Source organism: Pleurodeles waltl, chromosome 9, assembly GCF_031143425.1.
Source record: "Pleurodeles waltl isolate 20211129_DDA chromosome 9, aPleWal1.hap1.20221129, whole genome shotgun sequence".
NCBI classification, from domain to species: Eukaryota; Metazoa; Chordata; class Amphibia; order Caudata; family Salamandridae; genus Pleurodeles; species Pleurodeles waltl.
Genome location: NC_090448.1, coordinates 79948737 through 80020825, shown reverse-complemented (window position 1 = coordinate 80020825; position 72089 = coordinate 79948737).

Here is a 72089-nt window from a genome sequence, read left to right as displayed (position 1 = left end):
TAGGCCTGGAGAATATGTTCACTCACTCAGAGTCGTTGCCTCTGAACGCTAAAGATCTGGTTAAAACTCGATACTCTAAGTATATTTCGCACAAGAGATTACAGGGGTCCTTCCAACTGAAAACCTTTGATTCCTATGTCCAGATTTCAACTACAACTCGGATGGAACCTTACTTAACTTGGTTTCCGAGATTCTCAGAATATTCCCTATTGTTTTATTCAGACGAAATTTGATACATTTTAGAGTGGCTTTTCCAAAGAAAAGTACTTGACAAAAAGTGCTTCCGAATTGTCCTTGTGATACCTTTTCCAAACAATGTATATGTCACTTCTTTTTATTTTGTCCACTCTACTCTGCTCTCAGGTGTACATTTTTATTGCCACTTTTACGGAAATTACTAATTACATCTTATAATGATGCTTTGATGTATGTACAACAACTGAAATCCATTGATATTTGTCATGCTATTTTACATTTTTTAAGAGTTGCTATTGCTATCAGAAAACGTTACGAATTGGTGGAAGCAGTTGTATTCTAATCTAGGGTGGAAGCGTATAAGATTTGAATATGATTATGACAATGTTACTATTTTTAGGTATTTTATGAGCATATGGAATTTATTCATTTGAAGTTAGTTTGCAGCCTACATGGATGGGGTCTTTTACTATCATTGTTTTACATTTTATGAGTTGTATCTTAAAATATTTTCTTATGTATAATGAATTTTGTGCTTTTGTGGTAATTTGCCGAATAAAAAATTTTGACTGACTGACTGACATTAACATTATTAAAGAGTCACGCATTGCGGCTTCCTGAGAGTAGGTGATTTGCGAAAACCCATGCACACATGTGGTCCCCTGTTGTATGTTTTGCACTGCTGTCTCCTAAAGTTTACTTTTTTGTGAGAATGGCTTGCAAAAGTGCTTCTCATGCTGTTCCACGTACTTTAATGGAGGCTTGATCTGCCATTTTTTTTACCATTAAATGTTTTCTAAGGTAGGAGTGCACAGTTCTACCTGTTTGTCGTTAAGATTTACATCCCTGCTTCCTCTGTTGAATATGTTTTGTAAGGGAGACTTGTCCAAATAAAGGCAGTGGTGTGCCAGTTTTAATTGAGGAGCCTTGCACAGCTTCATCGAGTGATGTATCTTTTGTGAATGTGGAATGTTTGTACTGCTGCTGTCCATCCTTTGCCTGGCCTCTCCGAGAAAAGGCCCACACTTTGCCTTCTTAACTGTGTTTTATCTGTGTGAGGAAGCTTGCATTGCTGCTGTGTATGGGAGGCTTGCGCAGCTGCCCACGCTGCATTTCATTTATGAAGCTCGCAATTGCACTGTACTTTATCTGTTCCGTGTGTGAAGCCTGAAGTGTTGATACCTTTTCTCTATTGTTGTCTGAGAGCAAATAAAGCTCTCTTTTTGCCTCAGGTGATATTGAAACTTTCCTGAGGAGTGCAGCGATCGCGATTCTGTAGGCTCTGCTTTGAGATGCCAGACTGGAATCACGAGAACCTAGAAATATAAACATAAAGTATAGGTCTCTTTCTTGAAAGTCATGGGTCCTCGCTATTTAAAGCCCTAGATCACAGCACGGTATCCTTTGTCAAATAATAATAAAATGTAATGCTATTAGATGAATGTGAGTGATTTGCAGCTGCAGATAAATAATGCCACTGTGTACTATTGACAATCTTGAAGTATTGGACTATCCCCTTCGGAAATTCCTGTAAAACCTTTGGATTTTTAAAGACGTTTTTAGAAAATACTGCTGGAAAATGCACAGTGTGGCTGTATCTTTCTCGGAGTTTTCTTGTAGGTAATAACTCCCTCATGCCCACCTGAAAAGAGCCACACCCGCTGCCTGCTCTAATTGTAATAAGGGACTGTCTTGTAGTTCAGTTAACACTCAGTGAAGTGGCTCTAGGTTCTGTCATCTAAGAAAATCAAGTTGCAAACAGAGATATGGTCTTGTCTAGAAACACACAATTTGATGAAGGTGCAGCAAGGACTTCAACCCGAGTATTCTTCTTATAAAATCTGTACTTGTTGACTCGGCTGTATCACAATTAGAGCATGTTTGTTTAACAGTGGCAAGTCTGTGGTGCCATTCAAGGGCATTATTAAGCTCGCTGCCACCACTTGAAGAAGCTGGTGCAGAAGCTTCTAGTGAACAAACCTTAGAAGTTCAGTATCACATTTATCCTTTCAAATTTTCTTTATGAGTCTCTTCAACTTTGTTTCGAGACTTCCAGATCTCGAGTCAGAAGCTCTTAAGTAACAGTACAGAAGAAGAGCGTGATGGAGTTCAGAAATGCGGCCTATGCTATTTCAGAGTAGAGAAACACAAAGACAGAGAGAAAATGGTAAATAAATGAAAAGCAAGAGAGGTAAACACAAGGACATTTAACACAAGGAAAAAAGTTAGAAACCATGAACTGAGTCTAAAAACTGTAAGAAAAAAGAACACATATTAAATAAAAAGGAAATTAAAGAAAGGTGTAATAAAAGATGAGAGAAATGTGGAAAGAAATAAGGGCCTGACTTAGATCCCCGCAGATAAAATACTCCATCACAAACGTGAAGGATATCCCGGCAGCCGTATTACCATCTCCATAGGATATAATGGGATTGTGATACAGTGGACAGGATATCCAGCACATTTGTGATGAGTATTCCCCTCTGCCAAGATCTAAATCAGGCCCTAAATCTAGAAAGAGATATAGACAGTATGAAAGAATTAAAGAAAAAAGACAAATGAAAGCAGTAAAGTTAGAAATATAAAGAGAAGAAAAAAATGTGAAGATAAAAGGAAAGATATGAATATGGTGAAAAAGGAAAAATTGAAAGAAAACTAGGGAAGAAAAGGAGACAAAAATAAGGGAAGAAAGATTGAAAGAAATAAAAGTGGAAATAAATAAGGATAGCAGCTAAAATTAAGGATTAGGGAAAATGAAAAATGAAAATAGGAAAATAAAAATACAAGTGGAAGGAAAGAGAAGGAAAATAAATGAACTAAAAAAGAAAGATGGAAGGGAGGAATAGCAAAATAAATATAGAAAGAAATATAGAAAGAAAAAAAGGGGAAATGGAATAAGAAAGAAAAAAAAATAAGGAAGCAAATATGGACTACATGTATGAAAGTTTGGTTTTGCGACTCGCAAATTGCGAGTCAGAAAGACTCGCAATTTGCAACTCACAAAACCTTATGTTGCACAGTGTCAATGACACTATTTGCGATTCGCAATGGGGTCGCAAATGCCCACCTCATGAATATTCGTGAGGTAGGTCGCAATTTGCGACCCCCTTGGGAATGGTCACCCTCACAGGGATGGTGGCCTGCTGGAGATAGCAGACCACCATGTCTGTGACTGCTTTTAAATAAAGCATTTTTTTTAATTTTTTTTATTCAGCCTGTTTTCCTTAAAGGAAAATGAGATGCATTTCAAAAACAAAAAAATGAAACCTTTTCATTTCATTTTTCCAGAGCAGGCAGTGGTCCATGGTAATGTTTTTACTGCCATTCACAAAGGGGAAGGGGTCACATTGGGACCCCTTCCCATTTGCAAATGGGTTAGTACCAGTGTGAAGCTGATGCTAACTGTGATTGTTTTGCATCTGCATTCGCGGTCACAAAACAATCATACATGGGCCTGCAACTCGCAATTAGGAAGGGAACACCCCTTCCTAATTGCGACTCGCAATCCCTTTTTGCGATTCGGTAAATAGTTTACCGACTCTCAAAAATGGGTTTGTACATGCCAAAGTTCATTTTGCACGACGCAATTGTCCCGATTCCCTGTTTGAGGTGTGCAAAATGCTACGTACATCTAGCCCTATATGAAGAAAGGGAACCAATGAAAATATAAAACATGAAAGGAAGGAAAAAAGATAATGACAAAAGAGATAGCTAGCAAGAGTGAAATAAAAGTGGAAAATAAGAAAAGGAAAACAGGAAAGAAAGATAAGACGTGGAAAGAAATCCGAAAAAAGAAAGGACAAAAAAGTGGAACTTATGTTAAATGCCAGAGAAATTGTGCTGTTCCAGCATTTGAACTATATTTTAGTGCAAAATGTCTGCTCAGATTCATTTTCACCCTACAATGCATTTCACATGAAACGATTACGCAAAATGGCACGTAATGCGAAAATCAACTGCTTGTGTTCTGCCCGTTTTCCTGCGCTGTCATAACAGGATTTTTACTCGAATGACATGATGTGGTGTAATGACGTAATCTCAGCTATTTTGCATTATAAGGGTAAAGCAACATGCCAGGAATTATGCAAGATTCCACCGGTGTAATCAAAATTTCGTCAGGACCTAGTATGGAGATAGTAACAAATGTATTCCCCATGGAGAAAAATAAAAAGAATTAGCAAGTGCAAAAGCTTCTCATGCATTATCCTGCTAAGAATCTGATACCTGTGACAGTTGCAAATTCATAAATGTTTAAAGATGAAAGCTCTTCAGGAAAGTTTCAGCAGCCTCTACAATTTCAATGAAAGTAAGAAATGTGTTCCAAAAATAAGAGTAGTTCCATGGAGCAAGTGTCCAACTTTCTCTGTGAATCAGGCGCTGATGATTGCTATGTACATTTTTAGAAGACATGCTACAGTCCAGACCACTGAGCCATAAACCCGCTCCTAACATAAGATTTCCTGTTCAGCAATAGATTTTCCCAGTCACTATTAACTCCCTCCCCCATCACCCAAGAGTGTCTTTATTAGCCTCGTGTGTCACCATTGGCATTTCACTCGATTTCATGATCCTGAAAACTTCAGATTCTTTTATCTCGCTGTGAACTGCTGCGCCGCCCTCCCCTGGGAGCTCAATACTGAGTAAATATAAATGTAAGTAAATTTATGAATAAACATGTCAGACAGGCTCAGCGAGAACCATCTCGTCTGTGGCCTTGATTGGCTCTCCCCTGGGCCCCAGCTGTGTGAGTGTCCTCCTCCGCTTGCCTCTTCATCATGTCTTCTGTGCAGCTCTGCCTTATGAAACATCACTGAGTTATCTTTGATTCCCTCGCAATCCATCGAGTGACCTTGACAATAACCTAATCTATTCTGGCAGATTCAAGATAGAGCGAGTACACCGCGCGGAGACGGTCCTGCTGCATTCAGCTATTGATCGGCTGATTGAGTGAAAGCTCATTATGAGGCCAATGAAAGTGTCAGACGCCAGCTCACTCTGGAAGGGGATGTGGGACAAGTGGGACACACTTTCGGACAAGAGAGAAGGACCACATACACGTTGCGATCCCTTTGTCTGAACGAGTCCTGAATGCAAGCTGCTGCAAGCCACCCTCCTAGTCTCAAAGGCTTGCTTCTGCACTTCCACATTCTTGATTAACAACTGTTGGAGGCTGGCAAAAACGATGCACTCTGTGCAGAGTGTCTGGGCAGCCACAGGTTGGTTCACAGTGGTAAAAAATAGACCACTTAATGCTCTAATTTTTGTGGTAGTTTGGCCGAACAGTTAAGCTAATCTTGGAGAAATGCTAAGCATTTGTTGCACTCACAGTATCAATACATTTGAACGCACACTCAAAAGAATAACGGAAGACCAATTTACAAAAATACTTCAGATTTTTATAAAATGTTTAAAACCAAGATCATCAAAATCAGGCAAGTACTTTTTAAGTTATGATTTTTCAAAGTCTAGAATATGTTCGGTTTTTGTGCGTGATTACACACCATGGGAATCAATGGGAGAAAACTTTAAAAATGCATAGGCGAGGGGACCACTTGGAAATGCACTGCACAGGAGGACTTAAAGGTGAGTCCAGTGGCTCCCCTTGAAGTGTAGATGTCGCAAGGGGTGGAGGACCCCTAGAGCACAGCTGGTTCTCTGATGCAGGGGCTAAGGAGGCCGGGTGTAGAGCAGATAGGTCAGCCCAGAGCTGTGCACAAAGGTGCTTTGGAAACAGAAGGCAGGTCCCTTGGAGGGTGGTTTGCAGGTCAGAAGCGCCAGTCTGGGAGGGTGGAGGGATTCTGATGTGTGCTGAAGTCCCTCGAATGATGCTTGCTTTTGGTCCTTGTAGAGACTGGAGTGGACTTTTCTTCTGGCTGTCCAATGTTAGGGGTGCAGTACCCTTGTCTATTGCACGGTTCAGCCACTGGAGGTCGCAGTGCCACCAAACTTGGCACACTTGCAGGGTTCCTCCTCCGTGTCCATCAGGTGGAATTTGGTCAGGCTGTGGCATCCCGTTCGTTGGTTAGCATCTGGTCAGTGAATTGGACTTCACTAGTTTCTGCTTCTTGCTTGCAGGGAGTGCTGCCTTCACTCTGAATGGGGGTCCTTAGCAATTTTGGAAGGTTGGAGGTCCTCTGGGGTTTCTTAGAGTCCTTCGGATGTCCAGTCGACCTCTTAGCGGAGATTGTGGAGTCCTGGGTGCACCAAAAGGGATTGGCACCTTTTTCTTTGTGCAGCATTACTTCCATTCTCGAGCCTTGGGCCTTTTTTGTCACTGGCCTTCTGTGTCTGTCAAATTTGATCTGGAGGTCTAGGGATGCCCACTAAATACTGCAATCAGTGGGTGTTAGGAAGACTACCAACTAGTGGCCAATGGGCCATCTACCTTAGGGTGGCTACACCCACCGTGATAGGTTATCTTCCTACCATACAAGATGGAGGAAAATGAAATGGAGAGGTCACCTTGCCTGCTCCACCTTGGGGTTCCTCTGGTGCCATCACCCACACTTTTTGACCAGGTTGAAACTAGACCAGAGTGGCATCCCGGTCATACCACCGTTTCATATCCACCTGGCTTGCTTCCAGGTTCTCCTGTGCTAGACTCCTGAAGCGTGCAGTCTGGTTTCTCAGAGCCACCATGTAGCTAAATACATCCTGTGGGGGTTTACTAGGAGCTTTTTCCAAAGCCTCCTTCAACAGACTTAAAGGTCCCTTCACAGGGTGGCCATAGATGAGCTCAAAGGGACTAAACCCAAGTCCCTTTTGGGGCACCTCCCTGTAAGCGAACAGAAGGCATGGCAAGAGGATGTCCCACTTCCGCCTCAGGGGTTCTGACAGGCCCATGATCATGCCTTTCAAGGAGCAGTTGAATCTCTCAATCAGACCATTACTTTGGGGGTGGTAAGGGGTGGTGAACTTGTAGGTTACCCCACACTCCTTCCACAGGGACTTCATATACGTGGATATGAAGTTGGTACCCCTATCAGATACCACTTCCTTGGAGAACCCCATGCTGGTAAAAAACCCCATCAATGCACGGCCCACCACAGGTGAAATGATCGATCTCAAAGGAATGGCTCTTGAGTACCAGGTGGCATGGCCCACCAAGACCAGGATAAACCTGTTGCCCTTGGCTGTCGTGGGATCCAGAGGCCCAACAATGTCAATACCAACCTTTTCAAAGAGGGTACTAACAACAGGAAAAGGTTGGAGGGGAGCCATAGATTTCCCCCCACTCTTGCCACTTGCCTGACAAGTTTGGCAAGATCTGCAATGTGTATCTGACAGCCTGCCCATTTGGGGCCAGTGAAAGTGGGTGACAAGCCTCTCAAAGGTCTTGTCCCACCCCAAATGTCCAGCTAAAGACACATCTTGAGCCAACCCCAGTAGGAAGGCCCTGAAGCACTGGGGTACCACCAGCGCACGGGCTGATTCAGGCTCAGGAACCTTAGGCTCACTATACAGGAGGTCATCCTCCCAGAAGATCAGGTGAGATCCTGGCTCCTTGCCAGCCGCATGGTCTGCAGCCTGCTGCTGCAAACCCTCTAGAGGGGGGCATGCCTTCTGTGCTGCACAGAATGCTTCTCTGGTGGGCCCCCCTTCCTGCTGCCACTGCAACAGCTCAGGGACCTCCCCTAGTTCAGCCACCTGTTCCCCTGTAGGCTCTGGGGATTCACCCTCAGGCTCCGCCTCCTCCGAGACCATGGGAACTTCTGGGGCTGGGTTCCCATGCCCCCTGCCTTTCCTCTTTTAGGCGGTCCCCTGGGCCACTGTTTCAGGCTCCAGGGGCTATTGACTACCCTGATGGGCTGCTATTGACTTGGTGGATATGCATACCTACTCAGACAGGCCCAACATCTCCAAGTGTGACCTGTGTTCCACCTCCTTCCAAGGGGAATCCTCCAGGTCATTGCCAAGCAAATAATCTACAGGCATGGTTGGACTCACAGCTCCTTCTAAGGAGCCTGAGCCCCCCCCCCCTTCAAAGGGAACCTGCGCCATTCTGCACAGGCACAGTGAGTTGTCCACTGCAACTACTTGGTGAAGTATCCGGGGATCAATCTGGTCTTCAGACACCAGGCGACTCCTCACTGTAGTCACACTGGCTCTTGTGTCTCTCAGAGCCTCCCCCCTCTGTCTATTGAGGGTCACCCACTGCCTGTACGTTTTAGTGTTCTCAGGCACAAGGGTTCTCTGGACCATCTCACGGTCCCCTAGTGAATCAAGGGTCTTCTCAGCTGGCTCCCACCCACCTGGAACCAACTCCTCCCCAAGCGCTACACTAGCCAAACCCTGGGACTGCGCACCAGTTGGTGTCGGTGTACTCTTGGGGCATTTGGGGTCTCCCCTCACATGACCCACTTGGTCACATGCATAACACTTACGTGGGGGAACCCCTGCCACTGGCTTCCCTTTGGAGAACCATGGCTTCTTCTCACTGGGGGGCTGGGAATCCTTACCCTGGGAATCAATTTGGAGCCCTTTAGAGAACTCCCCCTGTTTACCCTTACCCCCCCTTTCTTCTGAGAGGGACCCTGCCCACCCTTACTATGGTCTCCCCCATACCTCTTTTGGACCATGGTGCTGTCCCAGCAGTCCGCTTCCTGCTTCCTTAACACTTCAATAAACACCCTTGGAACAAATACAAGGATGGAGTCTGTCAATTGATTGAAATATGTATTAGTTTAACAAGCTGTAAACATTTCAATTCATATGTGCAGTTATATATACATTCGTATGACCTGTGGGGGACAGCAGTAAACACACCAGGAGCCAGAGGGGGCCACAGAGATCTGAAAATAGAGATGCCAAAGAGTATGGTAAGTGGCCATAGACATAGGGAAATCAGGCTGCCATGTCCAATGTCTAACATAAATCTGCAATGTAAAGTGAAGTTACAGTGTCTTACCCGTGTGTCACTGGAAGTACTGTTGAATGAGAGAACGTCTGTTGTCCACATCTTCATCCTCTGCCTCCTCTTCGTCACTATCTACAGGCTCCACTGCTGCCACAAGACCATCCCCAGGCTCATCCTCCTGCAGAAGAGGCACTTGGCGTCTCAAGGCGAGATTGTGCAACATGCAATATGCAACATGCAATGATGATCTGGCACACCTTCTTGGGTGAGTAGTACAGGGATCCACCTGTCAGATGGAGGCACCTGAACCTGGCCTCCAGGAGGCCAAAGGTTCTTTCAATTATCCTCCTTGTTCGCCCATGTGCCTCATTGTAACGTTCCTTTGCTCTTGTCCTGGCATTCCTCACTGGGGTCAGTAGTCATGAGAGATTGGGGTAACCAGAGTCACCTGCAAATATCGAGAGATACCTGTTAGCCACACACTCACCCTTAGGGACAACCCCATACCCATAAACCAACATATACTGGGTGGGGACCTTGGGACCTCCTATTAGCCACACCCGGTGCCTCTGAAGTTGAGCCATCACGTATGGGATGCTGCTATTCGTCAAGATAAAGGCATCATGCACAGAGCCAGGATACTTGGTATTCACATGGGAGATGTACTGGTCCGCCAAACACACCATCTGCACATTCAGATAGTGAAAGCTTTTTCTATTCCTGAACACTTGTTCATTTCTCCTGGGGGAGACAAATGCTACATGTGTACCATCAATGGTACCAATGATGTTCGGGAAATTTCCCAGGGCATAAAAGTTAACCTTCACTGTGGCCAAATCCTCCACCTGGGGGAATACGATGTAGCTGCACATGTGTTTCAGCAGAGCAGACAACACTCTAGTCAACACGTTGGAGAACATTGGCTGAGACATTCCTGATGCCATGGCCACTGTTGTTTGGAAGGAACCACTTGGCAGGAAATGGAGCACTGACAGGACCTGCACCAGAGGGGGGATACCTGTGGGCTGACAGATAGCTGAAATCAGGTCTGGTTCCAATTGAGCACACACTTCTTGGATTGTGGCCCTATCAAGTCTGTAGGTAAGGATAATGTGCCTGTCCTCCATAGTCGCCAGGTCTGTACACAGGGGGATGTCTCCAGCTCATATTCATCCTCAGCAGTTGAACTCTAGGGTGGAAAACGGTAAGCAGAGGGTCATATTCACACATATGTGAAAATATAAATGCATTTCTTCCTTTACAGAAACAGTATGTGAATTTGAAAGTCAGTTGATGTGCCAATGTCTGCTGTGATGCAGTTAGGTGCCATGGCCTGTGCCCCCCTGAAATTGCTGCTGCTTGACCTGTGAGGAGAGACAAGTGGAAATGAGGTAATTCCGCTGGCATTGTGCCCTGTTGCAGTTGGCAGTCGATTGGTTATCATTGGGCCCTATGGGTTCCAGGAGCCAATGGCTATGTAAGCCGGCATTGACGGTACACACTGCCATGGACGTGACTGCCATTGTCTATCTGTTCAATCACTTGCTACCTGACCTTCAACAGGAGATGACCTACACCGTAATTGCTGCTGTGACCTGTGTCTGGAAGCGACAATGGATCAAGTGTCTGGGGGAAAGGGGGAAAGGGCCCCCGCCTTCACTTCGGAGGAGTCGGAGAGACTGGTGGATGACGTCCTACCCCAGTATACTTTACTCTGTGGTCCTCCACACAAACAGGTGAGTAAACTGTGAGCATGACGCGTGGGCCATGGATGTATGGATTACTGTTTGTGTAAGCCTCATGTAGGGGGGGCTGAGGGGTCCTGGGCTGCATGTCTGGTCATCAATGTCTGTGCTTAAGGGGATGGGAAGGATATTGTGGGACATGAGTGTAACAGTCCGGACAGTATGACTAATCCCTTTTTTCCATGCATATTTTCCTGCAGGTCAGCGCACATCAGAAAAAGGGTATTTGGCGTGCCATCGCCAAGGAGGTGCGGACCCTGGGGGTCTTTGACAGGCGGAGCACCCACTGCCGCAAACGGTGGGAGGACCTGCACCGCTGGGCAAGGAAGATGGCAGAGGCCCAGCAGGGGCTGGCCTCCCAATGAGGAAGGGGTGCCCATCGTACCCTGACCCCCCCTGATATTCCGCATCCTGGCGGTGGCCTATCCAGAGTTGGATGGGTGATTGAAGGCATCACAGCACCACAAGAGGGTGAGTACAGATTCAGATTCATTACTTTGCACGCGTTAAGGTTGTACCAGGGTGGGGGATGTGAGCTGTAGGTGCCCCAAGCCAGGGCGAACTGGCAGGGTTAGGTCCCTTGTTGGTCAGGCTCTGAAGCACTCCAACCCCGATAGTGTTAGTGGGCATCTACTACTGGGCAGGGTCATGTTGGTTTCAGGTGTGAAGCCAATGGCGTTGGGCAATGTATCCCATGGGCTGGTGACTAGCATTGTAACTTGTAGTACATGGCCTAGTGCATAGGGCTGATCGCTGTGTGTTGTGACGCCAACTGTAGTGTTGTTGCTGGCATTTACCAAGTGTATCATCTGCCTCGCCCCCCTTTTTTGTTTTGTCACCCTGTCCTTGTGTGCATTAGCATCAGCTGGCGGAGGAGCAGAGACACCGGCGATCGAGGGAGCTGCATCCCACAAGGGCCTGGAGGCCAAATCCACTGACGGTGAGGGCACCAGTGGGACGGAGGGCGAGGGGAGCACCACGACAGAGACAGGAGGGGACACTACGGACAGCGACTCCTCCTCTGATGGAAGCTCCCTGGCTGTGGCGGACACCTCTGTGTCCACCCCAACAACAGGTACAGCCGCCACCCCCCAACCAGCACCGCCTTCCCAGCAGACTCTCAGCATGTTTCCCAGAAGGTGGGCATCTCCTTCGCCCCAGGTACCTCAGGCCCTCCCACAGTCAGCCCTGCTGCCCTGAGTGAGGAGGGTATTGACCTCCTGAGATCCCTCACTATTGGGCAGTCAACCATACTGAATGCCACCCAAGGTGTCGAGAGGCATTTGCAAAAAACAAATGCATACCTGGAGGGCATTCACTCTGGTGTGGCGGCCCAACAGAGAGCATTTCAGGCTCTGGACTCCGCACTGATGGCAGCAATTGCCTCTGTCTCCAGCCTCCCCCCTTTAACTTCCTCTACCCAGTCCCAACCCCCTCAACCCCAACCTATCCCATGCACAGCTTCAGACCAGCATTCACCCATATCAACACACAGAGGTGGCTCAGGCAAACACAAGCACTACACATCATCCCACAGGCACTCACACAAATACCATCCAGAAGCAGACACACCAACATCCACTGCCTCCACTGTGTCCCCTCCTCCTCCTCATCCACCTCCCTCCCAGTAGACTCTCCACTCACACCTGCATGCACTACATCCTCATCCACTACCTCCATCACCAGCACGCCTATCACTACACGCCCCTCACTGGCAGTGACCACCCCCACATCCATGCACACGTCCCCTGTGTCCTCTCCCACTGTGTCTGTGACCCCTCCTCCCAGCCCAGCACCTCAGCCACCAAGTCCACGTCCGCTGTGGTTTCTGCAGCTCTGAGAGTCAGCCCAGCCAGTGCGCCACCAACACCTGCCAAGGCCAAGAAGGTTCCGCCACCAGGAAAGGGCAAAAAGGGAAGAGCATCCAGCAAAGAAAAGGAGGCACAACCAGCCAGCAAGGCCAAGGCAAAGACTCCAGCTGGCAGAAGCAAGCCGACACCACCATCTGCCAAGGGCAGGAACGGGCACAGAACACCAGACAGGGCACTTCAACCGTCAGAGGCTGCAGGGGAAGGGCTGGAGCCCCCCTCCGCTGTCAGCACCGCCACCTGCATGGAGGCCAGCACTGCCACCTGCACCGCGGCTAGCACCGCCACAAGCACTGCCACAAACCGCACTGACACCAGCAGCAGCAGCCCCAGTGGGCAGCTGTCCGAGGCCGCAGGGGAAGGGCTGGAGCCTCATCCCCTCCACTGGCAGCACCGCCACCTGCACCAGCACTGCAACCAATGTACACCCATCCCCGCCGGCAGATGGACTGTAGTCCTGCATCCATGGTGTCATACATCCTGCCCACAGAAAATCATGTGGATCTGACACCCAGGTGAGTGACTGTGACCTTGCACACCCCATGTGCTGCATCACTGGGCACAAAGCCCCCTCCAGAACCAGTGGAAGAAGGCATCCACTCACCCTATCCTTGGCAGGATGAAGCACACTGGGCACAAAGCCCCCTCCAGAACCAGTGCAGAAGGCATCCCATCAGCCCCTCCTTGGCAGGATGAAGCACACTGGGCACAAAGCTCCCTCCAGAACCATTGGAAGAAGGCATCCACTCACCGCATCCTTGCCAGGATGAGGCACACTGGGCACAAAACCCCCTCCAGAACTAGTGGAAGAAGGCATCCAATTGAGAGTCTGTGGCTTTGCACTCCCCAGGACCAGGCAGTGGGCAAACCACCCACTTGAGAGACTGTGGCGTTGCACTCCCCAGGACCAAGCAGTGGACAAACCACCCACTTGAGAGACTGTGGTCTTGCACTCCCCAGGACCAGGAAGTGGGCAAACCACCCACTTGAGAGACTGTGGCTTTGCAATCCCCAGGACCAAACAGTGGGCAAACCACCCACTTGAGAGACTGTGGCTTGGCCCTCCCCAGGACCAAGCAGTGGGCATGGAGCCCCCTCCAGGAGCAGTGGCTTTGTACCATCTTCCGGCTGAGGTGCCCCCGCCTTCCCAGTCCCCCTGAGGTGCCTGTGTGTTTTCGACCTGATGCCCCTGCAGTGTTCTCTCCGTACTGAGGCAGGAGTTAAGTGTGGGCTTGGCCTATGTGTTTTGGGCCAGTGGGCCGCAGACATTTTGAGTGGACATTGTCCCGCCTTTTGAAAATATTCTATAGTTTGTAAATACTGTTTTTGAATTATAAACGTATTTCTAAATATTTTAACACTCATTTTAATCCATTCCTTTCGTCCTTTCGTTATTCCAGAGGGTTACGGGGTGTATATGTAATGTTGTTGCATGTGTTTTTGTGTATGTTGTTGGGGATGGGGGTGTTGCGTGTTGCGTGTGTGGGTGTCACTCCCTTTTTCCTCCCCCTCCCCTGTATGCTAGGTGCAGTACTCACCGTGGTCATCATCGCCGGCGTTGGTACTCCTGGTATATGAGCAGATACACCAGCATGGGGAAGATCTGCAGTTCCGACTCCATGGCGTCCTGGTTCTTCCTTGAGTGTCAAGAGATGAGTCGTTTCCCTTCAGAACACTGTTTCTGCTGTGCTTTTGATGGCGTTGGTACCACCCCAGTAAAGGTGGCGGATAGGCCTCTTGTAGTACAGTGGGCAGAAACTTGTCTTCCGTCTGACTGTTGGCGGTTACTGCCGCGGTGTTTGTTGCTACCGCCATTGTGGTCAGAGTGTTAAAGTGGTTGTATGTGTTGTCGGTTTCCGCCGTGGTCATGATTCCATTTTTTTTACCGCCGGCCTGTTGGCGGTGTTACCGCCGCTTCACCTCCAACCGCCAGGGTTGTAATGAGGGCCAAAATCTGGATATTGAATCATACAAACAAGAACTGATAAGTCAGCCCAATGGGGTATAGCCAAAATACTAAACAGTAGTAATGTGTTTGTTTGTGCCAGCTAGCATGGCCCAAACAGTTACCCACTTGATACCCTACTTCTGAAACTGTCATAATTTCTGAGACCACTGGTCATGGAAAGGACTTCAACACCCTACTTAATGTCAATTTAAACAGATCAATGTGTGACTCACAATAAATACTTAAAAAATGTAAAAGTGCATAATTAATATCACACATAACCTGGGAGCTCATAATGTGTGGACAGAAAATATGGGGGAGCAAAGAGGGTGCACATAGCCACCTAAAATGTAAAAGCACTATTCAAGACCTTGGGCCTGATTTAGATGTTGGGGGTAATGGTCCCACCATTGAGTTTTCAACTGAAAACCTGTTTGCTGCTGTGGGGGTCTGTCTGCTGTATTTAGATGTTGGCGGTCCCATTGGTGAAAGGCCGTGTTTTAAACTTCCGTCTCTGCCAAGAAACATGGCCTGTGTCGACGGGAGAGGAAAAAGTGGATGCCGACGGAACCCCAGCCACCCTTCCTGTCATAGAGATTTGGATTTGACTTACTGGTGATCAAAAAGTGTTGGTCAGACCTCTACTTCTGAGTTGGCCAATTGGGGGTAAAAAAGAGTGAAAACTCCCCTTTTTTCTGCATTCCACCTTTGTCTTTGACTGGGCATGACTGGACAACACCTGCCGTTGCTGCTGCCACCAACCCACAGAGTGAACACGACCCCCCCATCTCCAGATTCAAAGGGACACCATGTTGCCAGGGTATGGTGGGTGGGCACTGCACAGGAGGTCGAGATCACTGCAGGCATTTACATGTCACATTATCTTTCTTTAAATCACTCTGACATGCATATGTCACGAACACAACTGTGTTACACAGGAAGGGGAGACACTGGCACAACACGCATTTCACGCACATACACACATGTCATTATGGTGCCATTATTCATTATCAAATCAATAGTGGCACCACAATGATGGTACATTCACACGTGTCAATGGTGTTCATGTGCGCACATGGCAAGGGGACCTGTACTGGCAGGTTTGTGCTATCTGTAGTGCATTTGAGTAAGTATGTGTATATGTGTTCGTATGTAGATTGGCTGGTTGAGGTGGAGGGAGCGAGAGAGGGTGGTGTGGCTGTCTCTGTATGTGTGTCACTTGCATGTGAGATCAATGTTGTTGTGTATGTTGTGTTGCCGTGAGACAAATTCAGGTGAGTGTTGTTGTTGTGTGGCAGATGTTGTCGTGATGTGTGCAGTTGTGCTTGTGCGTGAGTTTGTTTGTGTAGGTAAGTGTGTAGTTTTGTTGGTTGGTGTGGTTGTGTCATGTGTGGGTGCAGTGTCAATGGTGTGTGTATGTTGTGTCATGGATGTATGTCAATGCATGTTTATGGCATGTACGAGTTGTGTTGTGTACTGGATGATGGTGTTTTTTGTGGTATGTTGTGAAGTGTGTAGTGCAGGGGCGACATATATGCCAAAGGGACAGTGGGTGTTTGTCACTTACCACTATTCCATTGCCCCAGTCCTTGTACAATGTCAATTGGGTCCTGCTGCCGTCTCCCTCAGTCAGCAATCTGTCACCAGTCAACCGTTTGCATCTCAATACTGTTGTCAGAACACTGTTGACTTGACTGTCTTTTTGGGTCCACCGTTGAGGCAGCTTGGTGGAAACACCATCAATATCTAAGTCAGGACCCTGATCTTTTCCTGGTCAATAGATTTTTCTTGCAGTCTAAAACATAGTTACACTGTCTCCATTGCATATCTGACCATACAGCAATGACACTCAAGCTAAAAATCCCCACCCAATAGACATGAACTAGATGGACAATGATCTGCAAACTGTTATTAGAGACTCCAATAACTGAGGAAATTAAGAATAGATTGAAAGAGTATTTTGACTTTAACATGGGTAAATCTTCCTTAGAGTTTGTATGGGAAGCATACAAAGCATAATTGAGGGGAAAAACTACTAAAGCCTCCAGAGTATATGTATGAACCAACAATGATGGGTAACATGAATACAATGCATTGAGGAGAAATTGAAACTACACAATCAAACTATTAGCATACAAGAGAATTTATTGAAATTCCATATTATAACCCAATTATAACATAGGGTTAAAATAGAGAATAAATTACAAAAACAGAGGGAGGCAAGAAAAATTCAACATTTTGAATATGGCGGAAAAATGGGATGCTCCTGGCATTGAAAGTTAGAACTGTTTTAAGTAGGAATAACATAGAAGAGGTTCTAAAAATGCAGACCAACCAATTTATGGCTAAAACTAAGGAGATTGAAGACACTTTTTGAATTTTTATGAAGATCTGTATAACCTCACATCAAACCAAACAAACTTTAACAAATTGTCACATGCTAGGCAGCTGTACCAACTATTCAATTAACAGATGGAAGATTTCAGCATACCTATTAGGGAGAAGGAAATTAAACAGGGTTTGGAGTGACTATGCAAAGGGAAAACAGCTATTCCTGAAGGAATACTAGGTGAGGTGTATAAAGAGTTTCAGGAAACATTAGATCAAGTTATTCAAACGTTATTCAATGTAATCTTGATATGTTTCTCAGTCCTGGAATGAAGCAACAATTATACTGATATTGAATCCAAACAAAGAATCAGACAATTTGAGTCATAATAACCCATATCATTATTAAATAGTGACTTTTAGATTTTCTCTGGGGTGCTGGCCAATATACAAAGTGGAGTTGTTTGTCAGCAGATGCAAGAAGACCAAAAAGGCTTAATGCTGAGCAGAGAAATACAGAAGCTGACTCATATATTAGTAGGTCAGTAGATTTGGGTGAATAGATCGAGCCACCACTAGCAATTAACATGTTGAATGCAGCCAAATCCTTTAATAGAGCCAAATGGACATATTTATGGGTAGTGATAGATTGGTTGGGAAAAAGGGAGGTTTTGCCAGATCAGTACATGTTTTATGTGGGGCCCCCATGGTAGGATGCTAATAAATGGGAACTCAACACTAAAACTCAAATTTGCAAGGTGTACTAGGTAAGGCTGCCCCATGTCACCATTATTATTTGATCTTTCTATTTCACTCTTAGCTCAGAATATAAGTTCAGACATGGATGAAGCTCAATTAATGTGCTGTCATTTTATTGATAATATGGCATTGTATGTGAATGCTTTTATGATCTACACATCTGACGTAAACAGACCAATGCTGAGAATAAAGGAGACAACTAAAGTCTTCAGGGGAATGTCAGTGAGGCTAAATCTGAATTAAGAGGTGGAACATAGCTAGCAAGGATATTCATGTTCAACATGAAATTTAAGAACAGGACCTAATGAAAGGGGAAAGGCTTTCAAACCATTGGAAAAGATTCCTTTAACAATATATGGGTGAGAATATCTTTTTAAGATGTTGATTCATCTGGAACAAACATATGCATTTAATCGAATTCCTTTAAAACCTTAGGAAAAAAGAAAGAAACTCCAAAGCAGTATCAATACTTTTATTTGGAAGTCTGAAGGATCCAGGCTGTCCTGGAAGAAACTAAGGAAAAGACTGATTACATCACATTTAGGATTTCATGACTTTCAAATGACCTGCTGGGCTTTCCAGTTGAAAAGCTTCAGAATATTGTTCTCTTATCCAGATCATTTTATGCTGGGACTGATTAATCAAGGGACTTTGGACACTGTCTGCAAAATAAACATCCTTTACAAAGACACTAAATTCAGCAGCAAGTGTTTGGTGTGGAGTAAGCAGTCTATTGACAATGTCCTACTATGTCTACTTGGCAAGGATGTGGGACTCTAGAGTTCTTAAAAGACCAAATCTCTCTTAAAAAAGGGGGTATAGTAAGGTGGCGTACCTCATAAAAAATCGGAAGCTGTTCCCCCGGGAGCTCTTGTAAGAGAAAAGAGATGGATTGTTAGAAGTGGAAGTGGGTTTTCCTATTAAGGTGGCTAGGAAGGACCGGTGTCCTTCTCTGATTACACTTCAAAGGAACCTGCCATCAGCACTCACAAAGTAACCTGATACTAGGCTTGCCCTTGCCTTACAATAGCCAGACAGGAGCCAAACTCAGGGTTATGTTTAGGGCAGAGCAGAGGAGATGGTTGGTGTAGGGAGCCAATAAAACCAGCTCCTCAAATGTTGCACCCCTTTTGAGACCTGCTGAAAATACTACTGGTGACTATAGCTTGCCATCATGAGTGAAATGAGCCCAAGATAAAGAAAATTGACCCAATGGGGCTGGAGTAATGCCGTTTTAAAGGTCTTTGACCCTTGCAAGAAACCCAGGGGTCAGTGCAATATTCATTTTAAGTTTCTCTTATGGATGGGACATGCATGGGACCCCCCTCCCTTTACTTCCCTGGTGCCCCTGGGAGGCCCTTATCTCCCCAGGGGACAACACATTCATACCCAGTGCTCACAATAACACAGGAGGACCACCTGAGGTGATAGTGAAAAGAGAGAAGAGAAGAGTTGGGCCCCTCCCTGCTTGGGAGCAGAAAAGGAACTGGTCCACTCTCAGTGGAGCCACATTAGGATGCAAGCTCCTGCTCAGTACAAGTTCTGTTCTCAGGTAGCAGGCGTGCTTCTGAGGGTCTAAGGACTCCTCCACTGCCTCAAACACTATTATAGACTGTGTGTGCCTCAGGTGGGATCGGGGTACCTCAAAGCAAAATAAAAGAAATGTTGCAGTGCAAAGCCACTTTAACACCTCACCCCACTGGCATGGTACAAGCTGCTCCCTAGTGATGGACGAAAATGGGCTGAGAGTGCCCCATGATGCCTCTTGAGATGATTACTTTGCATATTTTTCTACCCTGTTATGCCCCAAGAAAGAGGCGGTGGCACCACCAATCTCCATTCAACACACTGTCGTAGGGCTGCAGGAAAGTGCAACAGCCCCCTTGAGGGGTTTGGAAAATTCTCATCTTATATCTTCCTGGTCATAGAATGCATGCCCTGACGAGACATTTGAGTGCTTTTAAGCACTCTGGGCTGGAACGTTTGCTGTCCGGCTCAGGAGTGCTGGGACCTCTGGTGGCTGGTCCTAAGGCTATATTTTATATGGCCTGAGTGGGTTAGAGAGAGACTCAGGCCTTCATTACAACCCTGGCGGTCGGTGTTAAAGCGGCCCGACCACGGCTGGGATCACGACCACGGCGGAAACTGCCAACACAGCCAGCCACTTTAACAGTCTGACCGCCACAGCGGTAGCAACAAACACCGCAGCGGTAACTGCCAACAGACAGACGGAAGACAATGTACCGCCCACCCCATTACAACCCGTCAATCCGACTGCAGGTCCTGCCCTTGATGGTCTACCTCCTCATCTACCAGGAATACGAAAGGCGGTGGCGACGACCATGGTGAGTACTGCACCTAGTACACAGAGGAGGGGGGGGGAAAGAGAGTGACACACTAACGCAACACGCAACACCCCCGCCCCCACCCTCACCCACAACACCATACACACAAACATATGCATCAACATTACATTTACACCCCGTAACTCCCTGGAAGAACACAAGGACAAAAGGAATCAAGTTAAACAGTGATATTTTAGAAATAGGCAGATATGCGTAAGAAATAGAAAAACATTATTTACAAAAATAAACAATATGTACATAAGATGGTACATTGTCCATTCAAAATGTCCGTGGGCCACTGAGCCAAAAATCATGGGCCAAGCCCACACTTGACTCCTGCCTCAATACGGAGAGAACACTGCAGGGGCATTAGGTCGAAAACACACAGGCACCTGAAGGGGATGGGGAAGGGGGGGCACCTCAGCCGGCAGATGGAATAACGCCACTGCTACTCGAGGGGGCTTCATGCCCACTGCTTTGTCCTGGGGAGTGCAAGGCCACAGTCTCTCTAGTGGGTGGTTTTCCCACTGCTTGGTCCTGGGGAGTGCAAAGCCACTGTCTCACAAGTCTCTCAAGTGGGTGGTTTGCCCACTGCTTGGTCCTGGGGAGTGCAAAGCCACAGTCTCACAAGTCTCTCAAGTGGGTGGTTTGTCACTGCTTGGTCCTTGGGAGTGCAAGGCCACAGTTTTCCAAGTGGATGGCTTCTTACACTGGTCCTGGAGTGGGCCTTGTGCCAAGTGTGCTTCATCCTGCCAAGGAGGGGGTGAGTGGATGCATATCTCTACTGGTTCTGGAGGGGGCTTTGTGCCCAGAGTGCTTCATCCTGCTAAGGATAGGATGAGTGGATGCCTTTCTCCACTGGTTCTGGAGGGGGCTTTGTGCCCAGTGTGCTTCATCCTGCCAAGGCTAGGATGAGTGGATGCCTTCTTCCACTGGTTCTGGAACGGTGTTTGTGCTCAGTGTGTTTCATCCTAACAAGGAGGGGGTGAGTGGATGCCTTCTTCCACTCGTTCTAGAGGGGGCTTTGTGCCCAGTGTGCTTCATCCTGCCAAGGATAGGGTGAGTGGATGCATATCTCCACTGGTTCTGGAGGGGGCTTTGTGTCTGGTGTGACTCATCCTGGATGGTGCAAGGTCACAGTCTCTCACCAGGGTGTCTGAGGCACAAGGAGGTAGGGCTAGACACCATCCTGCGGCTAAGGCTGCAAACTGGTGGTAGGGCTGGTGTTGGTGGGGGTGCAGCCAGTGGTGGTGGGAGGCTCCAGCCCATCTCCTGCTCCCCACTAGGGCTGCTGCTGCTGGTAGTGGTCCTGCTGTCAGTGATGCAGGTGGCGGTGCTTGTGATGTGCCCTGTGGCGGTGCTAGTGGCGGTGCAGGCCGTGGTGCAGGTGCCGGTGCTGCCAGTGGTGGAGGGAGGCTCCAGCCCTTCTCCTGCAGCCTCGGACGGCTGCCTATTGGGGCTGCTGCTGCTGACAGTAGTGGTTCTAGTGGTGGTGCAGGTAGCAGTGCTAGCGGCGGGGCTGCTGGGAGTGCTGGCCCCGGGGCTGGCGGTTTTGCTGGTAGCCACCAGGCCTTCACCTGCATCCTGTGACTGCTGAAGTGCCTTGCCTGGTGTTTTCTGCCCTTTCCTCACCTTGGCAGATGGTTGTGTGACCTTGGCTCTGGCAGCTGGAGTTTTTGAGGAGGCCTTGCTGGGTGGTTCATGCTCCTTGCCCTTGCTGCATGCTGTCCCCCTCTTCACCTTGGCAGGTGGTGGAATTGTTTTGTCTTTTGCAGGGATTGGGTGCACACTGGCTGGGCTGACGGGCGCCCCCTTTAAGCCTCTGTGAGTTGCAGGTACCACAGTGAATGTCGACTTGGTGGCTGAGGTGCTGGCCTGGGTTCTGGACACCCTGGCCAGAGGGTAAGGATGGGGGGGAGGGGTAGAAAAGAGGTCAATGTCTGCCATGAAAAGCTTCTTAGAGACACTGGGGCGGGAAGAGGGAGAGGGTTTGTGAGTGGAGGAAGAGGGAGTGGTTGTAGGAGGTGTCTGTCTGCTGTGTTTGGGTGCAGGTGCATGGGCTGGATGCTGTTGTGAGGTGAATGGCTGTTGAGTGGGTGGGTGCTTGCGTTTGTGTACTTTGGGAGGAGCGGTCACAGACACAGTGGGAGAGGACACAGTGAACGTGTGCATGGATGTGGGGGTGGTGACTGCCAGTGAGGGGTGTGTTGTGATGGGCGTGCTGGTGATGGAGGTAGTGGATGAGGATGTGGTGCATGCAGGTGTGAGTGGAGACGCAACTGGGAGGAAGGTGGATGACGAGGAGGTGGGTGACACAGAGGAGGCATCCAGGGTGTTGAGAGTCATTTGCAACAAACAAATGCATACATGGAGGGCATTCATTCTGGCGTGGCAGCCCAACAGAGAGCATTTCAGGCTCTGGCCTCAGCAATGATGGCAGACATTGTCCCTGTGTCCAGCCTCCCCCCTCCAACATCCACTACCCAGACCCAATCCCCCCTACCTCAGCCTATCCCAAGCACACCATCAGACCAGCATGCTCACATATCAACACATAAAAGTAGCTCAGGCAAACATACGCACCACCCATCCCACAGGCACTCACACAAGCACCATACCCATGCAGACACACCAACATCCACTGTCTCCACTGTGTCCCCCTCCTCCACATCCTTCACCTCCTTCCCTGTCTCGTCTCCACTCACACCTGCATGCACTACATCCTCAGCCACTACCTCCATCACCAGCACGCCCATCACTACACACCACTCATGTGCACTCACCACACACACTACCATTCACGCGTCCCTTGTGTCCTCTCCCAGTGTGTCTGTGAGCCCTCCTCCCAAAGTACACAAACGCCAGCACACACCCACTCAACAGCCATCCACCTCACAACAGCCTCCAACCCATGTACCTTCAATCAAACTCAGCAGACGTACACCTCCTACAACCACAACCTCTTCCTCCTCCTCCCAAACCCCCTCCATCTTCCCATCCCAGTGTGTCTAAAAAGCTTTTCCTGGCTATCATTGACCTCTTCCCTACACCACCCCCTGTCCTTCCCCTAGGGCCAGGTTGTCTAGAGCCAAGACCAGCACTTCAGCCACCAAATCATCGTCCACTGTGGTCCCTGCTAGTCCGGGAGGATTGAAGGGGGCACCTATCAGGGCTGTCAGTGTGCCACCTACTGAAGCCAAGGACCACTTTATTCCACCACCTGCCAAGGTAAAGAAGGGGCCAGCATGCAGAAGGGAAAAGCCGCACCACCCACCCAGCAAGGCCTCATCCAGAACCAAAGAGGACAGTGCCAAGGTCCCAGCAGCGACTTCCAAGGTGGGGAAGGGACAGAAGAGCAAAGGAAAGTCACCTCAGGGCACGGAGCCTCCAGGTGAGGGACTGGTGACTCCCATTTCTCAAGACAGGCCAGCAACCGGTATCGCAGTGAGCACCGCCACAACGACTGCCACCTGTACCGCCACCTGAACGGCAGCTGCCACAACTACAGTCACCAGCATCATCCCCAGTGGACAGCCTTCCGAGGCTGCAGGAGACGGCCTGGTGTCTCCCTCCAATACTGCAGACACCTACACCACAGGTAACACCAGCAGCATCTCCATCGCAGTGACCGCCGGAGCCACTGCCACCTGCCCTGCGACATGCCCAGCCACTGCCACTACAGCGGGCATCAGCATCATCCCCAGTGGGCAGCCGTCTGAGGCTGCAGGAGACGTCCTTTACGCTGCACACACTACATGAGACACCACCACCAGCACTGGCACTACCAGCAGTTTGCAGCCTAAGTCGTCGCAAGGTGGAATGTGGCTCTGCCTCCATGGAGTATCATGCTACCTGTCACTGGAAATTCTTGGGGCTCAGACACCCAGGTGAGGGAATGGGAACTGCCACACCCCTGGTGCTGCAACACTGGGCACCAAGCCCCCTCCAGAACCAGTGGAGAAAAGCATACACTAACCCAGTCCTTGGCAGGATGAAGCACTCTGGGCACAAAGCCCCCTCCAGAACCAGTGGAAAAAAGCATCTACTAACCCAGTCCTTGGCAGGATGAAGCACTCTGGGCACCAAGCCTCCTCCAGAACCAGTGGAGAAAAGCATCCACGAACCGAGTCCATGGCAGGATGAAGCACTCTGGGCACCAAGCCCCCTCTAGAACCAGTGGAGAAAAGCATCCACTAACCCAGTCCTTGGCAGGATGAAGCACTCTGGGCACAAAGCCCCCTCCAGAACCAGTGGAGAAAAGCATCCACTAACCCAGTCCTTGGCAGGATGAAGCACTCTGGGCACAAAGCCCCCTCCAGAACCAGTTGAAGACACCACCCACTTGAGAGACTGTGGTTTTGCACTCCCCAGGAGCAAGCAGTGGGCAAACCACCCACTTGAGAGACTGTGGCGTTGCACTCCCCAGGACCAAGCCGTGGGCAAACCACCCACTTTAGAGACTGTGGCTTTGCACTCCCCAGGACCAAGCAGTGGCCAAACCACCCACTTGAGAGACTTGAGAGACTGTGGCTTTGCACTCCCCAAGACCAAGCCGTGGGCAAACCACCCACTTTAGAGACTGTGGCTTTGCACTCCCCAGGACCAAGCAGTGGGCAAACCACCCACTTGAGAGATTTGAGAGACTGTGGCTTTGCAGTCTCCAGGAGCACGCAGTGGGCATGGAGCCCCCTCGAGGAGTAGTGGCATTGTCCCATCATCCGGCTGAGGTGCCCTCCCCTCCCCCAGAGGTGCCTGTTTTTTTTCAACCTGATGCCCCTACAGTGTTCTCTCCGTTTTGAGACAGGTGTCATGTGTGGGCTTGGCCCATGCATTTTGGGACCACTGGTCCACGGACATTTAATGGGACAGTGTATGAACTTGAGTACTTGCTGTTAATATTTGTATATACTGATGATTTAAAGTTATCTTGGTCTATCTGATTGTTCGAATATTACACTCGTTAAACTGATTTCATTTGGCCCTTGCGTTCTTCCAGGGGGTGACGGGGTTGACCTGTGATGTTATTGGATATGTGTTTGTGTGTGTGTTGTTGTGGGTGGGGGGTGAGGGGTGCGGGTGTTGCGTGTGTGTGTCACTCTCTTTTCCCTCCTCCTCTCCCCGTTGTGCTAGGTACAGTACTCACTGTTGTCGTCGTCGCCGAGGTAGACCAGCATCGGCAGGACCTGTAACTCGGGCTCAATGGCGTCCTGGTTGTTCATTGAGTGTCGAGAGGTAAGTGGTTTCCCTTCTGTATACTGTTTCCACCATGCTTTTGATGGTGTTGGTACCACCCCGGAAAAGCTGGCGGATTGGTGCCTTGTAATAGTGTGGGCGGTACATTGTCTCCCCCCTTTCTGTTGGTGGTTACCGCTGCGGTGTTTGTTTCTACCGCCCTGGCGGTCGTAGTATTAAAGTGGCTGTCTGTGTTGGCAGGTTTCCGCCATGGACGTAATTCAATTTTTTTTTCGCTGGCCTGTTGGGGGTATTACCGCCGCTTTATCACTGACCACCAGGGTTGTAATGAGGGCCTGTGAGTCTTAGTCTTACTCATCCCGGTTCCTTTTGTCCCTCTCCCACCCTTATTTTCTGCTTTACATGAACTTAAGCCAGGATTTTGTGTCACCTCTAAGAGAAGGGGATGGAGCTGGATGCAAGAATGATAACGGAAGACAGCCTTGCTAGAAAAATAAGGGAAAACATCTCACTTCTTTCTTGGGATAATTGGTTAATGTGTCTAAAGAAGGTGCTCTGCCTTACTCTGTAAGGACTGAGATGAAGAAAACTAAGGACCTGATTTAAACTTTGGTGGAGGGGTCACTCGGTCACAAACGTGACATATAACCCGTCTGTCGTATTACGACCTCCATGGGCTATTATGGGATTGTAATTTGGTGGAGAGGCTATGTGGCACGTTTGTGACAGAGTAATTCACTTCACCAAACACTAATTCAGACTTTAGGACTAAGAGTATTGAAGAAAACTCGTAAGTAATCAGAACACGACTGCTGGGCAAAACAATGCACATTTACATTAGCAGAATACAGCATAAGAAATTTGTACCAATTTCACATTTTCTGTGTGATCTCTCTATATTGGTCATCATCTAATAGATTAGTCTTGTAGGAATTTTTCTGTTGCGATTCAGATAAAGTGCTAAGGTTTTTCCTCCAGTGTTGAACCATTTTTTTCATTTTTGGGGTAGTTTGCATTTATAGCCCCATTACCTTTTTTCAACAGAAAAGATCCAGCCCACATTCCTATCCTTTTTACCCATATGTCGGGGGTTTTAAAATTTCCAGGGTTACTAGATTCCTCTAAAGGGAAGAGAAATAATAAGGGAAAATGTATAGTGCAAGAATGTATGTGCTTTTTTAATGTCATCAACAAAAGACACTAAGATTACCCCCTCCCCAAACGTCAGGAACCGGCAGAGTTGTAAAACATAAATATCTTTGCACCAGAGCTTTGTTGATTTCCTAAGTGATAGTAAATGTTTTCCTATGTTTGTGGTTTCTACCTACTTGCTGGTTGTGGAAGAAAGAGGTGTGAAACCCAAGGGTTAACCAAGAAAGCTGTAAATGTCTGAAAAATAGCCAATTCAAAATAATTCATCAACGGGACATATGTGTAGATTTCTCAAGATTTCCCCATAGAATTTATTTATTTTTTAATCAAAAACTAATAAAAGTAAGTAGTGACAATTGATATAGATGACAATGTTTCCATCTATATTGTTTTGGCCCAATGGCTGATCTACAAAAGAAATATTATGGGCCTGATTCTAACTTTGGAGGACGGTGTTAAACCGTCCCAAAAGTGGCGGATATACCACCTACCGTATTACGAGTCCATTATATCCTATGGAACTTGTAATACGGTAGGTGGTATATCCGCCACTTTTGGGACGGTTTAACACCGTCCTCCAAAGTTAGAATCAGGCCCATAATGTTATGTCCATCAGACCCTTTCTGCCAGGACTTTGGGCGGTGCACACCTCGAGGTCACAGAATATTTCCCAGTGGTTGTAGTGTACCGAAGCAGAGGAGCAGAAAAAGCCATACATCAGGGAAGAACAGCTATAGATTGATCACAATCACAGGGTAGTGAAGGTGTTGTGTAGGCAGTCATTCTCCTAATGAGACTACTGGATTTGTGTGGCAGAATCAATTGCACTGTGGGGGACTGAGTCTGAACCCACTACAGGTGACACCTGTCAGGTTTTGTTCTGGCTTACTAGCATTGCCTCATCTCCACCCAAGAGCAGGGATGATTCGTCAGCCGAGCGCATGACACAATTGACTCCTCAGGGAAATCGTGGTCACTCAGATCTCATCCGTTTCTCTCAGTTACATTAGTCTCACATGTACAAGGACAATCAGAGGCAGAATAAAGTTCAATGAGGTTTTATTGAAGTAACTGCTTCTTGGATAATAACGCGTGTACTGCAATAACTAGGACGATGAAGCATGACAGGATTAAAATTGTGGCAAGGAGAGTAAAGCATAAAAATAACGCTACCATATTGTTACTAAAATCGTTAAAAATAGCTCCTAACTAGGCTATGTTAGAGCACACCATGTTAAGCTCTAATTCTGCCCTTTAGGTTCCCCTGGGAAGACATCATCCCACATACCTGAGCAAGAAGCCTGTAGTCTTCATGAGCAGCTGCAGCAAAGCACTCAGCAATCAGCATACAGTCGTGGTCATCTGGCTGGAATCTCCCTCTAACGTACAGGGATCAAAGTAATGTTTTTATGATAAAACAGCTGATGTTCCAAGAAAGGAATCCCACGTAAGAGTGTGTATGTTTCTGAGAACATTAGAGACAAAGCGTACCACTTTTGCCGGCAACCTATCTTACTGCAGCCTTGAGAAAAGCACAGAGTGAAAGAAATGTCTTGTTTAAGAATGCGGTACTAGCCTAGGCAAAGAACAGCTAGGTAGAGAAAATAAAACAAGACCACATATGTGGCTGTTGTTAAAATAATAAAACAAAGCTGAATAAAATATGTCAAGGTTAAAGTGCACAGCGGCAGGCCTAGTTTGCTAAAATAACATGTATGAAGCTATAACTAAAATGGCTACACAACAAAGGAAGAGCAATCTTAGCGTGAACAATCAGAGAACGAACCAATAATGGACAAAACACTGGTTACCAATAAGGATGTACACAGGTAAGCCTCAGAACTTCCCACAGTAACATGGAATGTCAATGCCTCTGTTCAGATTACTCTTACAGATAATCACTCTGCAAGCTCCATAGAATGGAGGCAGCAGGAGCAACTCTGTCTCTGAAACCTTAGGGTATAAACAAGGATTTTACTTACATACATGAGACAAACCATTGTGGCTCCAGCTGGAGATACAGTGCTAATTCCTGGAAAATAGCAATTTCACACTGTCACAGATAACACACTTAAGTATACATACAGCACAAGACAAATGCTGGGGCAGGGATTGCCTCCTGGAAACCAGGACCAAACCCTGTACAAAAGAAAACACTTATAGGAAGATGAGGGCTAATAGTACACTTACTATCCACAACAGCCCAATTGGAAAATACAGAGCAAGCACTAGAAATGAGCATAAGAACTTTAACTAATAGTCAGGAGCAAGCTATGCAAGGAATAACTGGAGAACAAGCAAGTCATACAAGGATTTTAGGAAACTGTAACAAGCATGACACTTGAATATTAAGATAATTAAAGCAAGGAAAAAGTGGGAGAACAGGTGAATAATACACAACGATTCTAGAAACTGTAACTTTAGAGAACTAAGGACTGCATAAGAATCATAAAGAAGGGAACACAAACCAGGGACAAAACTAGAACACAGAGGAGAAATTACAGGTTCTAAGGTAGAAGCAAAAGGAATAAGGGAAGGGAAAATAATAACAGGAACAGGAGGAACAAACCAGGAACAATTAGAAAGGGAGCAGCTCCAGGGCTCCACTAAGAGTACAAAAAGCCAGACAAAAACAAAAAGCAAAAGCAAGCAGGATTAGGGGAATCCTGAATGAGTTATAATGATGATTCCCAGACTACAGATGACCCATGTACAGCGTCCCCCTAAAAGATGGAACAACATAGTTGTGACACTTCCAGTCACAGAGATATATAGGGCCTCATTCTGACTTTGGCGGGCGGCCTCCGCCGCCCGCCAAAGTACCGCCGTCAGAATACCGCTGCGCGGTCAAAAGACCGCAGCGGTAATTCTGAGTTTCCCGCTGGGCTGGCGTGCGACCGCCAGAAGGCCGCCCGCCAGCCCAGCGGGAAACCCCCTTCCACGAGGATGCCCGCTCCGAATGGAGCTGGCGGAGTGGAAAGGGTGCGACGGGTGCAGTTGCACCCAGCGCGATTTTCAGTGTCTGCTATGCAGACACTGAAAATCTTGGTGGGGCCCTGTTAGGGGGCCCCTGCAGTGCCCATTCCATTGGCATGGGTACTGCAGGGGCCCCCAGGGGCCCCACGACACCCGTTACCGCCAACCAGGTTCCGGCGGTCAAAACCGCCAGAACCAGGCTGGCGGTAAGGGGGTCAGAATCCCTATGGCGGCGCTGCCTGCAGCGCCGCCATGGAGGATTCCTCAGGCCAGGGGAAAACTGGCGGGAAACCACTGGTTTCCCTTTTCTGACCGCGGCTTTACCGCCACGGTCAGAATAGGCCTGGATGCACCGCCAGCCTGTTGGCGGTGCATCCGCGGTCCCTGGCCCTGGCGGTCCGCCAGGTTCGTAATGACCCCTATAGTGTTCATTGGTTGTCCAAAAACACTTGATACACAAAGTCATCAACGTCAGCTGCAACTTATAATGACTTTACATTGTGTATCACTTATGTATATTTTCGTATTGTAACATTTTATGAATCAAAAACTGGTATGAAGGAAAACTATGCTTTTTTTAAAATGTGTGTAGGAAGTTGGCTCTGTATGTACTATTTCAAAGCAAGAAATAGCATGCACAGAGTCCAAGGGTTCCCCTTAGAGGTAAGATAGTTGCAAAAAGAGATAATTCTAATGCTCTATTTTGTTGTAGTCTGGTCGAGCAGTAGGCTTATCAGAGGGTAGTGTTAAGCATTTGTTGTACACACACAGGCAATAAATGAGGAACACACACTCAAAGACAATTCCAGGCCAATAGGTTTTTGTATAGAAAAATATATTTTCTTAGTTTATTTTAAGAACCACAGGTTCAAGATTTACAAACAACACTTTAAATGAAAGGTATTTCACTTAGGAACTTTAGGAACTTTGAATTAGCAAAATAGCATATACAGTTTTCACACAAATGGCAATAAGCTATTTTAAAACTAGACCACCTACAGGGTTTAAAGTTGGGTCCAAGGTAGCCCACCGGTTCAGGACAACCCCAAAGTTACCACACCAGCAGCTCAGGGCCGGTCAGGTGCAGAGGTCAAAGTAGTGCCCAAAACGCATAGCCTTCAATGGAGTAGGGGGGCCCCGGTTCCAGTCTGCCAGCAGGTAAGTACCTGCGTCTTCGGAGGGCAGACCAGGGGGGTTTTGTAGGGCACCGGGGGGACACAAGTCAGCACAAAAAGTACACCCTCAGCGGCAGGGGGCGGCCGGGTGCAGTGTGCAAACAGGTGTCGGGTTTGCAATGTAGTCCAATGGGAGACCTAGGTATCTCTTCAACGATGCAGGCAGGCAAGTGGGGGCTGCTCGGGGTAGCCACCACCTGGGCAAGGGAGAGGGCCACCTGGGGGTCGCTCCTGCACTGAAGGTCGGATCCTTCAGGTCCTGGGGGCTGTGCGTGCAGTGTCCTTACCAGGCGTCGGGTTCTTAGAAGCAGGCAGTCGCAGTCAGGGGGAGCCTCTGGATTCCCCCTGCAGGCGTCGCTGTGGGAGCTCAGGGGGGTCAAATCTGGCTACTCACAGGCTTGCAGTCGCCGGGGAGTCCTCCCTGTAGTGTTGGTTCTCCACAAGTCAAGTCGGGGGCATCGGGTGCAGAGTGCCAAGTCTCACGCTTCCGGCGGGAAACGTGTTGTTTTAAAAAGTTGCTTCTTTGTTGCAAAGTTGCAGTCTTTGTGGAACAGAGCCGCTGTCCTCAGGAGTTCTTGGTCCTTTTAGATGCAGGGTAGTCCTCTGAGGCTTCAGAGGTCGCTGGACCCTGTGGAACTCGTCGCTGCAGCAGTTCTCTTGAAGTGGGGAGACAGGCCGGTAGAGCTGGGGCCAAAGCAGTTGGTGTCTCCGTCTTCTCTGCAGGTTTTTCAGCTCAGCAGTCCTTCTTCGTCTTAGGTTGCAGGAATCTAGTTTCCTAGGTTCTGGGGAGCCCCTAAATACTGAATTTAGGGGTGTGTTTAGGTCTGGGAGGGCAGTAGCCAATGGCTACTGTCCTTGAGAGTGGCTACACCCTCTTTGTGCCTCCTCCCTGAGGGGAGGGGGCACATCCCTATTCCTATTGGGGGAATGCTCCAAAATCAAGATGGAGGATTTCTAAAGGCAGGGGTCACCTCAGCTCAGGACACCTTAGGGGCTGTCCTGACTGGTGGGTGACTCCTCCTTGTTTTTCTCATTATCTCTCCTGGACTTGCCACCAAAAGTGGGGGCTGTGTCACGGGGCGGGCATCTCCACTAGCTGGAGTGCCCTGGGGCATTGTACCACGAAGCCTGAGCCTTTGAGGCTCACTGCTAGGTGTTACAGTTCCTGCAGGGGGGAGGTGTGAAGCACCTCCACCCAGAGCAGGCTTTGTGTCTGTCCTCAGAGAGCACAAAGGCTCTCACCACATGGGGTCAGAAACTCGTCTCTTAGCAGCAGGCTGGCACAGACCAGTCAGTCCTGTACTGAACAATTGGGTAAAATACAGGGGGCATCTCTAAGATGCCCTCTGTGTGCCTGTTTTAATAAATCAAACACTGGAATCGGTGTGGGTTTATTATTCTGAGAAGTTTGGTACCAAATTTCCCAGTATTCAGTGTAGCCATTATGGAGCTGTGGAGTTTGCTTTTGACAGACTCCCAGACTATATACTCCTATTGCTACCCTGCACTTACAATGTCTAAGGTTTTGCTTAGACACTGTAGGGGCATAGTGCTCATGCACCTATGCCCTCACCTGTGGTATAGTGCACCCTGCCTTAGGGCTGTAAGGCCTGCTAGAGGGGTGACTTACCTATGCCACAGGCAGTGTGAGGTTGGCATGGCACCCTGAGGGGAGTGCCATGTCGACTTAGTCATTTTCTCCCCACCAGCACACACAAGCTGGCAAGCAGTGTGTCTGTGCTGAGTGAGGGGTCCCTAGGGTGGCATAAGACATGCTGCAGCCCTTAGAGACCTTCCCTGGCATCAGGGCCCTTGGTTCCAGGAGTACCAGTTAAAAGGGACTTACCTGGGTGCCAGGGTTGTGCCAATTGTGGAGACAATGGTACATTTTAGGTGAAAGAACACTGGTGCTGGGGCCTGGTTAGCAGGGTCCCAGCACACTTCTCAGTCAAGTCAGCATCAGTATCAGGCAAAAAGTGGGGGGGTAATTGCAACAGGGAGCCATTTCCTTACAATGTGTTTAACCGCTTGCGTGCCCAGGACGAGGTGATCTCATCCAAAGGCACCGGTTCCCCGGTGCCTTGGACGAAATCATGTCGTCTTGCTAGGGGCCCCTGCTCCCCCGATTGCCAGGCACACCCCTCCCCTAGGCAGGGATGGAAGGGGAATCGCTTCCCCTTCCATCCCCGCCCCCCTCGTGACCCCCTGTGGCGTCTGATGACATCAGCGTGCTTTCGCGCTCTGACCTCATCAGATGCCTTCCCTCCGGCGCTGGAAGCTCAGCTTCCAGCACCCGATCGGAGGAGACGATGCGATCGGGCAGCAGAAATGCCACTAGACACCAGGGATTTTTTTTTTTTAAGTTACATGATAAGGAGAGTGGCCCCTTGGGCAAGCGCCACTCTCCAGGGGGACAATTTTTTTTTTGGCTGTTTCTGCCACCCCTGGGGGCAGATCGGCCTAAAATTATTAGGCCGATCTGCCCCCGGGGGCAGAAATCCACTAGAAACCAGGGAATATATTTTTTGGTGGGCTATTTGAAGTAAGGGGAGCAGCCCCTTGGGCAAGGGCTGCTCCTCGGGGAAAAAATATTTCTAGGCCACTTCTGCCCCCCCAAGCAGATCAGCCTATTTTTGTTAGGCCAATCTGCCCCAAACCTCTAGACACCATGGATTGGTGTGTGTGTATGTGTGTGTTTTGTTTGGAGGGGGCAACCCCTTGGGCAAGGGTCTCTCCCCATGGGGGCACATTACTGTTGGCCATAACTGCCGCCCTTGGGGGCAGATTGGCCTATTTTGGAAGGCCCGTCTGCCCCCAAGGGGGACAGAAAGCCCACCAGAGACCAGGGAAGATTTTTTTTTCAAAATAAGAGGTATGACCATAGCCCCACCCCAAATAAATGGGGCCAAAGTTGTTCTGCTCACCAGTGGGCAGATTGGGCAATTACCCCCGATCCACACCCCGGGGGACAGAAAGTCTACTAGACGCCAGGGAATAAAAAAAATAAAAGAAAATTGTGGGGTGGTGGCTACCAACCAGTATGGGCCTGGTTATGGCCCCACCCGAACTGAAGGGGCTAAGTCTTTCAGCTCTCCCCGCACACTAAAACATGTTATCCCATGGCAAGCAAGAGGACATTTGATAATTTTTGTTTTTTGTTTTACATTTGGGCCATGAGAGCTTGGTAACTCTCAAAATCGTCCCAATTGGAATGGTGGGGGCTGCATTTTTTTAAACTTTGGGACGCTGCCATGTAGAAAAATCCACAAGACCTAGACACAGCTGAAAACTAAACATCTAGTTGATTCCAGGGTGGTGTGCTTCACATGCACCCCGCACCACTTCCTTAACCACAATGCCCTGCAAACCTGCAACTTTGCTGGAAAGCACACATTTTTGTGATGGAACCTTCCGGAATCTGCAGTAATCCACAAAATTCCTACCACCCAGCATTGTCTCATCTATACCGATAAAATTTCTGCTACACTTGTCAACCTAAAAATGTTTTTTTTTCAAACTGCCCTTTTGGACGCACTTTGGTTCCACCTTAATTTCGACGTGTTTTTGGCTCTTCCATGTCACAAACACTTGGCCCATCTACACAAGTGATGTATCATTTTTACCGGGAGACTGAGGGGAACGTTGGGTGGTAGGAAATATGTCCCGGTGCAGTGATCCCACACAGAAATGTGGGAAAAATTTGATTTTGTTTGCTAAATTTGCGGTTTGCTGAGGTTTCTGGGTAAGAAAATATTGGGGAATCCACGCAAGTCACACCTCCCTTCACTCCCTTGGGTGTCTAGTTTTCAGAAATGTCTGGGTTTGGTAGGTTTCCCTAGATGACTGCTGAGCCCAGGACCAAAAACGCAGGTACCCTCCCCCGCAAAAACAGGTAGTTTTCTATTTGATAATTTTGATGTGTCCACGTTGTGTTTTTGGGCATTTGCTGTTGTGGGCACTAGGCCTACCCACACAAGTGAGGTATCAGTTTTATCAGGGGACTTGGGGGAACGCTGGGTAGAAGGAAATTTGTGGCTCCTCTCAGATTCCAGAACTTTCTGTCACCGAAATGTGAGGAAAAAGTGTTTTTTTAGCCACATTTTGAGGTTTGCAAAGGATTCTGGGTAACAGAACCTGGTGAGAGCCCGACAAGTCACCCCATCTTGGATTCCCCTAGGTCTCTAGTTTTAAAAATTTTACAGGTTTGGTAGGTTCCCCAGATGGCGGCTGAGCTAGAGGCGAAAATCCACAGTTAGGCACTTTGCCAAAAACACCTCTGTTTTCTTTGAGAAAATGTGATGTGTCGACTTTTTGTTTTGGGGCATTTCCTGTCACGGGCACTAGGCCTACCTACACAAGTGAGGTACCATTTTTGTCAGGAGACTTGGGGGAACGCTGGGTGGAAGGAAATTTGTTGCTCCTCTCAGATTCCAGAACTTTCTGTCACCGAAATGTGAGGAAAAAGTGTTTTGTTCGCCACATTTTGAGGTTTGCAAAGGATTCTGGGTAACAGAACCTGGTGCGAGCCTGACAAGTCATCCTATCTTGGATTCCCCCAAGTCTCTAGTTTTAAAAAATGCACAGGTTTGGTAGGTTCACCCAGGTGGCTGCTGAGCTAGAGGCCAAAATCCACAGGTGGGCACTTTGCAAAAAACACCTCTGTTTTCTTTGAGAAAATGTGATGTGTCAACGTTGTGTTTTGGAGCATTTCCGGTCACAGGCACTATGCCTACCCACACAAGTGAGGTACCATTTTTATCGGGAGACTTGGGGGAATGCTGGGTGGAAGGAAATTTGTGGCTCCTCTCAGATTCCAGCACTCTCTGTCACCAAAATGTGAGAAAAAAGTATTGTTTTTAGCCACATTTTGAGGTTTGCAAAGGATTCTGGGTAACAGAACCTGGTGAGAGCCCCACAAGTCACCCCATACTGGGGGACCCCTAGGTCTCTAGTTTAAAAAAATGCACAGGTTTGGTAGGTTTCCCTAGGTGGCGGCTGAGCTAGAGGCCAAAATCCACAGGTAGGCACTTTGTAAAAACACCTCTGTTTTCTGTGGAAAAATTTGATGTGTCCACGTTGTGTTTTGGGGCATTTCTTGTCGCGGGCACTAGGCCTACCCACACAAGTGAGGTACCATTTTTATCGGGGGAGCATAGAGTAGCAAAAAAGTGTTATTGCCCCTTGTCCTTCTCTACATTTTTCCCTTCTAAATATAAGAGTGTGTAAAAAAGACATCTATTTGAGAAATGCCCTGTAATTCACATGCTATTATGGGCACCCCAGAATTCAGAGATGTGCAAATAACCACTGCTCCTCAACACCTATTCTTGTGCCCATTTTGGAAATACAAAGGTTTTCATGATACCTATTTTTGACTCTCTATATTTTAGCAAATGAATTGCTGTGTACCGGTATAGAATGAAAACCCACTGCAAGGTGCAGCTCATTTATTGGCTCTGGGTGCCTAGGGTTCTTGATGAACCTACAAGCCCTATATATCCCCGCAACCAGAAGAGTCCAGCGAACGTAACAGTATATTGATTTGAAGAATCTGACATGGCAGGAAAAAGTTCCAGAGTAAAACATAGAGAAAAATGGCTGTTTCTTTCGCCCCAATTTCAATATTTGTTTATTTCAGTTGTTATTTTCTGCAGGCAACCCTTGTAGGATCTACACAAATTACCCATTGCTGAATTCAGAATTTAGTCTACGTTTCAGAAATGTTTAGGTTTCTGGGATCCAGCATTGATTTCATACCCATTTCTGTCACTGACTGGAAGGAAGCTGAAAGCACAGAAAATCGTAAAAATGAGGTATGTCCCAGTAAAATGCCAAAAGTGTGTTGAAAAATTGGGTTTTCTGATTCAAGTCTGCCTGTTCCTGAAATCTGGGAAGCTGGTGATTTTAGCACCGCAAACCCTTTGTTGATGCCATTTTCAGTGAAAAAAACACAAGGCTTCTTCTGCAGCCCTTTTTTCCCATTTTCTTTTAAAAAAACGAAATTTTCACTGTATTTTGGCTAATTTCTTGGCCTCCTTCAGTTGAACCCATAAAGTCTGGGGCGCATCTTTATACTCTGTTTGTGCCGGATTTGCGTAGTTTTTTTTACGCAAATCCGACGCAAAACTAACTCCATATTTATACTTTGGCGTCAGACCCGTCTAGCGCCAAAGATCCTGGAGTTTGCGTCATTTTTTAGGGTGGACACCTTCCTTGCATTAATGATATGCAAGGTAGGCGTTCCCGTCTAAAAAATGACTCTGAGGCATGTGCGCCGTATTTACACTCCCGGGCAAAAATGACGCCCGGGAGTGGGCGGGTCAAAAAAAATGATGTCCAGCCGCTTTAGGGTCATTTTTTAACGCCTGGTCAGGGCAGGCGTTAAGGGACCTGTGGGCTCGGAAGGAGCCCAGAGGTGCCCTCCCATGCCCCTAGGGACACCCCCTGCCACCCTTGCCCACCCCAGGAGGACGCCCAAGGATGGAGGGACCCATCCCAGGAAACTTAAGGTAAGTTCAGGTAAGTAATTTATTTTTTATTTTTTTGTGGCATAGGGGGGCCTGATTTGTGCCCCCCTACATGCCACTATGCCCAATGAACATGCCCAGGGGACATAAGTCCCCTGGGCATGGCCATTGGGCAAGGGGGCATGACTCCTGTCTTTGCTAAGACAGGAGTCATTTCAATGGGGGTTGGGAGTAAAAAAAAATGGCGCAAATCGGGTTGAGGCGAAAATTTTGCCTCTGCCTGACTTGCCCCATTTTTTGGCGCCCAAGCTCCATTTTCCCCTATGCCGGCGCTGCCTGGTGTAAGTCATTTTTTTTTACGCACACCAGGCAGCTCCGCCGGCTAACGTCATTCCATAAATAAGGCGCCCTCATGGCGCTTTGGAATGGCGTTAGCCGGCGTTAAATTGTTTGACGCACAACTGCGTTGGCGCAGTTGTGCGCCAAAAAGTATAAATACGGCCCTGGGTACCTCTAGAATACCTAGGATGTTGGAAAAAAAGGATGCAAATTTGGCGTGGGTAGCTTCTGTGGACAAAAAGTTATGAGGGCCTAAGAGAGAACTCTTCCAAATAGGCAAAAAAAGGTCTGGCACAGGAGGGGGAAAAGGCCTGGCAGCGAAGGGGTTAAGAACCTGAGTTAAGTAATAGTAATAATTTGACTCTGAACTTGGGGTTAACCATAATATCAAGTGATATCAAGTGACCAATGAGCGTTTACCAAAAGCTGTTATTTCTTGCACACTGACATGAGAAAATGTAATAGATGATAAGAAATATTCTATCCAGAATTCCCACATTTATCTTGATAAAAAAGGTACCCACTTGTGTGCATGGTACTATCACCCACGACAGAATGGGCCTCAAATGCAACCTGGAAACACTGAGATTTTTCAATGAATTTCCATTGTTCCGGAGAAGAGTCCCATTCATGCCAAAACGGTTCCTGAGTTGCTTGTGTCCTAGTTCACAAAGGACCTGGCTTGGCAGTTTGGGCTGGCGTGTTCCTATTGGAGCAGTGACGATTCTTATGCTTGTGTATTCATCACTGGAGCAGGTTTCTGTGGCTGAATATTCCTCATGCACATGATCCATTATCTTTAGGAAATTCCAGTGTGTCTTTAATTTCTCAATTTGCCTTAGAGCACTGGCAACTCCATTGATTGTTAGGAGCATGATCAATGAGGTTCCAGTCCTGTGCGAGATAGAGTGCTCTTAACCAGACAGCCATACAACTTGTCATCATCTGTCAATGGGCAGATCTAGTTCCTTCTGATTAAAAAATCAGCTTTTCCCACCTTTCAGTTAACAAAACATTCAGGGTCCTGAACTCTTTTTGTACTTCATGGTGGGAAAGTTGTTTCCACTTTTGTAAGACATTGAGGGCCAGATGTAGGTAGCCTTTTGCGCCTCGCAAACGGTGAAAAACGCTGTTTGCGAGGTGCAAAAGGCCTCATGCGATGCAGAAACACATTTTGCGAGTCGGTACCGACTCGCAAAATGTGTTTCCGACTCGCAAATAGGAAGGGGTGTTCCCTTCCTATTTGCGATTCGCACCGCGATGTAGAGTTGATTTGTGACCGCGAAAGCGGTCGCAAATCAACTCGCAGTTACCATCCACTTGAAGTGGATGGTAACTCATTTGCAAACGGGAAGGGGTCCCCATGGGACCCCTTCCCCTTTGTGAATGCTCACAAAATTATTTTTTCAGAGCAGGCAGTGGCTCTATGGACCACTGCCTACTATGAAAAAAAACAAAACAAAAAGCTTGTTTTCCTTTAAGGAAAACAGGCTGCAAAAAGAAAAAAAAAAAACTGCTTTATTCAAAAGCAGTCACGGACATGGTGGTCTGCTGTCTCCAGCAGGCCACCATCCCCGTGAGTGCCTAGACTCGCTATGGGGTCGCAAACTGCGACCCACCTCATAAATATAGCGAGTCGCAGAAGGTGTCTGAGACAACTTTCTGCATTTGGTTTTGCGAGTTGCAATTTGCGAGTCGCTGTGACTCGCAAATTGCAACTCGCAAAATCATACTTACCTACATCTGGCCCTGAGTTATTAGTTGGGGGGTGGGGCTGGGATTGCGAAAGCCTCAGTCAAATAATAAATATAATCCTTGTCATGATGAACCACAAAAATCATTAAATACATCTGTGCTTAACTCTCTGGTAGCTTGACACAAAAGGAGTAAAGTTTAACTTAAGGTAATGTGTAAGGTATCTATTCAGCACTCAAACAGTAAAAACAGAACACCAGAAATATACCAGACCAATTTAGGAATTCAATAAATAAAATGACACCAAAACAACAAACATCTACTAAGCAGGACAGGAGGTGCCAGACATATCCAGTCCCCCCACAGAAGAGGCCCACAGTGATGACAGCAGATCTGCACGCCTGGATCAAGATGAACAGCCCGGCCCATCAGGGACCTCGGGACAATCGGTTCCCCTGACACAGTCACAAACCACCACTGAACCTCCCCCCTCAGGAAACACCACCACAGCACCCACCCAGCGGGTCCATCCCTCTGTCCCAAGGACACGTCAATCAGCAGAGTGTCCACCACTACAGGGAACCCAGGCAACCCCACTAACACAGGACAATCTGGGATCTGGGGGCAGTGGCAGTAGGCACACGGTTCAGGGGACATAGGCACAGGATAACAGGGAAGCTGGGAGGACTGCTGTGCGACAGGGGGAGGACAGGCCCAGGGAACCCACTCTCCACGAGGCACTCTCCAACATCATGGAAGTTTACCACCATTCCCAGGAGACCATGGGCACGGTACTGGCCAAGATTCACGAGACCCAGCGGCTGCAGGAGGACCACTACCTGGGGATCAGGGAGGACTTGAAGTCCATTAATACCACCCTGGTCACCATTGCAGGGGTGCTGGCAGACCTTCTCAACACCAGGACGGACACAGTGGCACACCAACGGGCCCCTGACACTATCCTGGACGATGAACAGCCCTCCACCTCCGCCGGCGCTAGTGGACAGGAGACACTACCACAGGACCAATAGGCCACCAGCACCCCACACCCTGCAGAAGGAGAACCACCCCGCAAACGGTCGCTGAGATCCAGGAACAAGACAGTGAATATTGCCAAGACCCCTGCCAGGAAATAAAGCCCCCCTGAATATCACCCTTCTGTCCCACTTTGTCACCCTGTCCACCTTAAACTGCCATTTCTCCATTTCCTATGCCCCATTGGACAATGCACCTGTGAAACAAATAGATTGGTCTCTGCCATCGACATTCCCCCACCATCACCCCAGCCCATTTCACGCCCCCCTCCACTTATTTGCACAGAAATAAACACACTTGAATCACAAAACAATCTGGAGTCTGTCTGTGCTTTCACTAATGTGCAATTGCAAAATCTCTGGAATACAGCAATGTCAATGTACTTGTTCACATACCAGTGTAACACAGCTGTAGGCCAGCAGTAAACATAGCAGAGGGCACAAAGTGGGACCCACATCTGTGAAATGGAAAGGCAAAGTAACAAGTCAGGGTCAATACACTGAGTGAAAATGACAGACTTATGCTAGTTCCAACAATAATATGATATGTGGGAAGTAGTTACATCTTCTTACCTGTGTCTCACTGGAAGTACTGCATGATGATGTTGTTTCAGTTGTTGACATCGTCTTCTTCTGCCTCCTCTTCTTCACTGTCCACAGGCTCCACAGCTGCCAAAAGACCACCATCTGGCCCATCCTCCTGCAGAAAAGGCACCTGGCTTTGCAAAGCCAGGTTGTGCAGCATACAGCAGGCCACGATTATCTGGCACACCTTCATCGGTGAGTACTATAGGGAGCCACCTGTAAGATGGAGGTACCGGAATCTGGCCTTCAGGAGGCCGAAGGTGCATTCTATAATCCTCCTTGTTCACCCATGTGCCTCATTGTACGTTCCTCTGCCCTTGTCCTGGGATTCCTCACTGGGGTCAGTAGCCATGACAGGTTGGGGTAACCAGAGTCACCTGCAATGTCGAGGGACAACTGTTAGACAGACACTTACCCTTAGGGACAACCCCATACCCAGAAACCTATGTCAACTGTGTTGGGACCTTAGCCTCACCTATTAGCCACACACGATGCCTCAGGAGTTGCCCCATCACATAAGGGATGCTGCTATTCCTCAAAATGTAAGCGTCATGCACTGAGCCAGGATACTTGGCATTCACATGGGAGATGTACTGGTCTGCCAAACACACCATCTGTACATTCATAGAATGGTAGCTTTTCCAGTTTCTGTACACCTGTTCATTCCTGCGGGGGGACAAATGCCACATGTGCACCATCAATGGCACCAATGATGTTGGGGATATGTCCCCGGGCATAGAAGTCACCTTTCACTGTGGGCAAATCCTCCACATGAGGGAAAACGATGTAGCTGCGCATGTGTTTTAGCAGGGCAGATAACACTCTGGATAACACGTTAGAGAACATTGGCTAGGACATCCCTGATGCCATGGCCACTGTTGTTTGAAAGGACCCACTGGTTAGGAAATGGAGTACAGACAGAACCTGCACTAGAGGGGGGTTCCTGTGGGATGGCAGATAGCTGAAATCAGGTCTGGCCCCAACTGGGCATACAGTTCCAGGATTGTTGCACGATCAAGTCCGAATGTGATAATGATGTGTCTCTCTTCCATTGTCGACAGGTCCACCAGGGGTCTGTACACTGGAGGATGCCGCCATCTCATCACCTGCCCCAGGAGACGTGCCCTATGGAGAACAGCGAGCAGAGGGTCAGGGTCATCCAACACTTATGTATCACAATGTCTTATTTGCTAAAACCTTGGAAAATCGCAATGTGCCAGTATCTCTCTGTATTCCAGGCCTAGATAGGTGTGGCACAGTTTTTTTCCATGCCATGTGGCCCCCTGAAATGGCAGATGCCTGACCTGTAAGGTGGGACAAGAGGAAATGAGGTAACTGCGCTGGCGTTGTACACCGTTGCGGTGGGCGATCGAAGACCGTGGCGCAATTCAGCATTGGTTAACATTGGGCCCTATGGGTCCTAGGAGCCAATGACGATGTATGCCGGCAGTGACGGTACGCACCGCCGTGGACGTGCCTGCCATTCTCTTACTGTTCACTCACTTGATACCTGACCTTCAACAGGAGAGATCCTACACTGCAAGTGCTGCTGTGACCTGTGTCTGGAAGCGACAATGGCTACAGTGTCTGGGGAAAGGGCCCCTGCCTTCACTTCGGAGGAGTTGGAGAAACTGGTGGATGGGGTCCTCCCCCAGTACATGCAACTGTACAGTCCTCCAGACAAACAGGTGAGTACACTGTGAGCATGGTGGATGGCACCTGAGTGTATGGAGTGTGGTGGATGGAAGAAGGCGGGGAGGGGGACAGGCCAGCATGTCAGGATTGTGTGTGTATGTATGGCTGGGCCAGGGTGGGAGGTGTTTGGCAATGCGTGAGATGAAATGTACCGGCTATAAACATCCATTTTTACTTAACTTTTCCTCTAGGTCAGCGCCCACCAGAAGAAGGGTATTTGGTGTGCCATCGCCAAGGACGTCCGGACCCTGGGGGTCTACCATAGACGAAGCACCCACTGCCGTAAAAGATGGGAGGACCTGCGCCACTGGAGCAGAAGACTGCAGAGCCCCAGCTGGGGATGGCCGCCCAATGTGGAAGGGGTGCTTGTCGCACTATGACCCCCCTGATGTACCGGATCCTGGTGGTGGCCTATCCGGAGTTGATGGGCACTTGAGGGCATCACAGCAGCTACAAGGGGGTGAGTACACTCTAATTCAGCTGACTCTGTGTGCTTTACGAGGTGTCTGGGTGGTCGAAGTGGGCTGTGGGTTCCCCTAGGCCAGGGCGAACTTGGTAGGCTAGGTCCCTTGTTAGGCAGGCTCTGTGCCACCCCAACCCCACTACTGGTAATAGCCATCTACACCTAGTCAGGCTCCTGTGACTTCCAGGTGTGCAGCAATTGGGCGTAGGCCTCGTCCCCCATGGGCATGTGAATTTGCTAGTAACTGTTAGTGCATGGCTTAGTGCAGAGGGCTGCTCCCTGTGTGTTATGTCCGCCAACGGTAGTGGTGTTGCATGCACTGACCACGTGTTTCTTCTGCCTTCCACCCTTTTTTGTTTTGTCTCCCTGTTCTTGCGTGCAATAGCATCATCTTGCGGAGGAGCAATGGCACCGGAGCAGGAGGGAGCTGCAACCCACTTGGCCCTGGAGAGTGAAGCAACGGAGTCTAAAGCCGCCAGTGGGACGGAGGGCGAGGGGAGCTCCACGACGGGGACAAGAGCATACACCAGCGACAGCCACTCCTCCTCTGAGAAGCTCCCTTGCGGTGGTGGGCACCTCTGTGCCCACCCCATCAACAGGAACAGCCTCCCCCCCACCAGCACCTCCTTCCCAGCAGCCCCTCAGCGTGTGTCCTGTGCCCGCTCACCCAGGAGGGTGGGCATCTCCTTCACCCCAAGCACCTCAGGCCACGCCCCAGTCAGCCCAGCTGCCCTCAGTGAGGAGGCTATTGACCTCCTGAGATCCCTCACTGTTGGGCAATCTACCATTTTGAAAGCCATCCATGGTGTTGAGAGGCATTTGCAACAAACAAATGCATACCTGGAGGGCATTCCTTCTGGGCAGGCGGCCCAACAGAGAGCATTTCAGGTTCTGGCCTCAGCACTGATGGCAGCCATTGTCCCTGTGTCCAGCCTCCCCCCTCCAACTTCCTCCACCCAGACCCAATCCCCTGTACCTCAGCCTATCCCAAGCACACCATCAGACCAGCATGCACACTCATCAACACACAAGAGTGGACATGGCAAACATAAGCACCACACATTCCACAAGCACTCACACAAGCACCATCCCCATGCAGACACAGCAACATCAACTGCCTCCACTGTCTCGCCCTCCTCCACGTCCTCCTCCTCCCTCCCTGTCTCGTCTCCACTCACACCTGCATGCACTACATCCTCAGCCACTACCTCCATCACCAGCACGCCCATCACCACATGCCGCTCACGTGCAATCACCACCCCCACTACCATGCACACATCCCCAGTGTCCTCTCCCAGTGTGTCTGTGAGCCCTCCTCCCAAATTACACAAACGCAGTCACACACCCTCCCAACAGCCATCCACCTCACAACAGCCTCTGGCCCATGCACCTTCACCCAAATTAAGCAAACATACACCTCCTACAGCCACTACCTCTTCCCCACTCCCAAACCCCCTCCATCTTCCTATCCCAGTGTGTCTAAGAAGCTTTTCCTGGCTAACATTGACCTCTTCCCTACACCTCCCACCCCGTCCTTCCCCTAGCGCCAGGCTTTTCAGGTCCCAGCCCAGCACCTCAGCCACCAAATCCCCAGGCATAGTGGTGCCAGCAACTGCGGGGTCATCGAGTGCGCCACCCATCAGGGCTGCCAGTGTGCCACCTTGCGAGGCCAAGGACATTCCGCCACCTGCCAAGGTGAAGAAGGTGCCCACATCCCAGAGGGAGAAGCAGCACCTACCAGCCATCGAGGGCTCCGCCAAAACAAAAGGGGACAGTGGCAAGACACCTGCGGCACCATCAAAGGTGGGGAAGGGACAAAAGCAGAAAAGCAGGTCAGGACAGGGCACAGTGGCACCGACTGAGGGACTAGTGTCACCCCTTCTGACACAGCGGCAAACACCGCAACCTGCCCCACCACCAGCACCTCCACCTGCACCACCACCAGCACCGCCACATGCACCGCCACCAGAACCACCACCTGCACAGCCACCTGCACAGCCACTTGCACGTCTGCAGCCACAGCAACAGTCCCCAGCATCTTCTCCAGTGGGCAGCCATCCGAGGCTGCAGGAGACGTCCTGCTGTGTCTCTCAACAGGTGCTGACACATGCACCACCGCCAGCACCGCCGCCACATACACCGCCGCAAGCACCGCCACCAGCCCCATGACGTGCTTGGACAGTGGCACCACAGCTGACATGGCTACCATCCCCAGTGGGCAGCCGTCCGAGGCTGGGGGAGACTTGCTGGACCCTGCCCAGCTTCCATGAGGCATGACTTTCATCACTGTTTGCACCTGCAGGTGGAAGGCGAAGCGGCAGCGGGGGGTACGTCTCTGCCTCCATGGCGTATCATGCTACCTGTTCCTAGGCAATCTCGTGGCACACACACCCAGGTGATAGAATGGGACCGGCCACACAGCATGTGGAGCACTCTGGGCACAAGGCCCCCTCAGAACCAGTGGAGGTTCACATCCACTACCTGAGTCCTTGGCAGGATGAAGCACTCTGGGCACAAAGCCCCCTTCAGAACCAGTAGAGAGTCACATCCACTACCTCAGTCCTTGGCAGGATGAAGCACTCTGGGCACAAAGCCCCCTCCAGAACCAGTGGAGAATCACATCCACTACCTCAGTCCTTGGCAGGATGAAGCACTCTGGGCACAATGCCCCCTCCAGAACCAGTGGAGACTGTTGTTCACTTGAGAGACTGTGGCTTTGCACTCCCCAGGATAAAGCAGTGGGCAAACCACCCACTGGAACGACTTAAGAGACTGTGGCTTTGCACTCCCCAGGATAAAGCAGTGGGCAAACCACCCACTGGAAAGACTGTGGCTTTGCACTCCCCAGGATAAAGCAGTGGGCAAACCACCCACTGGAAAGAATTGAGAGACTGTGGCTTTGCACTCCCCAGGATAAAGCAGTGGGCAAACCACCCACTTGTGAGACTTGAGAGATGGTGGCTTTGCACTCCCCAGGATACAGCAATGGGCATGGAGCCCCCTCAAGGAGCAGTGGCGTCGTGCGTTCATCCGGCTGAGGCGCCCCCCCTACCCTTCCCCCTGAGGTGCCTGTTTCATTTTGATCTGATGCCTCTGCAGTGTTCTCTCCGTTTCGAGTCAGGTATCTTGTGTGGGTTCGCCCATGCATTTTGGGACCACTGGTCCACGGACAATGATTGGTACACTATCCAGACTTGTGTAGTTGATGTACATATTTGTATATACTGATTTTTGCACTTTCACTATCTGATTTTTCATGATTACAATTGTTACAATCATTTAATTTTGTCCTTGCGTTCTTCCAGGGGGTGGGGGGGGTGCATATGTAATGTTGCTGCATGTATTTGTGTGTATGGTGTTGTGGGTGAGGGTGGGGGTATTGCGTGTTGCATGTGTGTGTCACTGTTTCCCCCCGTGTTGTAGGTGCAGTACTCACCGTGGTCATCGACGGCGTCTGTCCTGCTCCTGATAGAGCAGGAGGAAGACCAGCATGGGCAGTACGTGTAACTCGGGCTCCATGGCGTCCTGGTTCCTCGTTGGGTGTCGAGAGGTGAGTGGTTTCCCTTCTGTGTACTGTTTCTGCCATGCTTTTGATAGCGTTGGTTCCGCCCCGGAAAAGGTCCGCCTGTCTGTTGGCGGTTACCGCCGCGGTGTTTGTTTCTACCGCTGTGGCGGTCTGAGTTTAAAGTGGCTGTCTATGTTGGCGGTCTCCGCCACGGTCGTGATTCCATTTTTTTTCCCACCGGCCTGTTGGCAGTATTGCCGCTCCTTTACCACCGTCCACCAGGGTTGTAATGAGGGCCAAAGTGCCACTCACTGATATATGGTCATGCTGGACTTGGCCAAAGTTATAAGTTCAAGCCAACCTTGATGGAGCACGAGTTGGATACAGGCACTAGGTTCTTCTCAATGAAGAGTTTACTGTCTCTTAGTCCAAGTCCACATGAGGAGCCTCCATTGAAGCTTTACATTGGCGATGGCCACAAAGAGGTTATTACTGGTGCGAGGGGCAGGTCACTGTTAGAGATTCATGTTTGCGGAAGACACAGACTGTCACTGTTTGGCACAAAGAACAGGTTGCTGTTAGAACTTTGCATTGGCGGGAGATAAGGGAATCATTGCTGAGACATGGACCACACTTGCGGTATCAAAGAGCCCCAAACTTCTGGATTTTCACGCAAAGCTCAGCATTAAAGCAGGTAGAGTACACTCTCATGCCAGCCAAGGGTCCAGGACTGGGTCTGCAGCAGGACACAGGCTGGACTAGTTGGTGCTCGTCAGATAGGCAATTGCAGGGAAGGCATCTGTAATCTTGTTGTGTCCCTGTATCTCAAACTGAACCTTGGTGTCACTACTGGGGATTCTGGGTTCAAGGGAAACAGATCCAGTCTTCTTTCTTTCTTGTAAATCTTCCACAGATCCAGGAGTGTTCTGAGAGGATGAGGGGTGCCCCCTTTGTCTAAAGTTCCCACTTTCCTTAGTTTTTCTCCAATCTGCCTAGGGGAACAAAGACAGACAGGCCTAAGTGTGACCTGCATTTGTCAGTGGCACAGCGGGCATCCATAGATGTCCACAAGTGGGTGGGAACAGCCCTTAGTTTACCATTGAAGCCCACACCCAAGGCCATTTTGTTCCCATGCCTGAAGAAATATACAGCACGCCTCAGGAGACCCAGTCACAGTCTTGTGATCAGGACACTGGTAGAAAGGCACATTTTGTTTAGGCAGAAAAATGCTAACTTTCTAAACCTGGTACTTTCATAATAGTAACTTAAAATCTATCTGACTTTACCCCTTACGAGGATTTTAAATTGAAATTCATATGAGTGGAAAAAGTATTTATTTATCCGTTTCCAAACTGAAATGATCACTTATTAAGTGCAGTAAGGTAACACAGTCTTAGTTTATGGGAGAGGTAGCCCTGCTACAGTGAAAAAAGATTTAAGGAGTTTTTTCGCTGTCAGAACATATAAAACCTAAGTACACATGGCCTACGTTTTAAATACTATGCACCATTCCTTGTGAACCTTCATGGTCTACCTTAGGCGTGACTTAAAAGTATTATAAATGAAGGTTTAGGCCTGTCAAAAGGTTTATTTTGCCAGGTCTAAATGGCAGTTTAAAACTTGCCGCAGCAGTGGCAGGCCTGAGACATGTTTAACAGGGCTACTTTAATGGGTGCTGTAGTCCACTAGTAGCATTTACTTTACAGGCCTTTGGTACATGAACTACTGTTTACTAGGGATTTAAAGGTAAATTAAATGTGCCAACTAGGTGTTTGCCAATTTTACCATTTTAAAGGAGAGAGCACAGTACTGATGGTTAACGAGGGTGCACAGAGTCCTTCTAACAGCAAAAACAGGTTCAGAAAAGATATGGGATTGAAGGCCAAAAGTCTGAAAACGGCCAGTTCCAAGAACGTTCATTTCATGCCTTTCGATTTTAGCTTTTTCAGTACTTTAAAAATCATGCACCAATGCCTTATGCATTGTTACTGAGATATAGCACCACACTCCTACTACTATGTGAGATTATACCCTGCAAGCAAAAACATTGTTTCTGAATCACGCAGATTTTTAGGAATTCGAGGGGGACTCTATAAGAGCCTTTGAGTATGAAATGGGTGGAGTAACAATTCGACAGAAGTGGGAATGTCCATGTGCCCCTCCGTAGGATTTTCAAGAGTACCTGAATATGGTGAAATCGACTTGATCAACCCTCTGCTACACTGAGTCCGGAGTGACCACAACTGTGGCAGAGTATTTCAGTGTTAGACTCTCCTTTCTTTGGTTTGCGTGTTTAGGGACTTTGCATTATAGTCTGCAAATTATGCATCTAAATTGCCATTTTCCTGCGCACCGAGAGTAATCAAGCGTGCTCAAGAAGAAGCATGTAGATAAAGAAATGGTTTTAATGGATGCTGCCTTCATTATGAAAGAAATAAGAAATCTGGGTAATCTGAAAACATCATATAGAACTATTAAATTATTGAGTATGTTTTAATATTAGAGATTCACTTAATTTTGTACACACCGTAGTACATTCCCAAGTGCCCGTAGGTTTATGGGTAATATGTGAGAAACTCAAAGTTTCTTCATATGTATATTAATTGAAAATATTACCCAGCACTCCGATGAAAAAATAAACATCACAGTCGTTAATATTGCAACTGATTGTCTGCGGCTAATAATCGCTACATTTTGAGCAAGTGAAGCCTATGATTTGTCCTGAGGCACTGAGTGCATTTCTATAAATGGAAATATGAAAGCAAAGTACATGAGGTCAAAGGGCAAGTTAAAGCAGTATTTCCATACTGAAGAAAGGATATCGCCCAGTTATTAGTGCAGAAGTGTAATGGTGATGATTGTACCCTTTTAGCCAGAGTGCCACAAACAAAGGACAAAAATGAAAGTGCGATCCTGTCAACAGACAAAATATGTGTCACGTGGGTGTCTGCTCAATTGCTGCCTTCAGTGCCTCAACATAATATTCAGACAGGAGGCAAATTATTGTCCGACCAACAGACAAGAGAAAACGTATTCACTTTTGTTCAGAAGGAGAATTTTCCATTAAAGCATAATTTCTGGTTGGTCTAATATTATCCTCACAGTGTACAGATATATATTGATAAATATTGATTAAAAGTCATCAAAACTTGATGTAGCACCTATGTTTGCCATTGATTTGTTCCTTCATTACACATTGCCTTTGAATATGTTTTGAGACATTATGGCCCTCATTACTAGTTTGCATGGTGGTTCCACTTGTCATGGGCAGTGCAGGGGTCCCCATGTACAGCCCCATCGTACTTTTCACTGACTGATTTACAGGCAGTGAAAAGCCCGACAGGTGTTGTCGCACCAGATGCACTGCAACATTGCCGCCGGCACGATTACGACCCTACGTCTATGTTGTGATGAGTTTTCCTCTGGGCCAGGGAAACTCATAATAAGGCCAGCGGGCGGAAAACCGGAGTGGTGGTCTTCCGATACAAAGAGTTTGCCTGCCAAACTCATAATGAGGCTCTGAATGCCCGAGTAAAATAAATAATTTTTGAATAACTGGTTACTTCTGGTTAAGGAACTGAACTAACTGCTTTATTTATTTAAAATATGTATTTAGTAAAAGGTTTTATATATTTTTACATTAGAAAGGTTTTATGTCACAATATTGTGCCTTTGTCAAAATAACGTATCCATAATATCCACTACATGTAAGAACATATAATAAGTGCAGATTTAGGTCCAGATTTGCTAACATTTTGTGTCATGGATGGACCACTTTTTTTGTTGCCTGAACAATGCAAAAGTTGTTTGTGATTTACAAAGCCAGCAAAATCAGATTTGGAATTTGGAATTTTACCCAAAAATGTGTGCCAGGGAGGTGTTTTATGGGCTTTCCAATGCATCCACTTGTGCATTTTTACGCAAGCCAAGGTTTGCTAATGAGAATAAACCTGGGATTGCGTCAAAATACTACACCTCCCTGTAGCAGGCTTAACGAGGAGAAATACCCTTTTTCTCCTTGTTACTCCCTCTTTATATATGTGCTGCATTCTGCAGCTCACATAAAATGTGGAAAGTATCTTTAAGGATTGTTTTTGTACAGAAAGGTAACCCTTTCTGCACAAAAACAATACCGCCTGTAACACAGACACCCTTCCACCATGGTGCAAGGATGAGTGCATTAGCGCTAGGCAGCACACAGTGCAACAGAGATAAGTGACAACAAAAATGTGTCATATATTAGTAGATACTTAGTAGATCTACTGAGACATGGCGCATTTCTGCTGTCTCACTTTCACACAATACAGCAACTTTTCCTGGTTCCCTACTTTAGATGAAAATACAACCTTATACTGCCTTTTTACTAAGGTCTCCATATTTGGCACAGAATTTAGGCCCATATTTATACTTTTTTAGCACTGCATTTGCATCATTTTTTGACGCAAAAACGGCGCAAACTTGCAAAATACAGTTGTATTTTGTAAGTTTGCGCCTTTTTTTGCGTCAAAAAGCGGCGCAAATGCAGCGCTAAAAAAGTATAAATATGGGCCTTAGTTTGTTCTTTGTCCGTAATTCTAGCTGTTTCCAGTAAGACAAAAATTCTCCCATAACCTGCGGGTACTAATCACTCAGATCTAAACGGCTCAATTTTAGCCTTCTCCTTGGGTTATCTGCAGTTAAACACCCCAGAATATTATGTATTTATTTGTCTAGTTAATTAATCTTATCAATTCCGTACTGAGTACATGCCTCTTGTTGAAAGGTACCATGCTCACTCTCGACATGGGTCACTACTTTCAAATCCATTACGACCCACCAACTATAAATAATACTAAATGCATTATCAATACACATTATTTTTCTCGCTCTTCTAAAGGAAGTTGCCGTAAACATAGCTTCTAAAAATCTTTCAGTTATTGCCCTCAACTTGTTTATAATAATGTTACACGAATCCCACACTAATTTTCATACAACTGGCCTTATTTCCAATATCAGGTCCTAGGAGTTCTAATCCATCATCATGTTCCGAAATGACGTCACACAAGGCTGTAGCATCCTCAAGTCAATGGCTGGACTTGCCCACCACTAATATAATGTCTTTCTTTATATTCTTATGTGTTACCTTACCCTTTGATATTAAATGGTCTAATGGGGCAGTTGACCCATTCCAAATATTAAAACAGGATACTTTTATTCTGTTGGCTCATGAAACAGATATGTTGGATATTATCATTACTCTCCTCCATTTGTTCTATATCTCTAAAGTTTACTACCTAGTTTGGATACAGAGAGCCACATGATGCTCTCCATTCACTACTCTTCGGTGCTGATGCAGATAATGTAAACACCGATAAAAGTTTCCTTGTTTCTTCAAAGTAAATTGAAATCATATTTGCCTGTTAACTTTGTTAGATGTGTCCCTAGTGTTGCTGTATCCATCAATGGAGGTCTGTTTCATCTTCACTGCTTTTTTCGTGTTTATGCTGCTGGGTTGTCCATTACACTTTAGAGATAAGTGCTGAGACAGACCCAAAGTATTATTTAGGCATATTTATGAGCCCCTAGTGCCACCTTAGCGCCGCCATAGCATCTTTGTTTTTACGCTAAGGCAGTGATAAAGCTGCTTTTTCCAAAGACCATATTTGCAATGTGGTGCAATGCATGCATTGCTCCACTTTGTAAACCTTTGCGCCACAATAATCCTTCATCATGCATAGTGTATGCAAGGGGGTTGTTCCGGTGCAGGCAGATGCCTCCTCAGAGCATGTGTTAAAATGACGGTATCATAGAAACCTATGGGCCTCCTTGCACTTTGCTACATTAGCGCCAACATTTTTGACGCTGGTGTAGCAAAGCGCTACAGTAGCGTAAAAAATGTTGATGCTATTGTGCTAACATATCATAACTACGGCACAACCATGGTGTCGTAGGGGGTGCAGAAAAAATGGGGCATCAGCTCTGATGCGCCACTTTTTCTTAAATATGGGCCGTAGTTTGATCATTTCCACGCAGCAATACAGACATCACATGATGCTGCACATCTGTGACAGGATCCACTAGGCTAACTGTTATGTGGGAATTATTTGCAAGGTAGCAGTATTCACTAATGTGACAATCAGCATATTATCCACTACTTCTTCCGTATAACGCTTTATAAAGATGCCAAGAGTGTTCATGAGCTGGTTACTGATTCTCCAGTTCTAAGGTTAGCTAAAAAACAATGTGAAATACGCAGTATGCAAACTCTGCAAGGCAGTGCTAGACCTCATTGGTCAGAAACTGTATGATGTGTCAGTCAAATGAAAGATAATGTCACTTTCATGCCTGATGTCAACCACGTGCTCTGCCAGCCCTAAGCAAGAGAACTTTGACCTATAAGTCGAGATGGCTACTCATGGTATGCCTAACAAACGGGAAAGATGTATTGTGATTCCAAAACCTGAATGATATTCATTGAACTGTTAGCCAATGAAGCAGCATACAATCGGCCAATCTAGTAATGAAAGTCATCTGGCATTGTTAATTTTTCTGTACTCTTCAGTCTTCCTAGTCAAGAATAGAATATTTTTTTCATTTTAAACGACTACTTATTCCTGGCTAAATAAATATATCTAAACCTTTGTTGACCACTCCCCAGTGGCTTCTACATTAGAATTTAATCATCCAGGAATCGAACACTACTGCAATTTACTAGCTGATTTTTTTAAAAAATGTAGATATTCAGGGCCTGATTTACAATTTGACTTTTGAGGACTGGCCATGCGAACACTCTATGAATTACCATTCTGCCACCATGGAATGTCCTTCCATCAGATTTAGAGCATGGTGTTTTGATGGAGGAAATCCATCAACAGTCCTCCTCCTAAACACAAAGGGGCATATTTATACTCTGTTTGTGCCGAGTGTTCTTCATAAATTTTGACACACATTCGGCGCAAACCTTGCACCATATTTATACTATGACGCCCGACCCCGCGAACGTCAAAATTCCTCAGTGTGCGTCGTTTTCTGGATGCAGGAAACCGCCTTGCGTTAATGACATGCAAGGTAGGTGTTCCTGTCCAAAAAATGACTTTACGGCCTGTGTGCCTTATTTATACTCCCACAAAATTTTTACGCACAGGAGGGCCTTAAAAAAACAGCGCACAGCCTCATGTGCGCCGTTTGTTAACACCTGGGTGAGGGCAGGGGTTAAGGGAACTGTGAGATAATTTCCATGGTCTCTGACCATGGAAACAGTCCACAAGTGCCCTTCACTGCCCCCAGGCCCCCCCCCAACTACCCCTACCCACCCCAGGCGGACACCCATGGATGGGGTGACCCATCCCAGGTAAGTACAGGTAAGTACAGGTAAGTTGAGGTAAGTATTTTTTATTTTTTTATTTTTTTTAGTGGCATAGGGGGGCCTAACTTGGGCCCCCCTACAGGCCACTGTGCCCAATGCCCATGCCCAGGAGATAGAAGTCCCCTGGGCATGGCCATTGGGCAGGGGGGCATGACTCCTGTCTTTGCTAAAACAGGAGGCATTTCCATGGAGGTTGTGCGTCTAAAAATGGCATAAGTCCGGTTAGAGCCATGGTTTTGACTCTAACCTGACGTGCACCATTTTTTGATGCACAACCCCCATTTTCTCCTACGTTGGTGCTGCCTGGTTAGAGTCATTTTTTTTTACTCTGACCAGCCTGCAGCACCGGCTAACGTCAATCCATAAATAAGGCGCCTGCCTGGTACTTTGGAATGGCGTTAGCCGGTGGTACATTTTTGACGCAAACCAGTGCCGGCACTGGTTTGCCTCAAAAAGTATAAAAATGGGCCAAAGGATCAATGGACGGAAAGCTACTGCACTATCTGCCATATGTAGTGTACAATTTCCATTTACGGAAACATAATAGTTTGTCCTCTACAAGTGTATTGGAGGAAAAAAAAACTTAAATAGTACAACCCTGCCCAAAACAACCACAAAACATACTAAATCAACATGTCCCTGTCACTCCAAGCCCTAGAACTCAATCTGGCAGTGGTGGATGAACAACATAAGGCACAACAAAATATAAGTTAAGGTCAACTATTTAAACTATTATGAATGCACTATGGTAACGATCAATGGCACAAAACCTAACTTTATGCATACCAAACCATATCTAACAAACATTTACAGTCTCCCAGTCTCCTTGTCGGGCCACATGCCTCAGACTACATACCCATATTAAAGACTCACTGAATACAGTTTTACTACCTCCACACACGACATGTCAGATAGTCTATGTACTTTTGTAACTTATCAACATGGTCAAACAAACATATAGGGGGTTATTGCAACTTTGGAGGAGATGTTAATCCGTCCCAAAGGTGACGGTAAAGTGACGGATATACCACCAGCAGTATTACGAGTTCCATAGGATATAATGGACTCGTAATACGGCTGGTGGTATATCCGTCACTTTACCGTCACTTTTGGGACAGATTAACACCTCCTCCAAAGTTGTAATAACCCCCATAATGCTAACACTGGACAACTAAGCTGTTCTAAATGTATACTAATAATATCTCCAAATTTCAGTGCTTAACATAAATATACATGTGAGGTCAGAACATGTAGAATTGCATTAGAGCAGCAGGGGGGAATGGCTATCCCATATTCTGACATATACTACATGGCGGCAAAACTTAAATGGGTCACTAGGTGAGTAAATGAGTGCCTACTAGATAGGGAGAATAACACCGAAGTCCCAAACCTCACAAGCACACTGACAATACTATTTTAACCTCAAAGGGGAACTGACGATGAGGATAGGCTAACACACATTTTTCGCTACTGTTGGAAGAAAAGCTTTGGGGAGAAGCACACTAAAATGCCCTACACCACTGAGCAACACTTGACGGAATACTAAACTAATGGAGACACTGAAGGTATGGCTTAAAATTTGTATCTTGTACGCCCTAAGTGGCTAGGGTTTGCCCAGACATGGGTCCCTTTCTTGCTACACCATTGGATTTAAGCTAGCTTGGCTGATGAAGGGTGATACCCTGAAACTGGTCCAAGGATGCTTGAATCCTGTCCAGGGAGGACCTGGCTTGGCAGTTTGGGTTGGACTGCTCCCATTGGGACTAGGGACAAGAGTGATTTACATATAGCTGGGTCCGAACTGGGGTGATGCAGCAAGCAAAATCACCATGGATTAAAATTAAACCCAGATCTGTGACTGAAGGTGAGTGTTTGAAAAGGTTCAACACTCCGGCCATCATTTTATTTTGTGATATTGCCTTGTGCGCCCTACGTGGCAAGGGTATGTCCAGATGTGGGCCCCCTGCTGGCTGTGCCATTGTATTTAAGTTAGCCTGACTGATGAAGGGTGATACCCTGAAACCAGTCCCAGGATGCTTGAATCCTGTCCAGGGAGGATCGGGTTTGGTAGTTCGGGCTGGACTGCTCCCATTGTGCGCAGGGTCAAGACTGATTTTCATATAGCTTGGTCCGAACTGGGGAGACGTGGCAAGCAAAATAACAATGGGTTAAACCCAGATCTGTGTCTGGGGATGTGTTGTAAAAGTCTCAATACTCTGTTTATTTTGTGATATTGCCTTGAAAAGAGTATCAGCACTATTGGCAACCTATTCGATTGGGGAGCCCTGAAGACTTTCATGGAGCTATTGTATTCCAAGATGGAAGATGGGGAACTGCATACCCACAGAGCAATGTTGATAAAGATTGTATGTACTACTAGTGGGAATGTCAGAGCAATAACATGAATGAATCAAGTTTTGCACCATCAGACTAAAAGTTTAATAGGTGTATTAAGGAAAACCTGGGTGAAATATATGAACAGAGATATCAAAGAGGAATTGTGGAGTAGAAATCTCAGAAACATTCCAAAAAATCTGTGAAAGCACAATTTAGGTTAATTCAGATGCAACAGGATTTATTTTGAAATGCATGCCAAATGCCCCAGATGTGCTGAACCAGCTGCAATATTTTGACACATGGTTTAGGACTGCCCTGACTTAAAAGAATATTTGTGGAAACAGGGTTGAAGTACTACCATACTCAACAGGAATATACCCAGACCACCAAAGGGGTATTTATTGGGTCTCTATGCCAAGTCTAAGGCTAACCAAGTAACACACAAACAGAATAATGAACCTAGCATTGGTACTAGCAAAATGTCAGATTGGTGAGAATTGGAAGAGCCCCAAAAGACCTTGTCACTATGCATGGCTAAAAGAAATGAACATGTAGGCAATAGCCCAGGGTTTGTGAAAAGAGGCAACTGAGAACAATGGATTTTGCTAGAGTGTTCTTATGAATCCACCTATGTATTTTGATACAAAGCTTGATTTATAAAGACTTGTACATTTGATTTTGCACCAAAATGTGCCTACCTGACAGAGGCATAACAAGGAGAAATGTCTTTATTTTTCCTCATTAATTCCTCTTTTTCTATCTGCTGTATTCTTCAGCACACATAGACAGATGGATGAATATGCCTCTATGCTTTGTTTTGTGGATGATGGACTGGTCGGTTCCTGTGAGTGGGGTGGAGAAGTTGAATTTGATGCTGTTGTTTGTGTTAAAGATGGGGTCCAGATGGGGTCCAGTGTGTGTCCCCTGGTGTGAGTTGGTTCTAAGATGAGCTGGATGAGTCTGATCTTGCTCAAGCTTTACAGGGGTGCTGTTGAGCAGGGGTTGTTTTGTGAGGTGAGGGTTTCATACTGGGTAACATTTTCTGAGATTTGCAGCTTCAAGTTCAGAAGTTCCATGAATGGGGTGGCATTCTTTGTGGGTGTTGTGCATTTCATGGAATTTTATGTAATCCTTGTGTATGACAAAGAGTCCTCCCCTGGGCTTATGAAGGCGGTCTTGTTGAGTTAACTTGTAGCCTGCTGGGATTGCAGTAACAATGTCAAGAGCCGATGAGGGGTTGAACCAGGTTTCTGTGATGAAGAGGATGTTAGGTGTGCAGCTGTTCAGAAGATCCCATGTTTTAGTTGCATATGTGTTGAGAATCATGCATGTAATTGGGTGCTGTTGACATCCGAGATTTCAGTCGCGTGTGGTGCAGAGTGGGAATGTTGGAGGCAATGTTTGTGCTTGTGTGGCATGTGTGTTTTGAAAAAGTGTTGAGGGCATTGTTAGTGTTTGCATGGGGGTGTGGGTGGGTGGCTGCAGGAGACCTTACAGTGCTTGCAGGTGAAAGCTCCTACCGTAGTGTGAGGTGCAGCACTGCAGCAGTCGAGGTGGCAGAATCTAGGGTCTAGTGACCTAAAGAATGCTGCAGAGTGCCACTGGCTGGTGATTGGACCAGGGTTCCTGGCACTGGATGTGGTCCAAGCATGAATGGCTGCAGACGAGCTTGCCTTTGACGCGCCTTCAGTGCACTCACTGTGTGCATCCGCTATGTGTTTGTGTTGCAGCTGCCTTTAGTTAGGTCCTTGGATGGGGTAAGAGCTTCATTCCTGTGCTGGTGAGTGATGGAAAATGAAGTCCTCTTTTTTGGCTTATTCTTTTAAAGATGGTTTTGGTGGGAAACCAGTAGTGTCACTTCCTATCCAAATGGATGATAGGAAATTCAGTATTCAGTGATGTCACTTCCTGTGCAGGTGGTAAGAGATTCAGTATTCAGTGATGTCACGCCCTGTGCAAGTGATAAGAGATCAGGGGCCAGATGTAGCAAAGTTTTGCGAGTCGCAAATGGCCCGAATCGCTATTTGCGACTGTGCAAAATCGGAATTGGGATGCAAAAATCCCATTTCCGACTCGCAAAAAGCGATGCGAGCCGTTACCGACTCGCAAAATTTGCAACCCCATTTTGCGACCCGCAAATAGGAAGTCGCAATTTGCGAGTCGCAAACCATATGCAATTGCAACTCGCAAATTGCGACTAGTCGCAAAAAGCCCAGTTTGCATGTCCCATTTACCACTAACTCAGAGCAGGTGGTAATCATTACCAAAGTATAAAAGGAGACCAAGAAGGCATCTGGGTTACTCAATATGGCGGAGATATACCTGATAGCAGTGAGGAGGAGAGTCCACGCAGCCCAGCAGAGGAGGAGGAGGAGCCACAGACAGGAGAAGATTTATAGAACAAGGCAGACCCTTTTCCAGCAAACTGAGGAAGAGATATACGATAAATACCACCTTAGCAGCGCAGCCATACTAGAATAAATTGAATTACTAAACCCACAGCTAGAACACCAGACTCTGCGGGGCTGCGCCATCCCTACGCATGTGCAAGTGCTATGCTCACTGCACCTCTTGGCCTCAGGGAGCTATCAGGGGGTCATTGCTGTGGCAGGTGGGGTATCTCAAAGTGCAGTGTCAAGGTTCCTCAGGGCCTTCCTAGATGCCATACTCACACACATGTCTCACTTCATATACCTACCCAGGAATGAGGCAGAAATTAACAGCACCAAGCTGAACTTTTACCGGATTGACAACTTTCCCCATGTCATAGGATGTGTAGATGGGACACATATTCAAATATGCCCCCCTGCAAACCTGGAACATCTGTTCCGCAACAGAAAGTGTACCCACTCACTCAATATTCAGGTTGTTTGTGACGCCCATTATGTCATCACTGACATTGTTGCAAAATTTCCAGGCAGTACCCATGACTCATACATTTTTAGGCACAGTGGGATACACCAAAGCCTGGAACGTGGGGAGTTTGGAGATGGATACCTCCTAGGTAGAGCTACATACACCTTGCAGACAAACACACAGGTCACTGTGCACACCAACCAGGACTTTCTAACAGTGTAATGTTTGTGCCCAACAGGTGACAGTGCATATGCTCTACGGCCATGGATAATGACTCCGTTCTTAACACCCAGCAATGATTCAGAGAGGCGATACAACAGTGCACATAAGAGGACCAGGAACCTGATTGAACGCACATTCAGATTACTGAAAGCAAGATTCAGATGCCTCCACCGCAGTGGAGGTGCCCTCCAGTATACCCCCATTACAGCATTAAAAATTGTTGTCGCATGCGCCATCCTGCATAATATTGCCACCCGACGTGGGCTACCTCTCACCCCTACAGACCTAGATCCTGAGGATGAAAAGCAAGAGCAACCACATCGCCATCATGGGGATCGGAGTATAGCTAATCAAGGCAGACTGAGACGGGAACACATCGCAAACCAATACTTTGGAAGGTACGTGTCAACTTCAACCATACTCACCTACTGACCAAAAACTCCATTTGTCAAGTGGAACAAAAAAACTATTTAATATGTGCAGAAATACAACTATTTACAAATACTAAGGGGCATATTTATACTCCGTTTCCGCCGAATTTGCGTCGTTTTTTTCGACGCAAATTCGACGCAAAACTAACTCCATATTTATACTTTGGCGTTAGACGCGTCTAGCGCCAAAGTTCATGGAGTTAGCGTCATTTTTTTGCGTGAACACCTTCCTTGCGTTAATGATATGCAAGGTAGGCGTTCCCGTCTTAAAAAATGACTCCGATGCATATGTGTCGTATTTATACTCCCGGGCAAAAATGACGCCCGGGAGTGGGCGGGTCTAAAAAACCCGCGTTAGCGCCGGATTTTAACGCCTGGGTCAGGGCAGGCGTTAAGGGACCTGTGGGCTCAGAATGAGCCCAGAGGTGCCCTCCCCTGCCCCCAGGGACACCCCCTGCCACCCTTGCCCACCCCAGGAGGACACCCAAGGATGGAGGGACCCACCCCAGGGACATTAAGGTAAGTGCAGGTAAGTATTTTTTTTTTTTTTTTGTGGCATAGGGGGGCCTGATTTGTGCCCCCCTACATGCCACTATGCCCAATGACCATGCCCAGGGGACAGAAGTCCCCTGGGCATGGCCATTGGGCAAGGGGGCATGACTCCTGTCTTTGCTAAGACAGGAGTCATTTCAATGGGGGTTGGGAGTGAAAAAAAAAAGCCACAAATCGGGTAGAGGTGATTTTTTTTGCCTCAGCCTGACTTGCACCATTTTTGGACGCCCATACTCCATTTTCCCCCTACGCCGGCGCTGCCTGGTGTACGTCATTTTTTTTAACGCATACCAGACGGCGCCGCCGGCTAACGCCGGCTAACGTCATTCAATAAATACGGCGCCCGCATGGCGCTTCAGAATGGCATTAGCCGGCGCTAATTTTTTTGACGCAAAACTGCGTTAGCACAGTTTTGCGTCAGAAAGTATAAATATGGGCCTAACTGTTCATGGTCATCTAAATGCAAACCATGCATGGGGCACATTGCTGTCATGTGCCCCAACATCAGGGACAGGGTTTTGTCTATGTCCTACGGCGGCCTCTGACAGCCTGGCTGGTCCCTGGTGGTTCTGCAGTGCTCTGCCTGGTACTCCCACTCCGGAGCACCCTAGTGTCACTGGCAGAGACACTGCTCACTGTAGAGCCCTCCTCGCTGTCCTGGGGTGTGTCCCCTGTGCCCCTGGACAGATGCCGTGCCTCCATTAAGTCAATCACGTGTGTGATCCGGCCCAGGCCTCTAGCCACATCCCCTGCAAAATGGCCTATTTCTACTTGGAGGCCAACTGTCCTTCTCGACAGGCCAGTGGTGTTAACAGCCAGTCTGCCAATTGATGTGGCCATCCTGTCAAGCCTCTGTAGCAGCTGACGGTCCCTGCGCCGCCCACCCTTGCCCTGTGCCAGTAGTCCTGCCACCAGATCCCTCATGGACAGGGCTAGGTCCCCAGTGTTTGTGGCAATCACGTCTATTCGGGAATTTAGCTGCTGTATGCTGGCCTCGTTGTTTCTGACAAAGCGGTACAGCACACCACTAATCCGCCCTAATATATTGTTTTGCAGGCGCTGACCACGGGGCAGCTGTGCCTCGCTGTTGGTGGTAGATGGACGGCCGGACGCAGCCTGCAGCCCTGCTCTCCTGTACCTGCGTCACCTGCGCAGTGGTGGATGCCCTGTGTGCTCTACTGTGGCACTCCTGCCTGTTGCTGGCGCAGCCTCCTGAAACACAGTTGCAGCAGGTGTGGACATCACAGGGATGGTGTTGGTCGTGCAGGTGGGAGTGGTGGCAGCTCCTGTGCTGTCCTCATGGGGCTGGCTGCTGTGGCTTGTGGTGGTGTCTTGTGGGAGACCTGTGGGACATGGGGAACAGACTGTCAGTGTCTACTATCTGTTGCACACTTCCTAATAAACATTTGCCTATGAACTGCCTACTTGACCACATTTCCCATAATGCATCATTCTGGTGTTTGCTACCCTGAAATGGAGCTATCTTGCATGAGCATGCCCCTGTGTACATGGTGGGTGGGGGTATGGCATTGATAGGGGTACAGGCATATCACATGGTACTCACCGGTTGATGTAGTGGGCTCAGAGGTGTCCAGATCTCCAAATCCTGACACTGCCTCCTGCTCCAGGGTCTCCTCCACCCTTTCTTCCAGTGGTGTGGGTGGTGGTACGGATGATGGTCCCCCTCCTGTGCCTCTCATCTCCCGGAGCCTTTCAGCCACCCTCTCCTTGGTCCGGGAGCGGAGGTCATACCACCGTTTTTTTATCTCTTCCACACTCCTGTGGCTCACCCCCAGGGAGTTCACTTTTTCTTGGATCTCCTGCCAGAGTTGTTTTTTGGTGGCTTCTGGCACATTGAGGGCTGCCTTTCCGAATTGTTCATCATAGTGCTGACAGCATTCTTCTGTCAGCACCTCCAGCTCCTTCTCAGAGAATTTTAGTTTTCGTTTTCTAGGTGTTTCAGCCATTGTAGCTGCTGTTCCTCCTGTTTGCAGTTCAGCAGTTTAAAATGGGTGTGGTCCTCCCTCCTCCCAGGTGTATTTGTAAACTTCCTGGCTGTGATGTCATCATCATGTGCCAGGAAGTGTTTCCAGAGTGTTCTGGAGTGGTTTCTGGAGTGTTCTGCAGCACCTGCAATCAATTTCCATGGTACTCGCAATTTGCGACACCCACTCGCAAATTGCGAGTTCGTTTTTTGCGAGGTCGCAAAAAGCGACCTCGCAAACAGCGGACTCGCTATCTGCGTTGCGACTCCGGGTGCGAGTCGCAAATTGTACACGGACATTGCACCTGCATTCCTATTAGCGACACGCAATTTGCGAGTCGCACATACTCGCAAATTCCGAGTCGCTAATTTTTTGTACCTACATCTGGCCCCTAGTGATGTCACGTTCTCTGCTGATGGGTGATGGGAAATTAAGCACTCTTTCTGGCTTCTTTTAAAGACAGTTCTGGTGGGAAACCAGTAATATCACCTCCTGGTCAGTAGGATGATGGCAATTTAGTGATGTAACTTCCTTTTCAGGTGGATGATGGGAGATCCAGTGATGTGACTTCTTGTGCTAATGGGTGATGGTAAATTAAGTCTTCTTGATTGGCTTCTTCTATTACTCTCAGTTTGGCAAGCAACCAGTAATCTTGAATTAAAGAATGGTAAATCCACCCCACAGATTGCAGTGTAGGGTAACTCAACAATTGAAATAATGACTTCAGATTCACACTTCCCTGACCCCCTTCTTTCCTTTCTCTTTGGACTCCCACTTTAAGAATGGTGCACAAGTATGAGAATACATAGAGGGATCGCAGATCTAAATTGCAAACTAGTGCAGCGGTCATAATAATATTTAGACCTGTCAGTCTTATAGTGGGCACATCCAGACTTTTTACCTTGCTCCTCCAGTTTTGCTGATCTCAATTTTGTTGGCCTTAGGACTCAGTGCACTTTAACACTGTTATCCAGTGCTAAGGTATGTGTGTTCACTTCCTAAATCATGGTAACATTGATTTACATCAAACTGGCACATTTAATTTACTTGTAAGTCCCTAGTAAAGTGGTACTACATGTATCCAGGGCCTGTAACTTAAATCCTACTGGTGGGCATTGAACACTAATTGTGTCATCCACTTAAGTATCCTTTTAAACATTTCTCAGGCCTTCCATTGCAGCCTGTGTATTCAGTTTTAAACTGGCACATTGACCTGGCAAAATACATTTTATTCCAGCTATATACCTTCATTTTTAGTACACATAAGTCACCCCTAGGGTGGACACTAAGCTGCCCATAGGGCAAGGTGCAGTGTATTTAAACATTGGCATATATACTTTTAATTTTTACATCTCCCGCTAGTGAAAAACTCTGAAATGTATTTTTTCACAACTGCAAGGACTACCTCTCCTGTAGTTTAACACTTGGCTTCCTTATTACATTTAATAGGTGATAATTTCAGTTGGGAGCATGTAAGAATCTCGAGTTTGGTGTCTAAAGAATTATAATTTAAACCCTTCTTTAATGGTAAAGTTGGATTTTAAGTCACAATTCTAAAAATGTCACTTTTAGAAAGTTGACATTTTCTTGTCCCAACTATTTAGTGTCTGAGGTCTGTATCCTGGGTCACATGACTAGTTGTAGCTGGCAGTTTGCCTTTGTGCATTGCTTCCAGACAGTGAGACAAAGAGGGATTAGGTTTTGACAGGATTGGCCATTTTCCAACTCGATGAGGGGGTGGAGCTATTACCTACTACATGTGCACATTACAAAGGCTCTGCCTGAGCACACTCACAAAAGGTTTGACACTAGTCTTTTGTGCCCCCAGGCAAGCTGTATCCAGGGCAAGGAGGAAGGAAATTCGAAACGCCGCTGGGGATAGAAACCTTCAGAACCTTCTCCTGCTCCACAGCTGGCACCAGATATAATTATTGGACCATCAGACACAACTCTTCTGTACACCTCTGGACCGGTGGAAGAGTCAGAAGGACTGCTGTGCTGCCTTGCTTGAAGGAGAATGGTCTACTCTGCTGCCCTGCTGCCTGAGTGAAAAGGACTGTAACCCAGGACCACTAGAGTGACTCAAAGGGCTAGCTGGCTGGCTTCCTAATCAGAGTCTCAGCAATAGAAAAGACTCCAAACACCTTGAACCCCGGATCTGGACTCTGTCTGCTTTGTTTCTTGCCCTCCAACTGGGGCTACCCTCGTACTGGACCCTTGGAAGTGGCCTTGAAGGTGCTCTGCTAGCCGAGCTGTGATCTTTTGGGCAGGACTAACAAAGTGCAGCGCATATCCTTGCAGCCTCCCATCGGAACTGGACCAGCGTGATGCATCACTGACGCAGGACCTTGCATCGCAGCCCAGAGCTCATTAAAACCTCTGATGCGCACACATCCCCAATGGAGGATTTCACATCTCAAGCCTCCACCTACGGCATCCTCAATGGCAATAAAGAACCTTGCATCGCAAGTCTTGTCAATGGCTCCTTCAGAACAGTTGCTGTGCAACCCATCCTCAATGCAGGACCTTGTATTGCTGCCCACAGCTCATCAGGACTGCTGCTGTGCAATGCATCCTCAGCGCGGGATCTAGCAATGCTACATAACCAGGATTTAAGGTACTTTCTTCAATGGACCTAACTGGGTCCCTGTATCAGGCCCATCCTCCACTGTGGTCAGCCTGAACTTGTGACCTTTTCTTTGTCCACCGCGACCAGACAACCACAGTTGGAACTTTCTTCTTTTAGGCACTATTTTCACATATGCTTTTAAAATTCTTCTGATTAGATTGTTATTGTTTTGGAAACAATTTATTGTATTTTACCCTGTTTTTTCTAAGTAGGTGTGGTATTTTTCTTTTGTTGTGTTTTCACTTTATTACTGTTTAAGTGCTGTGTAAACACTTTGCACATTTCCTCTAAGTAAAGCCTGACTGCTTATGTGCCAAGCCTCCAGAGGATTAAGCACAAGTTATTTTGGGGATTGCTTGTGTTTCACTCTGACTTGAACTGTGGTTGCTGCTTGGTTGGGGTATCACCCCCTCAACCGGTAACCCAAAGTCCTAGAGCAACCAATCAATGTTATTGGTTGTTAGATAGGCTGTTTATTGGTGTCAAAAGCAATAACGTGTCAAAAATGTAATAATAAAGCTCAATTGTTAGATAGACAAGGTACTTAAAATGTGCTTTGCAGTAGCTTATGTGCAAATCTCAAATTGGCATCTCATAAAGTTATTTTTTAAAAGTGATTTGTTCAAGGGAAGAAACTGCTTCCTGTGCAACAAAGCCAGTTTGAGTAAATCAATAATACATTGTGACCATGACTGTAAAATACCCCAGCTATCCAGTCCAATTCTTTCCCCCCATTTTCCTCCCTCTCACTTCCCTCCCACCCGTACTATTCTCCTTCCAAACACTTTGCATTCCCAGACTAATGAGAATAAAGCTTTACAGTATCATCCCTAATCACAATATTACTTAAAAAGAGGCCAATACAGGTACAAAAAAACTAACAAAGCATTCTATGGTCTACACTTAAGCTCCAACAGTGAGAACCTAACTGTCAGACCAATTCTTCCTCCGCTAGCTGAGGGAGTTTGGTAGCAATTGCATTCCTTGTGATACCATCATCCAACAGATATGGGAACCTGTTTTCTTTAGATACTTTGGCCGTGATTTATACTTTTTGGTGCAAAACTGCACCAAAAAGTTTAGCACCGGCTTGCACCATTTCTGAGGACCGGGCACTATATTTATCGAATGGTGCAAGCCGGTGCAAAGGGTAGGCTAGCGTAAAAAAAAAATGGTGGGGCTGGTGGTATGGAAGAAGGGGGTTTTGCACCAACAAATGAAGTTAGGCAGGTTAGAGTAAAAAAAAATGACTCTAACCAGCCTAGCATCATTTTCTGACGCAAAACCATCCATACCACATGACACCTGTCTTAGAAAAGACAGGTGTCATGCCCACCACCGCAATGGCCAGCACAGGGGACCGGGGTCTCTTGGGCATGGCTATTACACCCAGTGGCATGTAGGGGGGCCCACTTCAGGGCCCCCAATGGGACTTAAAAAAACAATAATAATACTTACCTGTACTTACCTATACTTACCTGGGATGGGGTCCCTGTAGGAAGTTGGCTCTGTATGTGCTATTTCAAAGTAAGGAATAGCATGCACAGAGTCCAAGGGTTCCCCTTAGAGGTAAAATAGTGGTAAAAATAGATAATACTAATGCTCTATTTTGTGGTAGTGTGGTCGAGCAGTAGGCTTATCCAAGGAGTAGTGTTAAGCATTTGTTGTACATACACATAGACAATAAATGAGGTACACACACTCAGAGACAAATCCAGCCAATAGGTTTTGTTATAGAAAAATATCTTTTCTTAGTTTATTTTAAGAACCACAGGTTCAAATTCTACATGTAATATCTCATTCGAAAGGTATTGCAGGTAAGTACTTTAAGAACTTCAAATCATCAAAATTGCATGTATACTTTTCAAGTTATTCACAAATAGCTGTTTTAAAAGTGGACACAGTGCAATTTTCACAGTTCCTAGGGGAGGTAAGTATTTGTTAGGTTAACCAGGTAAGTAAGGCACTTACAGGGCTTAGTTCTTGGTCCAAGGTAGCCCACCGTTGGGGGTTTAGAGCAACCCCAAAGTCACCACACCAGCAGCTCAGGGCCGGTCAGGTGCAGAGTTCAAAGTGGTGCCCAAAACACATAGGCTAGAATGGAGAGAAGGGGGTGCCCCGGTTCCGGTCTGCTTGCAGGTAAGTACCCGCGTCTTCGGAGGGCAGACCAGGGGGGTTTTGTAGGGCACCGGGGGGGACACAAGTCCACACAGAAATTTCACCCTCAGCAGCGCGGGGGCGGCCGGGTGCAGTGTAGAAACAAGCGTCGGGTTTTCAATGTTAGTCTATGAGAGATCTCGGGATCTCTTCAGCGCTGCAGGCAGGCAAGGGGGGGATTCCTCGGGGAAACCTCCACTTGGGCAAGGGAGAGGGACTCCTGGGGGTCACTTCTCCAGTGAAAGTCCGGTCCTTCAGGTCCTGGGGGCTGCGGGTGCAGGGTCTCTCCCAGGCGTCGGGACTTTAGGTTCAAAGAGTCGCGGTCAGGGGAAGCCTCGGGATTCCCTCTGCAGGCGGCGCTGTGGGGGCTCAGGGGGGACAGGTTTTGGTACTCACAGTATCAGAGTAGTCCTGGGGTCCCTCCTGAGGTGTTGGATCGCCACCAGCCGAGTCGGGGTCGCCGGGTGCAGTGTTGCAAGTCTCACGCTTCTTGCGGGGAGCTTGCAGGGTTCTTTAAAGCTGCTGGAAACAAAGTTGCAGCTTTTCTTGGAGCAGGTCCGCTGTCCTCGGGAGTTTCTTGTCTTTTCGAAGCCGGGGCAGTCCTCAGAGGATGTCGAGGTCGCTGGTCCCTTTGGAAGGCGTCGCTGGAGCAGGATCTTTGGAAGGCAGGAGACAGGCCGGTGAGTTTCTGGAGCCAAGGCAGTTGTCGTCTTCTGGTCTTCCTCTGCAGGGGTTTCAGCTAGGCAGTCCTTCTTCTTGTAGTTGCAGGAATCTAATTTTCTAGGGTTCAGGGTAGCCCTTAAATACTAAATTTAAGGGCGTGTTTAGGTCTGGGGGGTTAGTAGCCAATGGCTACTAGCCCTGAGGGTGGGTACACCCTCTTTGTGCCTCCTCCCAAGGGGAGGGGGTCACAATCCTAACCCTATTGGGGGAATCCTCCATCTGCAAGATGGAGGATTTCTAAAAGTTAGAGTCACTTCAGCTCAGGACACCTTAGGGGCTGTCCTGACTGGTCAGTGACTCCTCCTTGTTTTTCTCATTATTTTCTCCGGCCTTGCCGCCAAAAGTGGGGCCTGGCCGGAGGGGGCGGGCAACTCCACTAGCTGGAGTGTCCTGCTGGGTTGGCACAAAGGAGGTGAGCCTTTGAGGCTCACCGCCAGGTGTGACAATTCCTGCCTGGGGGAGGTGTTAGCATCTCCACCCAGTGCAGGCTTTGTTACTGGCCTCAGAGTGACAAAGGCACTCTCCCCATGGGGCCAGCAACATGTCTCGGTTTGTGGCAGGCTTCTAAAACTAGTCAGCCTACACAGATAGTCGGTTAAGTTTCAGGGGGCACCTCTAAGGTGCCCTCTGGGGTGTATTTTATAATAAAATGTACACTGGCATCAGTGTGCATTTATTGTGCTGAGAAGTTTGATACCAAACTTCCCAGTTTTCAGTGTAGCCATTATGGTGCTGTGGAGTTCGTGTTTGACAGACTCCCAGACCATATACTCTTATGGCTACCCTGCACTTACAATGTCTAAGGTTTTGTTTAGACACTGTAGGGGTACCATGCTCATGCACTGGTACCCTCACCTATGGTATAGTGCACCCTGCCTTAGGGCTGTAAGGCCTGCTAGAGGGGTGTCTTACCTATACTGCATAGGCAGTGAGAGGCTGGCATGGCACCCTGAGGGGAGTGCCATGTCGACTTACTCATTTTGTTCTCACTAGCACACACAGGCTTGTAAGCAGTGTGTCTGTGCTGAGTGAGGGGTCTCTAGGGTGGCATAAGACATGCTGCAGCCCTTACAGACCTTCCTTGGCATCAGGGCCCTTGGTACTAGAAGTACCAGTTACAAGGGACTTATCTGAATGCCAGGGTGTGCCAATTGTGGATACAATGGTACATTTTAGGTGAAGGAACACTGGTGCTGGGGCCTGGTTAGCAGGGTCCCAGCACTCTTCTCAGTCAAGTCAGCATCAGTATCAGGCAAAAAGTGGGGGGTAACTGCAACAGGGAGCCATTTCTTTACACAAGCCCCCCCCAGCCCACAGGCCAGGAGACTCAGCCCAAGCTGGGAGAGTCTTCCTAGTCTGTCAGGCGAGGAAGAGTAGGAGAAATAGGCTGGTTAGTTGCAGGGCCTACTCTGCCTTACATCCTTCTGTTCAGGTCATTCCCTTTGGGGAACTGACCTACTTCCACAGTGATAGGACCTAGTCTGAATTGCCTCTTGTCTGCCTCTTCAATGTCTCCACCCATTCTTTCTATTTTGGTCTTAGAGGTATCCACCTCTGCTAACCTTATCTTGGCCAGGGTTACCCCTAGCTTACCCAGAGAGGTTACCCAGAGCTGGAGTAACCCCACCATGACCAATAGGGTCAGGGGGCCTAACTTGCTATTTGGCATGGGGTCAGACCACCATGCTAAGGATAGTGCAGCCATAAAGGCTAACACCCAGCAGAGGCCACTGACAGCTGTCAGTGCCCAGAACCACACCTTTAGCTCTTCACCTAAAAGGGAAGGGGCTAAGTTACAGGCCTCTTTGGGTTCAGGTTGCCTGTCTGCTGTATTAGAGTGGGGGGTTACCACATCTTGTAGTAAACACCCTTCTTCCACTCTTTCTTCTGTTAGCTGAGGAGCCACCCACTCAGGTTTAACAGTTGCCTGACTAGCCAGGACTTCTTGTGGGTCAGGTTGGACTTTATCAGGGCCATTTTTGGAGTTCTCCCCTACTGGAGCAGAATCTCCTTGGCTTGCTGTAACCTTGGCTAAAGGTTGTCCACCCTTCCTACTCTGTTTTCTTTTCTTCTTCTTCTGGGGCCTGCTTGCATTTACTGCAGAGGCAGGACTTCCAGAATCCTTGGGAGAGGACTGGCACTGGACCAGTTCCTCTCTTGGGCTCTGACTAACCTCTGGGTAGTCATTTCCAAGGAGACAATCAAGGGGGAGGTCTGTACTGACTACTACCCTTCTCCAGCTAAGAGTGCCACCCACTTCTATGGGTACTAAAGCCACAGGCCTCTTAGTGACCCGGTCTAGGCTAACTCTTACCCTGGCAGTCTCACCTGGGATGTACTGGTTTGAGAGCACCAGCCTGTCATGCACAATAGTGTGACTGGCACAAGTGTCTCTCAGGGCAGTGGTGGGGATTCCATTCACCAGTAGGTGGTGGAAGTGTCTACTTCCCTCTGGAATCTCCAACTCACCTGTTGGGCCCTGTTTCCAGTTGAAGGCTATGAAGACCTCCTCATCTGAGGAGTCATCTCCCATGGCTACACTGGTTACCCCTGGAATTTTGTTCTGGGGTTTGTTTTTGGGACAAGAAGTGTCCTTGGTGTGGTGCCCAGACTGTTTACAGTTGTGGCACCATGCCTTAGTGGCATCCCAGTTCTTACCCTGGTACCCACCTTTGTTTTGGGTTGTGTCTTGGGGCCCACCCACCTGTTCTGGTTTTTGGGGGCCTACAGAGGACTCTTTTTCTTTGTTTCTAGTGTCACCCACTTTCTCCTGGGGAGTTTTTGTAACCCCTTTCTTTTGGTCACCCCCAGTGGAAGTTTTGGTTACCCTAGTCTTGACCCAGTGGTCTGCCTTCTTTCCCAATTCTTGGGGAGAAATTGGACCTAGGTCTACCAGATACTGATGCAACTTTTCATTGAAGCAGTTACTTAAAATGTGTTCTTTCATAAACAAATTATAAAGCCCAACATAGTCACACACTTCATTTCCAGTTAACCAACCATCTAGTGTTTTTACTGAGTAGTCTACAAAATCAACCCAGGTCTGGCTCGAGGATTTTTGAGCCCCCCTGAATCTAATTCTATACTCCTCAGTGGAGAATCCAAAGCCCTCAATCAGGGTACCCTTCATGAGGTCATAAGATTCTGCATCTTTTCCAGAGAGTGTGAGGAGTCTATCCCTACACTTTCCAGTGAACATTTCCCAAAGGAGAGCACCCCAGTGAGATCTGTTTACTTTTCTGGTTACACAAGCCCTCTCAAAAGCTGTGAACCATTTGGTGATGTCATCACCATCTTCATATTTTGTTACAATCCCTTTGGGGATTTTTAGGATGTCAGGAGAATCTCTGACCCTATTTAAGTTGCTGCCACCATCGATGGGACCTAGGCCCATCTCTTTTCTTTCCCTTTCTATGGCTAGGAGCTGCTTTTCCAAAGCCAATCTTTTGACCATCCTGGCTAACAGGGGGTCATCTTCACTAGAGTTATCCTCAGTGATTTCAGAGGTGTTGGTCTCTCCTGTGAGGGAACCAGCATCTCTGACTATTATTTTTGGAGTCAGGGTTTGAGGGACCCTGTTCTCCCTAGATAGGACTGGTAGGGGGGAATTTTCCTCCAAGTCACTATCCTCTTCCTCTGAGTTGCCACCCTCAGAGGGGTTGGCCTTTTCAAACTCTGCCAAAAGCTCCTGGAGCTGTATTTTGGTAGGTTTGGGGCCCATTGTTATTTTCTTTATTTTACAGAGTGACCTTAGCTCCCTCATCTTAAGATGGAGGTAAGGTGTGGTGTCGAGTTCCACCACAGTCACATCTGTGCTAGACATTTTGCTTCTAAAAGTTGGAATACTTTTTAAGAATCTACAACTGGTTCTAGAATCTAATTCAAACTTTTACAAACTTTTAAACTCTAAAAGAAATGCTAAACAGGATCTAACACAAGGCCCTAGCAGGTCTTTTAAGAATTTAGAAAACTTTTCAAATTGCAAAAATCAATTTCTAATGACAATTTTGGAATTTGTCGTGTGATCAGGTATTGGCTGAGTAGTCCAGCAAATGCAAAGTCTTGTACCCCACCGCTGATCCACCAATGTAGGAAGTTGGCTCTGTATGTGCTATTTCAAAGTAAGGAATAGCATGCACAGAGTCCAAGGGTTCCCCTTAGAGGTAAAATAGTGGTAAAAATAGATAATACTAATGCTCTATTTTGTGGTAGTGTGGTCGAGCAGTAGGCTTATCCAAGGAGTAGTGTTAAGCATTTGTTGTACATACACATAGACAATAAATGAGGTACACACACTCAGAGACAAATCCAGCCAATAGGTTTTGTTATAGAAAAATATCTTTTCTTAGTTTATTTTAAGAACCACAGGTTCAAATTCTACATGTAATATCTCATTCGAAAGGTATTGCAGGTAAGTACTTTAGGAACTTCAAATCATCAAAATTGCATGTATACTTTTCAAGTTATTCACAAATAGCTGTTTTAAAAGTGGACACTTAGTGCAATTTTCACAGTTCCTAGGGGAGGT